Below are 54,872 nucleotides of genomic sequence, written 5' to 3' on the forward strand. Positions count from 1 at the left end.
TAGGGAATTAGGCCATTATTCATGTCATCAATGCATGTGGTATTATCAAGGCGAGCAATTTTCCCAAAATTTTGGATCCAATCTTGATTCTGCTTCCAACTATTTTTTATCTAAAAAAGGTCAAAATTTTAGTTTCAGTCTCAATTTTTCCTTCAATATTTTTTTTTTTTAAATCTCAACTATAGGTCCAGTCCCATATTTGCTCTGTACATTTAAAAAAAAAATCAATTTTAGCTCTAATCCCAAATTTACTTTGAATTTTTTTTAGTTTAAAAAAATCATCAACTCTCTATCCAATCTTGATTCTGCCTCTACTAAACCTCTGTCCAAAAATAACCATTAGTTATTTGATATGATATATTCATGTTGCTAACAAATCGACATTAGTAAGGTGACATGGCAAAATCGTTCTTTGACTAAAATAATTAAAAAAAAAATTAGGGACGACTAGGGACGATATTTGGACAAAGGCCTAACAAGGATAAATCTGAAACCAGACTTAAAAGTTCAGGATGGATTCGAAGCTCAACCCAAAGTTAAGGGATAGGTCATCAGCGCGCGGTATCATCAAGTGGTCAGAGCTTGGAAGGACGAACGCCTGCCTTTTCTTCCACGGTAAACAAAAGGAAGAGAAGAGAAAGGTGGGAAATAGGGGGGGGCAAAAAAAGTCAAGGAGTGGGGGCCCACGAGAAGGACCCCATCTGGCAGTATCACCGAAGACTCGCCAAAATTCACGAAAGCAGGTCGTCGGAGGCGAAGTGTGTCTTACGTTCCGGAGTCAAACCAAGGCGAAGAACAAGAACAAGAACACACGAGAGAGAGAGAGAGAGAGAGAGAGAGAGAGTCGTGCACTGTTCTGAGTCAAAGTCTCTCTTTTTCTGCAGCATCGGTCAACTCCACCTTCCTCCTCCCAAGCCCAGAACACACGCCATTAAATCACTTTCTCCCTCTCTGTCTCTCTCTTCCTTTTCTCTTGCTCCTCTTTTTTTCTTGATGGGCTTGTATTTTCTCGTTCTCGACCCCTCCCTCACTCTTTCCCCGCTCCTTCTTCCGCTTTTATCTTCTTTTTTCCCACTACCCGAGCCAGATATTGCTTGTGCTTTGGCTCTCTTTATATATTCCCTCTTGGGTTTCCGAGGCTAGCTGCGAAATCTCTCGCTTCACTACACCACCATTTTTTAGCCTTTTGCCGTATCGAAATGAACTGAAAGATGGGCGGGTGCGCGCATAGCGGCAACCACCGTTTGCTCATCCCTCTCTTGTTCTTCTTCTTGTTCCTCTTCTCCTTCTACCCTTTGGCCTTCTCTAAGTTGTCGTCACCTCAATTCGAAATCATGACCAATCTCTCCCGGCAAATCCCGAGTTCTGAGTTATCGTGGAACAGAACCGAAGACCCGTGTGCATGGGAAGGGGTCAAGTGCAGTTCGGGTGACTCTTCCGTGATCGAGCTTTCTCTCTGGGCTCTCTCTCGCTTCCCCCGATATTTTGCCTGTGATTTGCCAGATTGGTTCTTTGCAGGTTCTTGACCTGTCCGACAACAATTTGGGCTCTCTCCCTGCTGAGTTCATCACTTCCTGTGGAAAAATTGGTGGGCTCTGGCGGTTGAACTTCAGTAGGAATGCGCTGGTAGGTCCTTTGCCTTCTTTTTACTGGTTTTGTTGGGTTGGAGGTCTTGGACTTGTCTTATAATAAAATGAGTGGAAGCATTGGCTCAGAATTAGATGGGTTAGTCAAGTTGAGGAGTTTGAATCTTAGTATGAATATGTTCCGTGGGTCAGTTCCAGTTAACCTGTCCAAGGTTCTGGAGGAGCTCCAGCTTTCGGTGAATAAATTCGAAGGTGAAATCCCTGAGGGAGTCGCAGATTATCGGAATTTGGTCCTGCTTGATCTTAGCGGGAACCAGCTTTCAGGCTCTGTCCCCGACAGACTTGGGGAGCTTCCAAAGTTGCAAGTGCTGGTCCTGTCTTCCAATCTTCTCGGCGGAAAAATCCCGGATAGTCTAGCTAATATTTCAACACTTTCCCGTTTCTCTGCGAACCAAAATTACTTCAGCGGCCCAATTCCCAGCGGGTTAACGAGGTTTCTCAAAAGTTTGGATCTTAGCTACAATAATCTGAGTGGGTCTATTCCGCCTGACCTTCTGTCGCAGCCAAATTTGCAGTATGTGGATTTGTCTTACAATCGGTTGGAGGGGCCAATACCTAAAAATATATCAACTCTCATGCTCAGGTTGAGACTGGGTAGCAATTTACTTAGCGGTACGATCCCTTCCGATTCGTTGGGAAGCCTCGAGAAATTGACTTACTTGGAACTTGAAAAAAATAGCTTTGACAGGATCAGTTCCTCCTGAACTGGGCAAATGTCGGAGTTTGGCCCTGTTGAATTTGGCGCAGAATAAACTCACTGGTCCCTTGCCACCAGAGTTGGGAAATCTCAGCAGTATTCAAGTCATGAAGCTCCAGTTAAACAACATTAGTGGGGACATCCCAAGCCGACTTATGCAGTTAGCGAGTTTAGCACAGCTGAATATCAGCTGGAACCTGCTGACTGGTACCATTCCATCTTCTCTTCCGAACTTGCGGAACCTCACTAACTTGAATTTGCAGCACAACTATCTGAGTGGCTCAATACCCACTCGCATAGGAGCTTACCACGTTTATTAGAACTCCAGCTGGGGAAAAATCAACTTAGTGGGCCTATCCCGACCATGCCACAGAGTTTGCAGATTGTTTTGAACCTCAGTAGTAATCTTTTTGTTGGGCATATCCCAGATACTTTTTCTCAGCTAACCAACCTAGAGATCTTGGATCTCTCAAACAACCGGTTTTCAGGTTCCGTTCCAGCGTATTTTCCTGAGATGGCAGCCCTGACACAGTTGATACTTTCCAATAATTCTCTGTCGGGTATTCTTCCAAAGTTTAGGGACATAGTCAAAGTGGAAACTGGTGGAAACGAAGGCCTCATTAATGGGACAACACCGAGCCCTACTGTCATACGGAGAAGAAACTCTGTTGCTGTGCCAGTCTCAACTGCACTGGCCTCTACTGTTTTTGCCGCGTTTGTCGTTGCAGTGATCCTTATGTCAATATCAAAACGCTTTTACCGTGTCAACGACGAGCACTTGCAATTAGGCGAGAACCTTCCTCTTCCTCAAGTCATCGACGGCATGAAATAATTAGATGTTGGAAGATGATTTTGTTATTGACAAAAATTTATGTCTAAATATTTTTGTAGATGATAAAAATAATTTTCATTTATTCATCTTATGAGCGATCATTTAAAAAATATATATTTTTTAAATTATTCATTTTTCATAAAACAAATGGAATCGAAATTATCACAAACACAAAGATGTCAATAGGGTGGGTTTGAATGGTCCTTGAGCATTGGCCTCTGAATCTTTGGCCCTGGGTTCTTGCCCATTTTCAATGGCCACCGCCATTTAGCAACCTAAAACCTTGCTAATCCATCTCAAGAAAAATAATTACTAAAACCTCTATAGTTTTTTGGTCAATACTAAAACATCTATTTTAGCAGGTGTGGAAAAGGTTTATTTCAATCGTGGACAAATTTTTTTGTAAGACGTATAATTTCATGGAAAATCATGCCTTGCCGTGGAGAGAAAAATAGGAAATACCAACATAGATGATATCCTCAAATCAAGAAGGCATACAAAGAGGTTTTTGTCGATCATTATCGATGTTGCGCGATGATAAAATATGGTTATTGTAGCCCATTAAGATGTGAAATATTTTTATTGGATTCATTCATGTCCTATCAAAAAGTATCCGTTGCTGCTAATCACAAGAGGTTTCAAATTCATTGCTGCAGAACAATTCAAATTTCTCAAGAAGACTTCACTTTCTTTGCATATGTGACTTTCTTACAAGTCTTGCGAAAGTGAATGATTAATACCGTTTAATCTAGCTACAGAAGATATATTATATTTAAGTTCTATTCCACACATCCTTTCCAATTGCCAAATGCAAAAGAATCGCACAAAGAATTTGGACTCCATTTATTTTGCAGAAAATTTGATGCTTCTGAAAATATCGAAGAATATTAGTAATAATTTCTTGGGCTAGTGCTGTTTCCAATTGGCTCTAGACATCCTCTACTGCATTGATTTAACTACATTATACCATACCGATCCCACTCTTAATTTAATTACATTATTGTGTTAACGAAGTTAATATTTCTCCTTTTTTGTACTAAAAACTATATTCAAAATATAACCTAAGCATAAATAGGAGCGAGAAGAACCGTCTATTAGTATTTGTACATATTTCATCTAATTATAACATTAATATGCATCATTACGTTGTTGTCCGTGTATTTCAATTGCTCAACTTTCATTTTATTCGGTGAATGCAGTAGTCCAATAAACATTATCTTTCATGCCATGTTGAATTCTCCCTTAACATTATTACATAGAATGCTTGGTAATAGCATTATAAGAAACCCCATTCAAACCATTAGCAAACACATATCTTTTGTCAATTATAAATGCATCATAATTTTCATAGAACTATCAACGAAAAAAAAGTTATCCTTAAAATACAAATGTACTGCAACAATTAGTTGCATACAAAACTTAATAAAAGATATTTTTGTCTATTCATTAGCTTGGCTCCCCTCGAAAAGGCTACTCTCTTGAAAAAATATTTTACCTAAATCAAACAATAAAAGTTTTCAATTACATAAATAAGAGAGTAATTATTTACTTAAAGTAAACATATATTAAGGAATAATTTTGAATGTCATAATGTGAGAAGCTCCAACTTTAGCATTCGTCTTTCAAGTTGAATTATTGCATTCTTGAGTCCTCTGTGCCTACTATATTTCGCCACCATGAATTTCAATAATCTTTGAATGTGAGCTTGATTTGAGATATTTTCCTTTCCGTTACATGTTCAACTGTTATGATCATGAACCTTACATTTCTTCCCCTTTTGAACAATTTCAGATCCAGAAGAATAGTTTTGTGTAGAAGTTGTTTCCACTTTAGTTTTGAAGTGGAAGGACGACCTGTATGAGATGTAGATAAGGGCTCATATGAGAAAGGATCACTTGCTTGTAAAAATAGCTCAATTTGCTTTCAAACAATTTTCTTTTTGGAAAGTGACCATTCTCGATACCTCCTTTTCAACTCATGGAGTAGTTGCGGAAATGAATCTTGTTCATTATTTTGCATGATATCACATTCCAAAAAGGATCTTATATCAAGCTTCCATTGTTGATTAATTATATCTAGAGGTAAACCATCATAAAACTTAAATCTTATTTTATGCGCACATCATGGATTGCATAAAATGCTAGTACAAACAAGTAGCTCAACTCTACTTTTAGCAATCTCATATTGCTTGGAGAGCTTACCTAAAGTAAATACTAACGCCTGAGTAATTAAGTTCCTAAAAAGAGGAATGTTAAGATGATGAGAACCTTTTACCTTTTCACTTGATAATTTGGTTTTGATTTCTTGAAACCGATTCTCAACTACAAGTCATATTTGAAACTTGTAGATATTCTTTCAAAGTCAAACGTGCCCCTTCATCTTTTGAAATGACACAGTTTCCAAAATGCATGTGCAAGTCTGTCCAAGTAGGCACAAAAAAATTTAAAAGAAAATCATGTAGTTTTAATGTAATTACGAACCAATGGCTTTTCCTTACAACGAACTTGAAATTGTCGAATATTTGCACCATATTTCACTTCACTCTTAGAGTTCATAACTTTGGACTTATCAGACATAAAAGAATCCCAATCCATTCCTTCTTCAAACTGAGATTTACTGTTAACCACAAATATTTTTCCCAAAGTGCCAAATGCACAACAAGTTCACACTTTTAGGAAAAAATGAATCGAATTGCATTCATGGCTGCCAACTCTCTATTAGTGATGATAGCTTTAAGTTGACAATCAACACCTCATATGTTGCTAAGCACCCTCAAAGCCCAAACATAATCTTCTTCTTCTTCCCTTCTTAAAAAATGCAAAGCATGAGCAGAAAGAAGTATAAAGCTAGAAACTCCAATAATATCTAACAAAGGTATTTTGTATCTATTGGTCTTATAAGTACAAACCATTATAAAAACACCTAAGAAGCTCTTAATTAATGCCAAGAGATTGGATGAGAGAAAAATAAATATGTTGAGTGACACTCAACATCATGTTTAAAATTATAATTGAATCCAACTACACCAAGTTCCTCCAATAAAGCTTGGACCATAGTGCGACCATTTGAATATTCACAACAGAATTTCACTTTTATGTTGTAAACATTTTTAGCAATAGCTTGAACTGCGAGATTACTTTGTTTCGAGGAAGAAAGAATTTGGCAGGGAAGTATACTGGCTTTAGACATCTCTTTTACAAGTGAACTTAATTTTCATAAAAGCGACGACAAGTAGGATGTTTGAACATATCACTTAGAGGACATGTTTGTGTGATGCATTTAATATTTTGAGTGACTATGATTCGTTCTTCTTTGTGTAGCAAGGAACTTCAGAGGATAGTCAACTAAACAAGATCCAATCTTTCTTCTCTAATGTGTAATAGAGATAACATATCAATTGTGATAATTACATCCCATATCACAACCAAGAATAATGTATTTGTCTCTTTTTGACCTTTTCATAAAGACTACAAAACCTTGAGCAGGAAGATGCCTCCACGCTCTACTCAAAAGATCCTTTATTGTTAGAAAATTTCATGGTAAAGTTTCAAATGAACCTGTTGCCATGATTGATTATTGCTCTCCATTTGCAGTTTCATCATCATTAGATACATTTAAGTAATTGAGGTCCTCTTCAATATTGTCTTCCATAGTGATAGCACTACAAAAAATAGAATTCAATGAAAGATAAGTAAATTGTATATAACACATACATCAATCACAATATTCAACCATTGAGTAAATTCTCCTAAATTTGTATTAAAAATCGAAATCGAAAAATTTACGATCATGATGATATTCTATGGAATTAAAATAAATACTTTACACATAAAACTAACATTTCTTACACTTATATACGATTGGTGCTTGCTTAAATTGCAACAATGGATAATATGTTTAGAAGAAAACAAACGTGAAGGAAGAGTTGACATGTAATGGGTGCGGGAAAAACGGTTAGGGTGCAAAAAGGGTGTTTAAAAGGAACATGTGTAATTTTGTTTTTTAGTAAAGAAAAATAAAAATAAAAAGAAAAAGAAATGTAGGAAATTATCTTAAATCAAGAGTTGAATTGGCAAGAAATAATGTAGTAAAATCAATACCATAGTGGGTGTCAAAATGTGGAAATAGGGCAAATCATTTCTTATGTTCGCTTGGAAATGAGTTGGAAATTCTTTTTATTTATTCGGTATGAAAAATGACCTTTTACTAATGGATTGACTCTCATACTTACGCTTATGGTGGATTGGGAATCTAGTTTGGGCCTGAAAATTTTCTCACTTTTTGTGGTCCAACTCACAATTTCTAATTTCCTTTTGTTTTTGTCCTCTTTTCATCCCCTCCTTCTTCCACTCCTTTTATGTTCGGCACAGTGAAGCCTAGCGCCTCAAATCCAAACACAGCCCAACCACGACGGTGGATTGGATGGTTGTTTATGACATCGGTAACAAGTCACTAACTTTCAATCTAGACTTAAATTTAACTCTATTAATCTTTTGTCTAAATACCGTTATCGCTTATTTGACGTGGTATTTCTACATTGGAAATAAATTCACATTAGTAAGACAAAGTGAAAAATCATATTCAAAATGAAACCGTTCTTTGATAAAAATTTCATGAAAAGTAGGATTATTAGCAAAGATTTTTGAATAAAGGACTAACGAGGATAGATTTGAGATTAAACTTAAAGTTCAAGTTGAAAACTAAAGCCTAAAGTTGATGGTTTTTTTTTAGGGAATTAGGCCATCATTCATGTCATCAATGCGTGTGTATTATCAAGTGGTCGAGTTTGGAAGGATGAAGCCAAATGCGAGCAATTTTTCCAAAACTTCAGATCCAATCTCGATTCTGCCTCCAACTATTTTTTATCTAAAAAAAAAAAATCCAAATTTTAGATTCAATCTCAATTTTTCCTCGAATATTTTCTTTAAAAAAAAATCCCGACTATAGGTCCAATCCCATATTTGCTTTGTACATTTAATATATATATATATATATATATATATATATATATATATATATATATATATCAATTTTAACTCTAATCCCAAATCTACTTTGAATTCTTTTAAGTTTAGAAAAATCATCAACTTTGTATCTAGTCTTGAATTTGCCTCTGCTAAACCTCCATCCAAAAATCACTATTAGTTGTTTGATATGATATATCCACATCGTTAACAAATTCACATTACTAAGGAGACGTGGCAAAAATCGTTATTTGATTAAAATAATTAAAAAAAGTTAGGGACAAATAGCGACGATATTTGGACAAAGACATAACAAGGATAAATCTGAAACCAGACTTAAGAGTTCAGGATAGATTCGAAGCTCAACCCAAAGTTAAGGGATAGATCATCACAGCGCGCGCGCGGTATCATCAAGCGGTCAGAGCTTGGAAGGACGAACGCCTGCCTTTTCTTCCAAGGTAAACAAAAGGAAGAGGAGAGAAAGGTGGGAAATAGAGGGGGCAAAAAAAGTCAAGGAGGGGGGCCCACGAGAAGGACCCCATCTGGCAGTATCACCGAAGACTCGCCAAAATTCACGAAAGCGGGTCGTCGGAGGCGAAGTGTGTCTTACGTTCCGAGTCAAACCAAGGCGAAGAACAAGAACAAGAACACACGAGAGAGAGAGAGAGAGAGAGAGAGAGAGAGTCGTGCACTGTTCTGAGTCAAAGTCTCTCTCTTTTTCTGCAGCATCGGTCAACTCCACCTTCCTCCTCCCAAGCCCAGAACACACGCCATTAAATCACTTTCTCCCTCTCTGTCTCTCTCTTCCTTTTCTCTTGCTCCTCTTTTTTTCTTGATGGGCTTGTATTTTCTCGTTCTCGACCCCTCCCTCACTCTTTCCCCGCTCCTTCTTCCGCTTTTATCTTCTCTTTTTCCCACTACCCGAGCCAGATATTGCTTGTGCTTTGGCTCTCTTTATATATTCCCTCTTGGGTTTCCGAGGCTAGCTGCGAAATCTCTCGCTTCACTACACCACCATTTTTTAGCCTTTTGCCGTATCGAAATGAACCGAAAGATGGGCGGGTGCGCGCATAGCGGCAACCACCGTTTGCTCATCCCTCTCTTGTTCTTCTTCTTGTTCCTCTTCTCCTTCTACCCTTTGGCCTTCTAAGTTGTCGTCACCTCAATTCGAAATCATGACCAATCTCTCCCGGCAAATCCCGAGTTCTGAGTTATCGTGGAACAGAACCGAAGACCCGTGTGCATGGGAAGGGGTCAAGTGCAGTTCGGGTGACTCTTCCGTGATCGAGCTTTCTCTCTCTGGGCTCTCTCTCGCTTCCCCCGATATTTTGCCTGTGATTTGCCAGATTGGTTCTTTGCAGGTTCTTGACCTGTCCGACAACAATTTGGGCTCTCTCCCTGCTGAGTTCATCACTTCCTGTGGAAAAATTGGTGGGCTCTGGCGGTTGAACTTCAGTAGGAATGCGCTGGTAGGTCCTTTGCCTTCTTTTACTGGTTTTGTTGGGTTGGAGGTCTTGGACTTGTCTTATAATAAAATGAGTGGAAGCATTGGCTCAGAATTAGATGGGTTAGTCAAGTTGAGGAGTTTGAATCTTAGTATGAATATGTTCCGTGGGTCAGTTCCAGTTAACCTGTCCAAGGTTCTGGAGGAGCTCCAGCTTTCGGTGAATAAATTCGAAGGTGAAATCCCTGAGGGAGTCGCAGATTATCGGAATTTGGTCCTGCTTGATCTTAGCGGGAACCAGCTTTCAGGCTCTGTCCCCGACAGACTTGGGGAGCTTCCAAAGTTGCAAGTGCTGGTCCTGTCTTCCAATCTTCTCGGCGGAAAAATCCCGGATAGTCTAGCTAATATTTCAACACTTTCCCGTTTCTCTGCAAACCAAAATTACTTCAGCGGCCCAATTCCCAGCAGGTTAACGAGGTTTCTCAAAAGTTTGGATCTTAGCTACAATAATCTGAGTGGGTCTATTCCGCCTGACCTTCTGTCGCAGCCAAATTTGCAGTTTGTGGATTTGTCTTACAATTGGTTGGAGGGGCCGATACCTAAAAATATATCAACTCTCATGCTCAGGTTGAGACTGGGTAGCAATTTACTTAGCGGTACGATCCCTTCCGATTCGTTGGGAAGCCTCGAGAAATTGACTTACTTGGAACTTGAAAAAATAGCTTGACAGGATCAGTCCCTCCTGAACTGGGCAAATGTCGGAGTTTGGCCCTGTTGAATTTGGCGCAGAATAAACTCACTGGTCCCTTGCCACCAGAGTTGGGAAATCTCAGCAGTATTCAAGTCATGAAGCTCCAGTTAAACAACATTAGTGGGGACATCCCAAGCCGACTTATGCAGTTAGCGAGTTTAGCACAGCTGAATATCAGCCAGAACCTGCTGACTGGTACCATTCCATCTTCTCTTCCGAACTTGCGGAACCTCACTAACTTGAATTTGCAGCACAACAATCTGAGTGGCTCAATACCCACTCGCATAGGGAGCTTACCACGTTTATTAGAACTCCAGCTGGGGAAAAATCAACTTAGTGGGCCTATCCCGACCATGCCACAGAGTTTGCAGATTGTTTTGAACCTCAGTAGTAATCTTTTCGTTGGGCATATCCCAGATACTTTTTCTCAGCTAACCAACCTAGAGATCTTGGATCTCTCAAACAACCGGTTTTCAGGTTCCGTTCCAGCGTATTTTCCTCAGATGTTAGCCCTGACACAGTTGATACTTTCCAATAATTCTCTGTCGGGTAATCTTCCAAAGTTTAGGGACATAGTCAAAGTGGAAACTGGTGGAAATCAAGGCCTCATCATTAATGAGACACCACCGAGCCCTCCTCCTGGCATACCGAAAAAAAACTCTGTTGCTGTGCCAGTCCTTACTGCACTGGGCTCTGCTGTTTTTGCCGTGTTTGTCGTTGCAGTGGTTGTGATATCAGTATCAAAACGCTTTTACCGTGTCAACGACGAGCACTTGCAATTAGGCGAGAACCTTCCTCTTCCTCAAGTCATCGACAGCAGCTTGTTGACTTCCAGTGGCATCCATAGATCAGGTATAGACTTCACCAAAGCCATGGAAGAAGTTTCTGATCCAACGAAAATCATTTGGAAGACCAGGTTTTCAACCTATTATAAAGCAACCATGCCATCTGGAACAAGCTACTATATCAAGAAGCTTAACTGGAGTGATAAGATATTCCAATTGGGTAGCCACGACAAGTTTGGACAAGAGCTAGAAGTCCTGGCAAAGTTAAACAACTCGAATGTCATGACCCCACTAGCCTATGTCTTGACTATTGATAGTGGGTATCTCTTTTATGAGTATGTGCAAAAGGGCACCCTCTTCGATGTTTTGCATGACAGCTCTAATGAATTGGATTGGGCAAGCCGTTACAGTATTGCAGTTGGAGTGGCTCAGGGTCTTGTGTTTCTGCATGATTGTTCCTCCGGTCCAATTCTCCTGCTCGACCTTTCGAGTAAGAGCATTCTGCTCAAGTCCTTGAAGGAACCTCAGGTGGGAGATATCGAGCTCTGTAAGGTAATCGATCCATCAAAGAGCACAGGCAGTCTCTCTACTGTTGCAGGATCTGTTGGCTACATACCTCCAGGTGATTTACTTTGAATTTTACTTATTCTGTTAACATTACTTTTGACAATCAGCAATTTGTTATACCTTCTCAAGGTGACTGCATTTTCTTGATAAAGTTACACATTATTAAGAATTATCAAAAGAAAATAGTGGGCGTATTTTTTCTCTACCGTGCTTGATTTAGTTCATCAAGCTTTTCTTACCAACGGTTTATCCATTGTCAATCTGGTTGATGCCATGCCATGGCTACCTTTTGGCCTCAAAACTAACCATTAGTTGTCCTCATCCCATGGCTTGCAGAGTATGCTTACACGATGAGAATAACGACGGCTGGAAATGTGTATAGCTTCGGGGTCGTGCTGCTGGAACTGCTCACTGGGAAGCGAGCGTGTAGCCAGGGAACCGAGTTAACAAAGTGGGTGTCAACTAACACTTCAAAACAAGATAAGTGGGACCACATCCTCGATTTTAGTGTGAGTAGAACATCCCTCACCGTGAGGAGCCAAATGCTTGCAGTTCTGAGAGTTGCTCTGGCATGTGTCAGTATAAATCCCGATTCAAGGCCGAAAATGAAGAGTGTACTCCGCATGCTTCTCAATGCTAGGTAAATCCATGTCTAGCTAATGCACTACTGCTTATGTAAAAGAGGTGACGGAAAGAAGCATGGTCCTTTTGTTTTTTTTTTTTTAACGTGTTCTGTTTTGTTTAATATGGTTTGCAATAGAGAAGATTAGATGGAGGTACGATTTCTCTTGCAGCTACATACGTGTTTCAAAGTAAACCCTTCATGTCATGTAAAAAGTTCTAAGGTGTTCTCATGGAAAACAGGCAAAATTTTGGGGTTGAAATTGATAATATTTCGAGTTTATTCGAGCCATATTAGCCTTCTTCAGCTTTCTCCATTTTATGGGAGAGTTTCTTAAAGAACTGGTTCGGTTCTGTTTATCTCAGCATCACATAGCATCAAGGCTGATTCCATGGAAAATCACTAAGATTGTAAGTGTGCATCGGAGGCTTACGGTGCATCGATTAGTTGTTGAGACAATAGCCTGACTGGAGAGAGGAATTTCGTTGCTGATTTCCTAGGCAACTGACCTCTTTATGAACTAGGCTCTGTTGGATAGTTCTGCTTGCAATCTTCAACATTACATTCTAGACTCATGAGGTACACTGAGGTAGGGATGTTTTGACTCCTCCCTGGTGAAATAAAACCGTCATCAGTTCTAGCAACAGAATAGCCAGACATTGGGTAACGGTCAGAAGTAAATCCGCCCTCGAAATTTTTACAAACTCACTAGAATGAATGCGTAAGTTGATTGTTACGAGCTCTCTCCGAGTCTGTTTGTTTCCCTAAACTTGGTTCTTCAGTCGGACAATGCTTTCGTCGGTCAACCTATTCCGGGAAAACGATTTACGAAATTCTGTTTCTACTGTCTGTTTGGCATGTATAGATGAGAAAATCATAAAGCTTTGGAAAGAAATAATTTATCGATGGAGTAGAGGCGGACTGACGGCAGCCCAGATTCGACTGCGCAGGGTCCTTGCGTCTGGCCATTGGGTCCCGAGTCCAGTCTCTCATGTCTTGAGTCAGCTCGCCGGGGGCTCAGATTGAGCCATCAGAATCCCAGGGCCCCCAAGAACCTAAGTCCGGCCTTTGGATGATTCAATGTGCGTTCGACTGCGTGGGTCCATGGTTCTGCTCTGGCAGGTGGCAACAGTATATGTAGAACAGATTTTCCGTCGACCTTACAAAACCCATGGTATGATTCTTTTGGAGATGGTCCATGAAGTCGCACTTTCTGGCACAATTCACCTTTGTTTCAAATCATCATAGCCACTAACCCAGCATTGAACATCCCCTTTGCCATGGCATTGCACTTAAAAAGGCCCGAATTCATTTTTCCAACATTGCAAGGGTTTCTGATGAAGGATTTCTCAAGTAATGTGTAATGACCATACCACGAGGAGGTACAACATTCCACTTGCGATAAAGAGGTTCTCGCAATTCCTGTCTTATGCCTAATCCCTGTCGTATCAATCACAGAAAAATGTGGGGAAAGATGGGCGCCGAGACGGTGTCTAGTTCAGAAGTTCTGCCTTATTATAAACTTCGGTAGATAACTATTTTATGTTTTCTAGAAACATATTTCCGCACGGTTGCCATATACATATGCTTAATGAGGTCAAGAAAGGTCAATTTTCTTCTTCTTTCACATGGCAGTATATGCATCATGTTAGAATTCAGACGCAGGTTTCACATCCCATTATGTTACCTTAGCCAGTCTGCTACGTAAACCTCAAAAAACAGGTTCATCCTGCAGCATCCCAGCGTGATCATGCAAATGAGAGAAACTAATAGCCAAAATCCATTCATTGAGGCAGCATTTGAAGAAGCATGACTTGATTAAAAGCTTGTTCAATACATCCACATGATACAATTCAATAGGCCGTTGCTCCAGTGGAATCTACTTTGGTATCCGGAGTTCAATCAAGCAAATCAGCTCACTTTCTCCTGGAACTGATTCAGTTGATGCCAAAATTTGATGAATCAAAGGAGGACAAAACTAGTTTCCAGGGCAACCAACATTCTCTTGAGAAAAATCGATGAGACAACATAAAGCCTTGTTTTTCAAATTATGTTTGATCAAAATGTAAGATCCTTTGGGTCCTCGATAATCTTGGCCAGAGTTTGCAAGAACTGAGCCAAATCAGCACCGTATATTACCCGATGATCTGCCGTGACGTTTACCTGATGTCATTTATTTTAGCTCAGTGTTAGAAATACTGATGAAGCTAAAAGAACTTAAACATAAACACCCAATCATAAAAATAATATGCAGATGTCTTTCTTACCTGCATCTGATTCTTCATGCCAATCCGACCATCCTTTGTGGCCACAACTGTGGGCTGGGACGCACCAACAGCCATGATTGCTCCCTGCATAAAGGCACGTGTCAAATTTTTACACCATTCGTTGCATTTTCGAGAAGCCAGGAATTTTTGGTACGGTACTTACAGTTCCAGGGGGTAGAATGGCATCGAACCGATCAACACCAAACATTCCAAGGTTAGATAGAGTAAAGGTACCTGTTAACAAAACCAATGATGATAAGAAACAAATCACAAAGATATCACAAAGATGCTATTAACACTGAGCAAGCCATTGACCAAGAATAACTGTGGAGGGCCTGGCATGAAAGAGGGTGCAAAGAAGTTAAAATTTTCTTCGTGAAGTAAGGAAACTCTACCCACTCAATTTGCACAAGTGTACTGCAGTCCGGCAGTGAAACAGTTCTGCTGCCACTGTGGAGACTAGAAAATCAACCAGAGGGAAACAAGTGACATCACAACTCAAGCTGGGGTCATGGCATACCCTGCTTTCGAGACTGAGTGCAAACATTGAAAAGAGGAAACCTTGAATCTAGAATGCTCCAAGCCGGAGCTAGCCAATAGACAGGAAGGACCTTCTGGGAACTCAGAACAGGTACAGACCACTAACGATAAGCTGAGTCCACATTTTCTCAGCTGCTATGGAAATCAAGAGATAAAATTAAAGAGACCCTAGTCTCAGAAAAACTGCCATGAAGCAAACAGATATCTGAATCTGTTCAATTTGTTCTTGCCTCTTTCTCATTGTATCATCAACTAGGGCCAAAGCTAATGCTTAAGCAGATGAGAACAACTTATAACCAAGTACGCAAAGGCAAGCAAAAGAGAATTCTCACCATTTGCTCTTACCTCTTTCTCATTGTACTTTCTACTAGGGCAAAGCAAGTGCATAAGCACAAGAGAACAACTTATGACCAAGAACACAAAGGCAAGCAAAAGAGAATCCTCACTACCCTAATTGTGCCATTAGCCCATTGCAATAATCATCTATCTCTCTATGGAATGAACCCCTCAACGTGAAACACTGGTTATAGTGAGATGCAACGATACTCTTTTTTGTGGTGGGGGTATGGATATCTTCTTATTGTGCAAACGAAACAATTATTCACCACGAAATTCATCTGACAACATCAATCATATCCTAATCTCCAGAAGTATAGAAGAAATTAATTCTTTCATCACAACCGTGTCTTTAATTTTATGGTAAAAGTGGCAAAAGCTCAGGAGTGTGTGAAAAAAAAAAAATTGAATACTTTGCATCATTCTACAGTATTAGCTTCCAGGCTTATATAAGTTGATTGTCATCCAGAGGCATAATTCGTCAATCCTCTTTCTGGGCATAGGACTAATCTTTAGGTTTGTCTTTAGTTTAGAATATATCAAGCACACCATTAAACTGTCTAGCTCTATTATCATGGTAAAGAAAAACTAAGATCTGTTTGAGCTGTTGGCAGAATTTTAGATTTTGAAACTTACTTTAGTCCAAGAGTAAAAGAAACTCTCAAATCCCCGACCATCTATTTGACTGTACCCCAGCATGAAACGGAAGAATTGTTGCATGTGGGCCATTTAGTTATGGCCACTATCCTGAATAACTAAGCTCGTTACTTGAAGTTCTTTGACTTCAACAACACTTTCATTTCCATACATTTGATCTCAAATCAAAGAAACACAAGCATTCTTAAAGTTTGAAAATCCAACCGGATTAATAATTGCTACAATTACAGAAAGAATCGTGCGTATAAATAAGGGCACCATAAGATGATGTGTGAAAGGAATGAATTATGTACTCACCAGTATTATACTCATGAGGTTGCAGTTGCTTGGCTCGGGCCTTGTCAACCAACTCCTTCCACTTTCTTGACAAAGAGTAGATATCCACCTAAACCAGTACATTACCATAAGCTCTCCCAAAATTTCTGGCAATTCAATAATAAATCAGAAAACCACTACAAGGCAGATAATAGTAAATAGCAAATACTTTATCTGCATCCTGAAGCACAGGTGTGATCAGCCCCCCATCTATAGCAACAGCAACTGCAATGTTGATGCTACTGTTGTATGTAAAGCTCTTTCCATCTCTACAACTAGAATTGATGACAGGGTGTTTCACCAATGCAAGTGCCGTCGCCTTAGCAAGCAATGCTGACATTGTGACTCCTTTGACTTGATCTATAAGACATACAACATCACAACATCATCAACAAAACATGTCTCTATTGGCAAACAATACCAAAGTAGACCACTCAAAACAAGAGAAACCGTGTAAGCATCCATCAAGTACGTCAACACTCCACCTGCTATATATCAGCTAAACACAAGTCACCATACTACAAGTAATGCAACACCGCAAATATAAGTTTAACTCAGGCAGAATCATGGCTTTAATCTGGAACTTTGCTCTAATGACACAGCCAACCAAATAGTCATTCCAAGGTCAACGCATAGTTCATGCAGGAAAATGCTAAATTTGTCAAACTAACTGTCAATGGCAATCCAAAATGAACGGCTAAGGAAATTATCACTATCATAGTCCTAACATTACCTTCTTGTAAAGAGCATCAAGCGCATTCGTGGTGATAGTGTACCCAACTCTAAAAGTAGGCACACTCAAGCTCTCCACCATATTCCTACTCACTGCACCCTGCATCGTTGTGAACGGAACAACCGTGCCCAATTCAATTGCAGCACTCCTCTGTGGAGCCGCCACTGGTGCAGCCACTGCAGCACCAGCTGTGGCCGCACTTGCCACATCCGCAGCCGCATTAGCAGCCGCTTCCACATCTTTAGCCACAATCCTTCCCATCGGGCCACTGCCCGCTAACATTCCCAAATCAACCTTCAGCTCTTTCGCCAATTTCTTTGCATACGGCGATGCCACAATGCGCTTGCCCCCTTCAGAAGCCGGGTGGACGGCCGAACCACCACCCGCAGCCACTGTCGCGGCCGCCTTCGCGACGGGAGCAGCAGGGGCCGCGGCCTCGACGTGCGGCTCCGGAGCCGGAGCCGCGGAAGCCTCGGGCGGCGGCGGCGGCGGCGAGGAGGACGAGCCGTCCCCGCCCGCGACCTGGCCTCGGCGATCTCCTCCTCGGTCTCGGCCAAGAGGGCGATGGCGGAGCCGACGGCGGCGACCCCGCCTTCCTCCACCATGATGGCGGCGAGGTAACCGTCGTAGAAGGTCTCGACGTCCATGTCGGCCTTGTCGGACTCGACGACGACGACGCTCTCGCCCTTGGCGAGCCTGTCGCCCTCGGACCTGACCCAGGACACGATCTTGCCCTCCGTCATGGTGGAGCTGAGGGCGGGCATGAAGATCTCCCGGATCTTGGACTGGATCGCGGGGGCGGTCCTCGGCCCATTGCGGGGGTGGCCGGGGAGGGACCTCCTGCGGGCGGCGTGCAGGGAGGGCGGAGAGGGCAGGAACGGGGTCTGGAGCAGGCGAGCCATTCGAGGAAATGCGTCAGCCAAAAGGCGAGAGCTCGGCCCTCAGTTCGCGAGCACGCGCGAGCGAGAGAGAGAAATGGTGATGATGATGATGATGATGAAAGGGCGCGGACGATGGGAGTATGTGCGTGCGATGCGGTTGCCGGTTGGGGGGGTTATTATTGTGACCGCCGTCGTCGTGTCGTGGGTGTCATCGAAATCATCGAAAAAGCGGGCGAAGGTTTCAACAACCTTTACCGGCGAAAGTGATGTCGGGGTCTTTGAGTTTGGTTTGATCGACTATCTGCATTGTCCCTCTCCCCCTGTAACACTCTCTCTCTTCTCCTTTTTTTTTTTCCTTTTGTATTTTCATTTCCACACCACTAGATTTCTCTCATTTTCTAATCCAGAAACACGTAACTGAGGAGACGGTCCTACTACTGACCCTCTTAATTCTCGATTAAGTTTTTCGTATTAAACAGGTGTCCTGAAATTTTTTGAACATCTTTTGCGTATTATATTCCTCTCTCGACTTTTCAATTTTTTGGAAAATTATCTAAGAATTTCTAAAATTATTGTACGGCAATCAATTTAATTTCAAATATTTTGAAAACTTGACTATTTAGTCCTAAACTTTTTGATTACATCATTTAGTCCTAAACCTTTAAATTATTTGCCAAACTAGTCATAAATCTTTTAACAAATTGTCACTTTAGTCGTTTCGGCTAATTTTGATTAAATATTGTTAACATGACAAAATTAGTTAAAGTTAATCATTCTATGTGACATGATCGCTATTGACATGGATAATTTAACAAAAAAATTCAAAAAATTATTGATTTTAATTTTTTTTTTCTTTTCCTTTTAAACAAGGCCACTGATTGCTAGCCGAGAGCCAATGACCTACACTGGCCATTGAGCATGGATTAGCAAGCACCCCCAACCCTTGGTGAGGGCTAGCTTTCAATGGCAACAAGCAAGGGCTTGCAAGCCCTCACCATATCTGGCGAGGTGAGGCGTTGAGGCCCTTACCTGCAACAGTAATGGCAAGCAAGGGCTTGCCAGCCCTCGCCAAACTAAGTGAGGGCCACAACATCCTTGCCAATATATGGTGAGGCAAGTGTCACGGGCCGATCGATTGGGATCGTGATTGCGCGGCGACTCGGGCAACTTTGGATCACCCAAGCCAAGCCTTGCTCGATCGAATGCTTACCCGCTCGCTTACCCGGATCGTTGAGAGAGAAAGTTAGAGAGAAAGGAGCTCTGAAAGGAAAGGAACTTTGTATTATTGAAATGGTGGATAACTACAAATGAAGGAGGGCACCCCTTTTATAATTGAGGGCATCGGCTTACAACCGTTGATTTACTTTTCATCCAGCGGGCGAGATCGCACCGCCTCAACTACCGACATAATGTCTAATTACCGTCTACCGACATAAATAACGGAACAGAAATCTAGAATATGACTCAATGACGGTATCGCTCGCCCTTGGAACCTTCGGGGAGAAGACTTGGTGGAAATCCGAGTGAGAGCAAGAGGTCCACGGGTGAGTTGGGGTCAACTTTGGAGAACTTCTCGGGTCGACTCTCTTTAGGCCCGTGACATTCTCCCCCACTCAATCAAGCGACGTCCTCGTCGCTCTCAGCTTCACGGGTAGCCTTGCGGGCTTTGGCACGAGCTTTCCTGTTCTTGTTGCGTTTTGCTCGGACGCTCATGAACGAAGGGCCGCATCCTTCGATGATGAAGTCGGACTTGGCACGCGGCTCAGTCTTCGGCTTGGACAGAGCACGCAGCGCGCACTCAACCTCGGGGAAGAGCACTTGGATGGGCATGTCATGAGTCGGAGTAGGATCCAACTTGACCTACGGCTTCACCTCGGACAGCTTGTTGATGCACATGACGGCGTTCAAGCTCTTGTCGAGGTGTCGGATCGACGCGATGGTCTTGGTGTCGACCACCCCTTTGATCATGGGGATCATCGACGGGCACTTTTGGTCGAGGATCATCATGCACTTGGTCCTCATGTCGATCATGGCTCCCACACTCTCGAAGAATTGCATGCCAAGAATGAGATCATAATCGTCAAGAGGGATTACCTCGAACGTCATCCTGCCCTTCCATCCGCCAATCTTGACGTCCACGTTGGGTGTTGCTCCTACACCATGGAAGTCGCCCGAATTGATGGGCTTGTATGACTTCCTGGATGGTTCCACATGAAGTCCCAAGGCTTTTGCAACCTCGGTCGACATGAACATATTGGATGCGCCGGTGTCAACCAAAGCGTAAAGCATTCGGCCGCCCACTTCGACCTCCACAAAGAACATGTCGGTGTTTGGTGCGATACCTTCTTCTTTGGTCGGCGATCGGGCTTGGACCGAGTTGATCATCCTCATAGCTCCAATCCGAATCTGCCGCTTATCTTCTTTGGATTCCTCCTTTTCTTCCTCGATGGCAAGGAGGGCATTGATTCGACCCTTCTTCGGGCATTTTTGGGTCCAGTGCGGACCTTGGCAAATGAAGCAAGGAGAAGGCGGGGGTTGATCGAACCTACTCGCGTAGTCCGTCGGTGGTCGACCCCTTTGAGAGGATGGCTTGGAAGTTCCTTCTCTCCATGCTTTGGCTCGGCCGCCTTGATCATGCGCGGCCCGGGGAGTGCTTCGTGCTTCATCCTCGCAAGGTTGATCTGACCTCCAATCCCTTGATTGACTCCTTAGTTCGGTCTTAGTGAGGTTGATGAGTGACTCAGCCACGCTTAGAGCTCGCGCAAGACTACTCACGTCCCGTCTCTTGAGCTCGAGAAGTGCCCATGGCTTCAATCCATCCATGAACGCTCCGAGAGCCTCCTCTTCGCTCAGGTTGTGAATCTGGAGTTTGAGCTCGGTGAACTCCTTCACGTACTCTCGGATCGCGCCTCTTTGCTCAAGGCGATGGAGTTTGCTATGGGCTTCTTGCTGAGCGAATTCGGGGAAAAAGTAGTCCTGGAACTCTCTCACGAAGTCGTCCCATGTGCACACGGGATCGGCGCCGCGTCTAACCTCGTCACACCTATTGCACCACCAAAACATCGCCGTATCGGACAAGAACATGGAAGCGGTTCGTACCTTGGTCGACTCGTCGTGTATGTTGATGGCGTCGAAGCTATTGCTCCATGCTCCAAACGAAGTTGTCCACTTCCTTGGCGGATCGTTCGCCTTTGAACTCTTTCGGCTTTGGCACCTCAATTTTGGGCATCGCTTGGGTAGGCACAACACCATTGGTGATGCTTAGCTTGCACAGGGCAAGCTCGGTCTTGAGTTCTTGGATCTCGGCCTTCATGGTTTCAACCTTGTCCCTGCGCGGAGCTTCCTCTTCAACCACTTGGACGCGCTCCTTCAACACATCGATCGATGCTTCAAGGGCTTCGTCCTTGTCATGCAATTAGTCTTCACGGAGTGAACTCTCAACCTCCATGATCCGGTCTCGCACATCGTCAAGACCTTTCATGAGTTCGAGCACGGCGCTCGGGACCTTCCCGATCTTCTCATCGAACGCAGCTACAACGTCTATCGAGGCATCTCTTTTCTTTGCTTGGCCACGGGTCTCTTGACTTGCGTGGCCTCTCCATCCATGACAGCTTCTTGGCTTGACATTCCTTCGAACAGTTGGCGCTCCTTGGTCTCTTGAACGGATCTCTCTTTTGCTCTAATGCCACTTGTCACGGGCCGATCGATTGGGATCGTGACCGCGCGGCGACTCGGGCAACTTTGGATCACCCAAGCCAAGCCTTGCTCGATCGAACGCTTACCCGCTCGCTTACCCGGATCGTTGGGAGAGAAAGTTAGAGAGAGAGGAGCTCTGAAAGGAAAAGAACTTTCTATTACTGAAATGGTGGATGCCTACAAATGAAGGAGGGCACCCATTTTATAGTTGAGGGCCTCGGCTTACAACCATTGATCTACTTTTCATCCAGCGGGCGAGATCGCACCGCCTCAACTACCGACATAATGTCTAACTATCGTCTACCGACATAAATAACGGAACAAAAATCTAGAATATGACTCAATGACGGTATCGCCCGCCCTTGAAACCTTCGGTGAGAAGACTTGGTGAAAATCCGAGTGAGAGCAGGAGGTCTACGGGCGAATTGGGGTCGACTTTGGGGAACCTCTCGAGTCAACTCTCTTTAGGCCCGTGACACAAGGATGTCGCAATCCTTGTTGCCACAACAAGGGTGACAGAGGGTTGTGATGCCCTCATTATGGACCGTAGGGGCTTGCAATGCCTTCATGTAGGTCCCGACGAAAGGCTGCCAACCGTTGCCCAAGGGTGGCAACCTTGCTTAATGGTGAGCAGAGGTCATCGGCCCTTAAGCCAATGGCCAGTAGCCTCACCGACCATGTACAAAAAAAAAAAAAAAAAAAAAAAAACAAAGGAAAAAGAAAAGGAAGAAAATAAAAGAAAAATTGACAATAAATAAATAAATAAATTTTTATTTAAAAATAAAAATTATTCATGTTAGCACCGGCCTTACTACATAGGAAAATTGGCATATCAACGATATTAAGCCAAAATTAGCCGAAAAAACTATATTGGAAATTTGTTTAAATGTATAGAGCTAGTTTGATTAATAATTTAAAGGTTTGTGATTGAATTGGTACAATCGAAAAATTTACAATTAAATTTACAAATTTTCAAAGGGTTAAGATTGAATTGAAAAAATTTCAAGGATTATGATTGAATTCATTGTCGTATAATACATTTAGAACTTTTTTTTTTTTTTTGTAAATGCTTCCATTGAATTCTTGGAATCGGTCTCGATGTCCTCCCGGCGTTGACTCCGACCATTTTCCCAATTAGAGGTCTGGTTATGCGCTTGTCACGTGACTAAATAGCTTCCTTCTGAACTTCAAATCGGCCTTACAACACATGGTGAATTACATTTTGGCACATGTAGCAAGTTGCCCAGGTAACTTTTCAAATTTTTATTCTTAATGTTCCTTAAAATATTGAGATGCGTTTCAAAATCACCTCGACGTTCATTCTTACGGTATCTAGTCTTCACCGGAGATCGACCAAGGCAACCTAAGCGTGGTTTTGTCTTGCCCTCGCCTAGTAGTTTGTGCTTGGCCTCTATAAGTTTATAACTCCTTAGTAATAGAAATAATAAAATCATTTATTTTGCTTATACATTCGCTTTGCATTCTTTTATGTGCTTCATGTCTTATCCTATATTGCAAGCTCTAAGAGATCGTTTTTTTTTAAGATGACATCCAATTTTGGTCTATTTCTAAAGTTTGGATGGAGTCTAGACGCCACAGTTGAAACAAAATTCAAAGTTTTGTTATTTGATAGATTATTTCTAATGTGCGGGATAGATTCGAAAAATTATTAAAAGTTGCCTTTTATGAAAATTGGCCAAAGTGAACAACACTAGGGAGGACATCAAAACTTTGGCAGGGAAATTGCAAAAGCTCGGGGACCAAAATGCAGTTCACTTTTGTTGATGGATAGATTTGTTTGTAAAAGGAGCTAATTAGTCACGTGAGGAGCACGCGACGGAGCTTCGCTTGAAAAACGGCCGAAGTCAACCTTTAGGGGGGGAACGGCAACCGATTTCAAGCATTTGATTTAGAGGGCACATTGCAGAAATTTAAAAAAGTCGTGGGACTATTTCCAATAAGTGCCAAATATGGGGGCCAAAATGCAATTCAACCGTTAGAAGAGAGAATCCCTTGTGGAAGTTAAAAAGACAACTGTACTTCCGTTCTGAAGCTACCACCGCTCGGCGCGCTTGAGCCGAAAGATGATGATGGAGATGGCGCAGGTGAGGCCTCGGCCGAGTGCGGCGCCACGGCCATCGTCCTTTCCCTTCTCCGCGAGCCTGAATATCAGAGCAGATGCAACCGCCGCCGCGACAAGGGCAAGCAAGACGCGGACCATCCAGGCGGCCTTATCTCCTTCGGTGTCATTCCGTCGAACAGCTGACGTGCAATCTTGCTCGAAAGGCGAACCCAGAAGTATCAGCGGCGGGACGAGAGGAGAGGGAAGGCGAGCAAGAAGAGGGTCTTCTTCTTGGACGTGAACCCTTTGTGCTACGAGGGAAGCACTCCCAGCTTGCGCTCCTTCGCTCGATGGATCTCTCTCTTCTTCTCGCAAGTCAGCCACAGCAACCCAGTTGTTGCTGTGAGTCACCACAGTCTGCCCCCTTCTTTATCTGACTCCCTCGTTAATCCCAAGTTTGTTGCGGATGTTGGTCTGCAGATTCTTGATGGGGAAAGGGGCAGCGAGCATCGAAGACGGTTGTTACCTTCGTATAAAGCACGAAGGAGGAAATTCTCGAGGTATGTCTCGCCTTTGCTAAGATCTTCGCGGAGCTCAGTGGAAAGGTCTCATCAATCCGTCATAAGTTTCCTCAAGGAATGCAATGTCCCGGTTTGTAAGCCTTTGAACCTATCTTTATCCTGTGAATTGTAGCAATAACTGTTGGGACTGTAGCAATCATTGTATGTCTGAATTGTTTTTGTAAAGCAACTATTATGTTGGATCCCATATCTATATGAAGAGAAACAGAGGAATCTGCTTGATGTACAGTGAGCATATTTCAAATATTTATCCATCCATGGTATGAAAGTAAAATATTCAAGTCTCTAGAATTTCTTTTCTAATTGGGCAATTCCTTCATGACCAAAAGGAACAAACTTGAAACGGTCTATTGAAAATTCATGTGTTATGCATTCCTTGTGGAATATAGCAATGTTAAACTCCATTAATTTGATGGACTTTTCACAAAGATCCTGATGAATTCAGATTCCCTGTTTCATTTGTTTAAACTTATCAGAGCACTAATCTTGTCTGGGAGTGATTATCTAATTATGACAAAGTGAATATAGACTCACTTGGTTATCAGAAGCGTTAGTACCAGAGATGTAAAGGGCTGATTTTTTTTTTGTCACCCGGCTGTCTCCTGGTCATCTTAATAGTTACTAATATTTTTTTAAGCGACTAAAATTTCGGGAATTCAATTGGTGATAACATGAAGTGATTCAGGTCATTAAAGTTGAAGACCATGAGGCAGATGATGTTGTAGCTACTCTCGTTGGGCAAGCTCTTCAAAAGGGTATCGAGTAGTCATTGCCTCTCCTGATAAAGATTTTAAGCAGCTGATTTCTGAAGATGTCCAGATTGTTATGCCTGTGGATGAGTTACAGCGCTGGTCCTTTTACACTCTGAAGCACTATATCGAGCAGTATAACTGTGATCCGGATTCCGATCTGAGCCTTAGTAAGTATGTGCTACATTACTGTTTTTAGAAGTCAAAGACAATAACTAATTACTGCTTTAGAAATATGGAAGCAGGCTTAAAGTTTACGAATAATAAACCGTGAATCAAATTTCTTTTCTGCAGCATTTTTTTCCTTTTTGTTGTTTAAGTATAGAATCAGATCACTGGTCATCCTTCACTACAGGTGATAACACTATGATCTAGATGAATGTTTATGTTCTACTGGGTAACTACAATGGGATCCACTACCTCCACACAGCTGTTCCTTTTTACATGGCCTATTTTTCTTTCTCGGGCTTCCAGAAACTAATTATTGGAATACTTCTTAGGATGTATCCTGGGTGATGATGTTGATGGTGTTCCTGGAATCCAACACCTGGTTCCAGCATTTGGTCGGAAGACTGCTGTCAAGCTGCTAAAGAAACATGGATCATTGGAAAATTTACTAAACACCGCAGCAGTTAGAACTGTGGGTAAACAATATGCACAAGAAGCCCTAACAAAGCATGCAAATTATCTGCGAAGAAATTATGAAGTTCTAGCACTGAAGAGGTAAACTTTTTCTCACCTTCTCTGTTCCTCTTCCAATCGTGAGTATTTCGTTTCGGGTTATTGTGCTCCAGGATGTGATAAACGATATGTTACACAGGGATGTCAATGTTTTTCTTCAAGAGGAGTGGCTGGTTGAAAGAAATTCCACTGGTGATTCAAGAAATTTATCTACCTTCCTCACATTGCTGGGAGAGGCGAAGCTCTATAATCGAAACAGACATCATTCTCCAAAGAATTCAAGCTCAGAAGGTTAGCACCTCTTTAGAAGAGTTACTATATAACCTCTTTTGCAGACTTGGCCTATTCTTAGATGATGTTTCATTGTAGATGTTGGCCCCTTAGAACCAGAAAGGGAAAAGGTTGGAGACTTGTCTGGTGCTTCCCTTAGCAATTTAACCCATAACCTTCAATTTGAAGGTTCTAGTGCTACTAAACACTGATTTTATACGTGTCATTTGAACTAGATTTTACAATCAATCCATCTTAGTCTAGACTTCAAATCAGTGAGCCACATTGCATTAGCTAATAAAGGTGGAGCAAGGTGTCTATTCTGCAAATTATTAATGCCAACATGAGAGCCATACGTTCTGTTATTCAAGGGATACTAGCATTCCTCTTGTTTTCATCCCGATGAACTCGTGTCCATCCTATGCATGCATGTATCAAGACGTGCCTATGAGTGATTAAATTCTAGTCATTATCTAGCTATATCAAGTTTCTATCTCTTCTTGGAATTTTCAGTTCATATCTAGTTTTGCAGCTTCACTGCTTGATTTCTTGTTTTTTATCATTATACTTCAGATAGATGATGTTGAGGTGGGGAGTTGCAGAGCATCTTGTTGGCAACTTGGCATAATGGAAGACGGGATGTTCAAGGGAGAGATTAATGTAAAAGATGAATTTGGGGGATCAATCTGGTTCTGAATACCAAACTCCACTTATCCAACCAACAGAGGTATAATGGGATTCTTTTTATTCCTGCCCTCGCCTTCCTCACGAGGCTAGTATATTTTTCCGTGGAGGAGCAACTAGTTTTTGACAGATTAGAGTCATGTGGTGCAGCTGATTTCATCTGGTTCAAGTGGCTTCCATCGTGGTGTTACTTATTAATTTTGTGCTGTCAGAATGGTGCATATGTTCCCAAGGGGTTTGAGCTTGATATTCTGTGTACTGTAATAGCTATCGGCGGTGGATGCATGTAGATGGGATATATCTCATCTTTCTAACAAACTTGTTTTTGGCCGTCTTCCAATTGGCCATAAGAACAAAGCCATAGCCATGCTAATAAGCTTATCCCCGGCGCATTTTCCTGCTCTTCAGTCCGGTTTAGCCCAAGGAAACCATGTTCGCGTTTAGGAGCAGGCCTTTACTTCTGTGAGAACAGCCGTGAATTCATCACTCCCTTCTCTTCTCCTCCTCCTCTTCGCATGTTCCTTTGTCATTCTCTTCCTTATTCACTTGTAAAGATGTTTACTTTGGGACCCTACGATTGAGGCCTCCAAAAATGATGAGAATTGGGGCATGTTGCATTATTAGATTTATTTCAAGTACGATGGATATGCATCGAAAGGCTGTTGAAGCATTGGAATCAGGTACAATTTCCAGGCGAAAGATATGGGTTGAACTTGTACTGAGATAGGCTTGTCACATGCTCTTCAAAGCAATACTCGAGACCTTCCCCAAGATGAACATGAAACACTCAGAAGTTGCCCTTGCAACCGTATAAAACAGCATATATGTTATCCTCCATGCCTATTTCAACGAAATTTCGTCTCAGGTACGTAATTTACAAATATGAATATCACCCCACACGTACATTTAATAAATAAAAATTTGGATAATATCCATATTCATAATCCACAATATAAAAAATAAAAAATTGATGGATGTAAGTTTTCTCTGATTATGATCCTTAATCTAAACCAAAAGTACACAGACAGCTCCTCAATATGTGATTCACCATCTGATTATGATCCTTAATCTAGACGAGAAGTACAACAACAGCTCCTCAATATGTGATTCACAAGTCGCTCTCAAATTTGCTTTCAGGCCAGCTTTGTGAAGTTAAAAAACCTGACCCTACTGTCGAGAAAATATTCAGTGATTGCTAATCACCACGTCATTTGCACGCGTGATCCATTAAAATTGTGACACGTGTCGAGTGACGTGGAAATTAGAAGAAGGGAAAATAAGAACTTTGCAGTCAGGCGATGTTCTCTCCTCATTAATTACACAACGATCTTTCCCTCTGTCCCCTACTGTCTAACCGCAATGAATGAAAATATGGGAGTTATTAATACCACGCTTGATGTTTCGTTCAACATGCTCACCTTCAAGTTTCAAAGTTTGAAACTTCCCCTAAAAGTCATGTAAGACAACAAAAAGAACAAGAATGCACCGTTTTCCTCCCAAAATACTCATAAATTTCACCAAAACGCACCATGAATTACGTCAACCATAAACAAAGGTCACATGAAATACAAAGAACCGTGATTAAGTTCAAGATAGAGATGGATTTCCTGCTTATATGATTCCCAAAGTGTTAGGCAAGATGCTTTACACCACGGAAAAAGAAAACACCATGTGAGCACAAAACTTTTCAAAGTATGATGTTATACTATCCAAAACTGAAGATCGAAGTGTAGAAATTTTTTACCATAACTAACTCCGCATGAGGAGAAGCTCAGAAAGAAAGGCATGTGATAAAAGATTGACTCCCCATATATCGTCATCATAAGTCACGTGCATCAAGTATTGGAGGTGTTTGAGCTAAATAGCATGATCAGGAGAGACTGATGCATCGTGCCATGAATCACCTCAGTACTACCGCAGAATAAAAAGGTCAGTCCTGCTTATTACGAGAAAGCCTTGCTCTATGTCTCAGCTCAGCCTTTTTCCACCTAACAATCAGATGGCACAACGAAAGAAGTGTATTTACCTGCAATATATAAGTAATTTTTTAATCAGAAAGATGCAGCTGCCACAGAATCATATCTTAATACTTGAGTAGGAGCCAAATGATGTGCAGACACATACCAAGATCACGATTGCAATAACCAGTAGAGGCCCTGACCAGAGTGTTGACAGAAATATTCCTTGCGGATCAAAATAGTTCTGCGTTGCAAAGCTCTTCCAGTTGTCTCCCAAAATTTTATTCAGCCTCTCAGCAAGATAAACACCACTCACTGCACAGTATCAGAAAAAACATACTTGAAGTTCAGAAGAGACTTAGTACAGGATAAGCTAAAGGAATCTTATCTTTTCTTCCACCGGGGCACATAATTGCTGCACAAGCAACAAATGAGCATCTCATCTAAAAAATTGTACCAAGCAGATGGTGGAGAGATTTTCATAAGCTTTCCCGTGAAGGTTTATTAAGAAACACTCTTTATGTCGAGTAATTTGCAAGGATGCAGAATTACTTTCTGTGGACAACTTTCAGAGGATGAAGTTTTTAAGGCTTTGAAAAGATGAATGGAAATATGGTCAGAATAAACTGTAGCTTTAACCATGATAAACTGTTTAAGATTATGGAGGAGATGGGTTAATGTATTTTTCAGAAGATTCTCATTGAAGAAAGTGCTTGGTGAATGTGGAAAAGTGCTTTGGCACCTCATGCATATGAATAATGCTCGCATGACTCTGAGAATTGTGCCAACGATGAAGAAAATGAGCAGATGTGTCATCCTGTCAAGTTGGTGGCAGGCCTGGGTAAGAAATGCATGTTTCAAATAAAAAATTAGGTTTATGATAGGAAGATCGATGATGGAAGCAAAATGTGTGCTGCAAGCATTGGTGGAAATGTGCAAGGACAAACAAGGATGCCCACATATATATGGTGAAAGAATATATCAGGTTTTCAAGAGAAATTCTACAAGAGTTGCTTCCGTACAAGCTATATAGAAGTTGTGTGACAAAGGCGTGACTTCACTTGGACATGTTAAGAAGAAATACATCAAGTACCATCTTTAAGTCCATATGTCTTTACTTCGCATAATGGCAAAGCTCACTACAAATAGTAAGGACGAAATCCCTAATAAGAACAGAAAGATAAAAGCCAGTGAGGCCTACTTATGTTACTACCATTCAGCCATAACAGAAAACAGGACCTTCATACATCAAATACGTGCAAAGATTTCCAGCCAGTTGAAGCTGTTGAAAATTAAAGGAGTGCAGAATATTCTACCCTTGAGGTGGATGAATTAATAGTGTAAATCTGTATTAGCGCTTATATCTATGTATTTTCATTCCAACAAACATTCCCGGGTGTAGAGAATCACCTCCACTAGTAAAGCTATGGCTAAGGGGTACAACATAGTCAGGACTATTCCGAATTTGGTAAGGCCAGTACCACTTGTTTCAGACCAGACCAAGAACATACTGGCAAGGAGCGTTGCAATTTCTGTCTTTGCGGATTCTATACCAGGACAAGCTGACCTAAAAAGTCAATTTTAAAAGAGCATTTTACTATTTTAAAATCCCATGCAAGTCATATTCTTACTGGTGTCAATGCCATTTACTCAATGCTTTGCCATGTATAAGAATCCCACATTGGAAGGAGTGAAGGTTCAGAAACATCAACTTATGGCAAGAAGTTAAGAAAATGAGGAATCAAAGTACACTTAATGCTAATCATTCATATTATAGCACAAAAATGCTGATAAAACTCATAAGTGGCATGTTGGTAGAACACTTACATGTCAGCAGAAATAAACACATTTGGAAGTTGACACTCTTCCTTGAGATGATTGCTATTATCAGCAACAATATATGGAATGAGATTAAGCAAATTAACCAAGGTTCCTGAAAAAAAATTGTCAACATTAACAATCATAAAATTATGAAACAGTGCTTTAAATTTAATCATCAACACCAGGCGAACTTCAACAATACTTCAGAAATAAATATTGACAGAAGTGAAAATTTTTAGGCAAGGCTATAATAACAAAATTTGATGATGTCCAGAGTCATCAAGAGCACTTGGCCACCATGATGAAGTGAGCAAATTCACATGCTCTATATCCTTAGCAACATAAAGGGTCTAATGGCATCCATACAGATTGGCAGATCATGTAAAAATGGTTTGACCACCAACTTCGGCCAAATATTAGCTCATCCAAGATGAAGTTAATCAATGGTTCAATATACTAGGGCCAATATGCGGTGTCTTCTCCAACATTTCTAAGATAGCATAGTTGGATTTCCACGAGAACATGTATTGTTCAGGATCTGGGAAGCAAAGTTTTCACCAAATTGCCTAACACCTAGATATACACTGATACGATAATAAAACCAGTCACCATCCTCCAGACCAGTATTACTATTAAAAACAGAAATGTAATTTGCCACGGAAACTCAGCCAAGTAGAGGTTGCCTTTACAAACCTCAACAAACAAGGGTTACAAGAACAAGCATGACAGCAGCATTTGGTGCACAGTGATAAAAGGGAGATACACAGTTTGCCACCTAAAGTTTGCCTCCTCACAGTCGATGCCGTTTCAGTGAAATTTATTCCTCTTGAAGCACGCGGTACAGAAAAAATAGGACAAAGATGGGCATCATACGGTTCGTCTGGATAGTTATAGCCAATTCATTCTCAAAGCTACATGTCACGACTCATTTGCTCCAGAGGAATTGAATTCTGCCTCTGGAAAAATGCTGACTTTCTGGATTTATAGCCAAATTGACATAGGTTGCGAAAGTCTAGGAGGAAAAATGACACAAATCAAGCGCCACTGAGCAATGTGATACAAAAATACAAGTTTCCCGTGGTGAAAAAACACAAAAATTTTAAAATTTTGAAAATAAACCGGCACCTACATCAACAATATACGAAGAACCACGATCTTAAATTGACAAAGTAATCAAAACCAGAAAAAATGCGATTCCTTTCGGTCCCTGGCAATACAACTGCTACAAATGGCCGCACGAATTTCACTACCGTATCGGGCCACCAGAATCGCAATGGTATTTCTATATAAGTAAGCAATGCGATTTAACGGGAAAAAAAAGAAGGGAAAAGGAGCAGAAACCGAAACCTTCCAATCAATCGCATGGAAAAACCCGATGAGGTTATCGTACGCAGGCCGAAGTCCAGATCGGAGCTCGCCCGAGATCTTCTGGACGAGATCCACCATCTGGTCCATGTGCTGTTCCATAGCCTTACTCAGCTCTTCCATCCTGTCCCTCCTTCCCTCTCCTCCTCACTACGCTCAAACGACGCGACGCCGGGGCTCGTCGCGGAGCAGCGGCGCGGCGGCAGAAGCCGGGGAACGCTTCTTCTACGAGTGAAAAGAGTCAACCTAATGCCCTTGTGGAAGAGGCAGAAGTCGGGGATTTCACCGCGCGGACGGCTCCGCCGGCAATCGCAGCTCGATTACGTAGCGCCGACGTCGGAGGTTCGAAGCGACGATCGCGTTCGTGGAGGTTCTCGAAGCAGCAGATCGATCCCGCAGGAAGGAGAGAGGGAGTAGCGCCAGGTGAGAACTCCAAAGTACCGTTTTTCGTTAAAGCCGGACCAACCCGGCCCGGCCCAAGAATATCGTGGGCTAAGAAAAAGTGTAATGAGGCCCAACTCTATGGGCCCGTATTAGGTATGAAGCGACCACTTCGTACACTTGAGAATGGGCTTCGACGGATATGACTCGGACCGAGCGTTTCTCAGCGAACGCGGAACCCGGGATGGGAACGCGCCAGGGGAATAGGATGCTGCTCGTCTCTCTCCCGCGCCCTTTCCTTTCTACTCATTTGAAAGATAGATGACTTCGGATGAATCGGTTGATGGGCACGACCAAATCTGCATCCACGATGCTGGTGTCACGTATGGAAAGCACGGCCCCCGTGCGCGAATAGAGAGGAGAATGCGACAAGTTGGGAGCGGCTGGGGAACGCCCAGCCATGAGTTCGCGCGAGAATCGTGAGAACGATGAGAAAACAAATCAAAGAAAGTATTAGAGGATTAAGGTATGTCGATGGCATGGTTCGATGTTTCGAGGTAGATCTTTGGATTATGAAGCCGGGAATTCCATTGTCGAGTCCTTTTGAAGGCATTCTAGCGAAGTCAACAGCAACGGAGGATATCTTGTGGAGTATGAAGTTTTTTAACATATAAGAGACAAACAGGGCTAATAGTTTTCCATTTGCTTAAATATCGCAGGAATCCAGCCCACTTTTTTTCAAGGCCTTTTGTGATTAAAGACAAAATCTACGAGTAAAAAGAGTCAAACTAATGCCTTGTGGAAGAGGCATATCATGTACATTACACACCTAGCAGGTAAGTTTGTTCCTATCAAGATGTGCTTGAAGTGCTGGATAAGTGGATAAGACGAAAGGATATACACTCCTCTGAACATGGATGAATGTCTATTGTGCCACTTGGTGCCAAATCCACTTGGTAAGGCTAATTCCTCGTCGAAATTTCAAGGAAAAGGAAATTTTGTATTTGCGAGTATATTGCAGAGTTTTTTTTCAAGACGTAAGAGGAGAAATGATCATTTATAGAAAGTTACTGAAATATGAGGCAATCAAGAGTTGCAAAAGAGTTGGGGCATTGATCCCATTATCTTTTCAGGGGACCTGTAATCGACCCTAGTTTCGGCTGATGCTTCAAGGAACTGCTAGTGCTCTGGAGCCGACATCTCTCTCCTCCTTCGTTGAGATGTTTATTCTTTGCCGGTTGTTCATGCCGTGCCTTTCTTGTTGTTGCTTGTCCTCATTTGGGCACTACTTTGTGTTTTACATCATGGCATACTTCCACTCATTATGATTATTCATCTTGAGTGCAAGTTTTTTGGTGCTGTGATCTTTTATACTTTTGGCTTTCCTCATTTTTTATTTTTTATTTTTGGTAAAGACTGGCTTTCCTCATTTTATCTATTACCTTTTACCAAAAAAGAAAAAGAAAAGAAGAAGAGTTAATGGCATAGTAGAATCATGAATACTGCCATGCCCACATGCGGTTAAAATTTGCAGGAGAAATTTACACTAGTAAGTCATGAGAATTGTGAAGCATCATGAAATTCCATGGAGATTCTGATCTTAATTAACACAGATCCTTCAACTTAAGTGAAATCTTTCTGAAATGAAGCGGGGTGACAACAGAACCTACTAAGTCACATTAAAGAAGGCACTGCAGGAGTAGACCACTCATAGAAGAAGAAGAATCACTCATTAGGCCAGGGATCAAGATTATAATGGGAGCTTCAATTTCATCACACACATGATGCCATTCACTGAACCGTTAGAAACTAGTATAATAAAATGCAAAAAAGAGAAAACTAGATGATCCAAATATATCACTACTATTGCGCGTGTAGTATTTCTAGTATGGACAACAAGATTCCAGGATATTGTCCTCCGAAACCAAATGTATCTAATGAAAGACATCTGACAGGGTAAAGCTTGTAGAGTTTGCTTGTACTTCAATAAATTTTACTTTATTTTAAATGAGATAGTCAGTATCTTAGACTTGCAGATGTCTTCCTTGAAACTTCAGTTAGATAATTTGCAGAAGTCATAATAGGATTTGTAATTCATTATCATCTAGTGATAAGACGGCCTCATTATCTGCACTTATAGTGCAAGTGAAAGCGGAAGAAAAACGAGCAGATTCTGCTTTGTTAAGACCTCTACAAGAGAGATATACAACCATGAAAACTTTTTAGCAGAGCTTTATCGTTCCAAAGATTTCTTCAAGGACAGAACCCATCGATCACTCAGGATCCAGATGAAATTCAACGTCAAGGCCCAGTTGTTATCAGTCTCCATAGTACTATCATCTCACCCTCGCTACTCGCCAAATGTAAGATATCGAACAAGGTAAAAATTATTTGCAACTCCAGATCATCAATCTTCATAAGCTGAAGAGAGTTTGGAGAGATCAATTATAGGCCATGAACTTGAGGATAACGTTAACCAGAACATTTTTTAATTCACCATCAGCTCCTCCGGAAAGTTTAGTAGATTTTGAACTTGCCGGCAGCATTTTAAATTGGCGTTAAATGCAAGCAAATAGCGCCTCTTTCATGAATTTCCCCCGCAGAATTGTTAGAATGCTAGAAACCAATGACATGAAAATCAGCGGGCCATCAAAAGCCTCTACCTCAAAACACTTGAGCGACATAGCAGCGGAACAAAAAAATGAGAAATTGATCTCACAATTAAAATGATTTTCTACCCATGTCAAGTTAAAAGTGGACCTTTTACATTTGAATGGTTGTAGGAAAAGAAAAAAAGTAAGAAAAAGGACCTTTCTCCAAATATAAGACCGGGCCCTCGCCACCATGAAAATGTTAGGACTAAAATTCTTATACTGATGTTTGACAAATCAAGCAAAAATAGCGTAAATATGTGCAAACAAAACCTGACCAGATGTAATATACATGGTCATTTCATTTTAGCTGCCCATGAAATATAACGAACACATTCTTGTCTTAGTTAAACATAGACAGTTGAAATAACCATGAAACAGAAGAGTACTCGTCCCATAAGCATTTTCTGTAGCAGAAGAAACGTCATGACCACAAGCTATCGAATCCTCATGCATTTTTAATATCTTCCGGAAGTTTTTTTTTTCTTTTTTTGGGTTAATACCCTAAAAAACCCTAAACTGGTACACTTGTGATAAATTTACCCCAAACTATTTTTTTGATCACTAAAAACCCCAAACTGGTATACCTTTCACAAATTTACCCTAAACTCGGTATACTTATGACAAATTTACCTTCTGTCAGTTTTCGTTAAATTTTAATTAAGTTAAATGACACGTGATAATTAACTAGTATACTAAATTTGAGATTTTACACTTCGTCTGTCACAATTTATAATTTTTGTGATTCTTTTGTGGTATTTATCCAATTTAGCGAAGGGTATAATTGTCACAAATTTACCAGTTTATGGGTTTTTTTATGATTGAATAAATTAGTTTGTGGTAAGTTTGTTATAAATGTACAAATTTAGGGTTTTTTATGGTCAGTCGGGGTAAATTTGTCACAGATGTACCGGTTTAGGATTTTTTATGGTCAAAAAAATAGTTTTGGGTAAATTTGTCACAAATGTACTAGTGTAGGGTTTTTCAGGGTATTAACCCTTTTTTTTTAATGTCTTTTCCGTTGAATCAAATTTAAATGACGCAAGTAGCAATATTTAAAACAAATAACACACCCACACACACACAAAAGGCACCCAAATGAATTATTACCAATTTTTCTTTCTTTAAATTTCGATTAATGTCGAGCTGCTTTCTCTTTTATAGCATTCGAAATCGTTGGTGGAACTCATTTAGTGTTTCATCGAGCGAAAATTTTCGAAACCTACGAACTTCAACGAGTAGAATTATCAAGGATTTTTTTTTTTCCGTGGCTTTCTAGCCTCAAGATATGGATAATGTCGAACTGGGATATTCAAATCTATATGGTAACAAATAAAAATGATATCATTAGTTGATTAAATCACCGTCCCGGAGAATAAATGCTCGATATAACAAACCTACCCAATCTTAATAATCAAACCATATATATATATAGTAAATCTAATTTATTGCCCCATATAGAATTGCATTCTTAATAGACAATATGAACTTCATGGTGAACTAATTATTTTTTACTCTAATGCATTCTTAATAGACAATACTGAACTTTAAGGTAAACTAATTAATTTTTACTCTAATCTTATCGATTTTTTTTTTTTATATCAAATTCAGTCGTAAATTCAATCCGCTGCTCCATACGACTTCTCCCTTTTTATCTTATATATAGAAGTGAGCCAAATCTGATTCTGGCGGTGTTCTAGCACGTATCGTACGGCGTTGAACTCTTGTATCAGGGTAGTGCGCGGATATCAAGTACGAAAAAGCTTTGATAACAGCACACTTTTAACAGATAGAATAGAAGTAGTAGTGAATATTGGAGAGTTACAATAGGAAATAGAGATTCCCTATTTGTAAGTTTTTTTTTTTAATTTTTTTATATTTCAGAATCGGGGAAATACACAATCGGAACCAAGCCGCGAGAACCACGAGAAAAACAGAAGCCCCGCAGCGAAGCTGACTTCATTTGCATCCGGCAATAGTCGGGCAATGCAGCCGAGCAATACCGCAGGAACAAAAGAAGCATGCTAAGGACCAGGGGAAAAGAGAGGAAGATCATCGCAGCTAAAGGAACAGCAAGATGCCTCGGTTTCGAATCAATGTCCACCACCAGCCATGAGGGCGGGGATGGAAGCATCTGCTGGTGGGTTCGGAAGCACGAACAGAGCCATGAGGGAGCTGATGACTGCCGCAATGGCACCCATGATGAACGCCGGCAAGTTCCCTCCTCCGAATGCCTGGTCGATCTTCCCACTCACCACAGACACGATCATCTACAAAACCAGATTAGAAAGCACAGAAACGAAATGTCTCGAGTTAATCATCATCCGAGGCATCTAATCGAATAGAATCGTCAAAACTGAAGGTGCGGCTCTTTTGGCTATGCAGAGAACGATACTTCTATGGGACGACAATGTCTCTTTCTCGGGATATCATAAGAAAGACGGAAGGTTTGTATACGTAAACTAGCATGTTCTTCTGACCAAAGAAAAAAAAAAAAAAAAAAAACCTAGCATGTTCTTAGGCAGGAGAAGATTGTGATGTTATCGTATCACATGCGACTGTACGAGGAAGATCCAAAAGTGAGTACGTCAGTATCATAAAAGTAACATGATGAGAACGTCTCATTTCCTCACGTGGGCTCCTGCAGAATTATAAATGCCTCGAAAGTGTTCTTCCTGATTTTCTTCTCTATTTCTTTCAAGTACGAAACGGTCAATACAGATGGACGTAATTAAAAATAAAATAAAATTAGAGCATATTCAAGTGATGCAAGTTGAGATTCGATTGTGTTCTTGTTATATTTACCTGCGGGATGACGATGGCCATGTTGAGAACACCCAAAGAAAGCCCTGTAAGGTAATTGATGATCATATGACAAATTCATCAGTTTTAATCTGGTCGAAGAAGCCGAAAAAATGAGAACGAATTATTTCACACAAAAATGGATGATTCCTTCACCTTGGCCAGCGCCACCGCTGGATGAGTAGATCGATGCCAAGGCAAATGGAATGCTGTACGTGACCTGCGCAACGTTGGACGGGAGGGAAGGTTAGTGAACTGGTCGCTCCTGTTTGATTCCATCGCTAATGGAAAGTAGGAATCGAAGAAGGGATACTCACCGAGAGCGGGATACCGAGGACGGAGAAGATGCCGAAAGCGCCCGCCTTGATGTTGCTGGGGGGCGGGACAAGGCCGTGGATTCTTCGGTACGCCTCGGCCGCCCTCGTGACGGGGACGGTGCAGGCCAGGCCGACAGCCAGGATGAAGTTGACGATGGCCCACCACCTCTTGACGCCGCCCACAAGCTTGCCCACGGGCTCGACCACTAGAGAGCCGAAACCGAGGACCACCGAGTTGATCAACAAACCCATGGAGCCAGCGCGGACACCGAGGTCGTAGAGCCGCTTTTGCTCAGGTGTCCCCTGCGCCTTCCCGCCCCACACCTCGAGGCCCATCCAGTCGGTGTCGTAGAGGATGAAGGGGAACCACGCGATCCAATTGAGGGCGGTCACGAGGTAGAGCAGCCACATTGGTTTGGTCAGGTTCTTGAACGCCGTGGTCACCTCCCTGCCGAACGGCGTCATTGGCTCGGACTCGCCGGTGACCACATCCTTATGCGGGTGCACGGTCTCCTTGACTGAGCAGACCGCGATGGCCGTCACGGTTATGAGAAGGACGATGTCGATAAGGAAGCAGGTCTTGAGGTTGGCGCAGTAAACGTCGCACGCGGGCGTGGTGGTGAAGGGCAGGAACTTGTGGAGGTTGGAGACGGAGCCCGCGGCATAGCCGAGGACGTTCCCGACGGCCATGAAGAAGGAGAAGAAGCCGTTGGCGACGCGCATGCGCTTGTGGTTATGGCCGGAGAGGTCGGCCAGGAGGGCGCGGCAGGGGCCCTGGAGCATGTTGTTGGCGACGTCGAGGATCCAGAAGCCGACCACGAAGATGGCGACGGCGCGCGGCTTCATCAGCGCGTCGATCTTGTCGCCGGCCATGTGGCCGAGGTCGGCGGCGAAGCCGATGAGGAAGACGGCGACGGCGACGAACCCGGCGCCGGCCACGATGAAGGGGCGGCGGCGACCGAACCGGTTCTTGGTGCGGTCGCTGAAGTAGCCGACGATGGGCTGGACCAGGAGGCCCGAGACGGGGCCGCAGAGCCAGATGAAGGACGCCCACATGTGCGGGATGCCGAGCTGCTGGCTGTAGGGGGTCAGCAGGGAGAGCTGCAGCGCCCACCCGAACTGCACCCCGGCCGCGATGGACGCGACCACGATGATGTTCCACAGCGGCGCCATGGTCTCGCCGTGACCTCCGTGCTCCATGCTCGCTAATCACGCGCTGCTAGCTTCACTCCCGTGATATATAGAGTCCTTCCTGAGCTCCCTTCGATCTCCTCCTCGACGACGTTGCGACTGCGACGGGACAGACAAGACGAGAGCGACAGAGACCCCAGAAACCACCCTGCGAATCTCCTCCTCTCCCTTCTCTCTAGTCCTCCCTTTATTCGTTGCTCGGAGCAGATCCTTTTGGGGAATGGATCATTTCGGATATATATGGAAACGAGCTTCTTATAAAGGAAAGAGATCGAAGAGAGGGGATAAAGATGAACGCGAGGGAGCGGTTCACATCCGTTCCCGTCGCTCCTCCGCCGTCCTATTTTAGGAAGGCGTTGCTGGCAGCGGATAAGGATCCAGCCCGATGGCCTTACGAATCACCACTTCCATGGCTATATTTGGTACGCTAGGATTCGGACATATCCAATGCCATTCTGGGCGCGCAGCATGGCAGCGTTTTTGCAGGCCCATTTTCCGTTTATTCGTCCTTTTACTTGCTTTTGCCATTCCAAGCGCGGAGGACAGTGGTTATGAGGATGGTTACAGGAATACTATTTGGCACTGTCCCCAAAAATTTGACCTGAAGATTAGCTGGAGCCCTAGACAAGAAAGGTCGCGTCCTCATAGGATGTGATACGACGTGAGATGGGTACGGACAAATTAGGAACGTGCCAATTAATTTTTATTAATCGATCCTTGACTCCGGAGTCAAGAACCCACGTCACATCTTACCTAATTGGAGTTAAAAATAACAAGGAAGATGCTGTTGGACAGAACAGACAAATGCAACTTTACTAAACGTGCCTAATTTGATTCCGTCCCCCGGTGTATCTTGATCCCCGTCCTTGGCTGTCGATTTTCCAACCTGAAATTGGGGAGAAAAAACCTGGGAGGCGTCCGTTGCCATGTTTCGCGTGCACAGATAGTCCAGATCCAGATAACGTGCTTTTTCTTTTTTTTTTTTTTTTTTTAATCTTCTTTTACTGTGTTCATATGTAACAACTTGAGCGATTTGTTTCTTATTATCTGAGTTTGGTCAATCTTATATTGATTACGAAAAGATTAATGGCTCGGAGGGGTTGTTTCTAGTCTGAAGTATATGAACTTAACTTATGAAAAGGGGTGGATCAAAGCAAAGTATCTTGGGAGTGAAAAATGGAAGGGACCAGCGAAACAACTTTAAGTTATATCCACGGTGACATCAATATCCAATTTTTTTTACCAAATACATATCATTGTGACAATAATGCCATCCGTTTATCACTAAAATCCTGCATTTTGCCTATGGAAGAATTCAGTCTTACTTTTTTTAACCAATTAAATCTCAAACCTTTAACATATATAACAATTAAGTCCATTCCATAAATTTTGAATGGAAATCATTGACATAGATATCAATTATCTTACATGGTATGGCCGCCGCTAATGTAGATAATTTTAAATAATATATTTTGATTTTTTTTTATATTTCTTTTCTTTTATTCCCTTCCCTTCTTAGAAGCGAGAGCCAACAAGGTCTGGTGATGGCGAGGCTTAGCCTCATCAACCATTGGCGAGGTCAACCTCACTAGCTTGATAAGGTCGTCAGCTTGCCTCTAGCCGATCAGTAAGGTTTGATGACTAGCTAGAGGTAGAAGGGAAGAAAGAATAAGAAAGAAAAAAAGGAAAAATAAATAGATAACTTGAAAAAATTAAAATATTATCTTAAATTATCCATATCAACGCTATGTGACACTTAAAATGACTAGTGTCCATGTCAACGATTTCCTATCCAAATTAACCAAATGAATTAAATTAACACAAATGCAAAAGTTTCAAGACTCAATTGGTAAAATCAAAAAAAGTTTAGGACTAAATTGGCATAATTACAATACATTCATGACTTTTTTTGTAATTTTTCCCTTTGCCCATTGTCATAGTGACGGAATACCCAAAACTTTTTTTTTCTAAGTAATCAACATCCCAAACTTATATTGTTGTAACAAAAATTTATAGTATTATTGTTACAATGGGTCAGGGATCTTTGATGACTAAAAAAGGTTTGGAGGTTCTAGCATCATTGTGAGCATAATTTAAAGTTTTCATGACAAAAAAAATTGGAATATTAACGTCATAATAAGTATAGTATTTTGACCTTTGTGTTATCATCCCAAAATGAAAATGCCCATTAAATTCATCATCAATTGTTATAGATGGGTCCATCAAGTCCAACGTCTGTGTCCATCCGTTAAACTTAATCTATTTGTCATAAATTTTGGGTCAAATGAACTCGTCATAATCCTGTATTGAAAAAGATGGTCCCGAGAGATCAGAATTTAACTCTCCAAGAAGCTGTGGTCAAAGGGGGTAGGGAAAGTCATAAGTTCAAAGGTCATCTGTTCTTATCCTTTTGTTGCTTTATTATGGTATCATAATATCTCATTCTCAACTTATTTACCTGAAAGAATGCACGATCTTATCTCGAAATCCGGGAGGAGTAACTGCTTTAGAATTAGAGTAAAAGGTAGCTTTCCCCCATTTCGATCTTCCTTGTTACGCTTTTCCTATGATCACATCTTTGTTCCATTCACTATGTCGCACTTTGTCATACGTTTCGGTTCATGATTGGGATGACCTTTCAAAGAAAAATAATGGTACTCATGTTCAGCTTATTTCGCCAGATTGGACGTTGCTTGAAAATATTTTCTAAATATCGAATTTAGCTTAAGGAAAATGGTTTAGCTTCTCCACGTTTGATTGGACTTTTAAAATGAGTTATGAAACATTTTATGATGTTCACTATCCAATGCCTTTAAAGTGTGTTTATGATAAATGAATAGGGTCAAACACACGATCTCGGGATCATGCATGAGTCTAATTCTGGGGGTGATGACCCCCCTCCTCACAAGATCCACTTTCAATTTTTGTCACGTAGCTATAATTCTTTATATAATGATATCTCTTTGATCTTATCCTCTAAGTATTTTACTCTAGATTTGTCATTGATTGGGAGCATACGGGTTAGATCCAAAATTTATAGGGTCCGAGATCGAGGTGCCTAGATCCAGGACTCCAAGGGATAGACCCAAGACCCTGACCATGCACATGGTTCCATAGGCCAGACTCAGGGACTTGGTCCCAAACTTAGTGACTCGATGTCCGAACCCAAGTTCCTGGGACAGATCCAAGGGCAACACGACAAGAATAGGGTCCTAATAATTGCACCTCCCATGTTCTTAAGATTGAGTATGGGAACCATCGACGGTCCACATCCTTTGTCTATTTAATCAATCACTTCATAAAATTTATGTTCCTTTCATTACACTGTATCTTACACAAACTCCGGGACAACAAGCTATGCCACTAGTTTGGGCATATAATATATAGCAGACATTTGGACCTATAGGCGGAATTTTTGTGAGAGACGGATATATGTTTAATTTTAAAAAAAATTCCAAGTTTCAATCCCCGCCTGTTAATTCTCTCCCCCTCGTCTGTTTCCAAAAGAGCATCCTCACGAGCAAACAAACTGATTTTGTCAATCACTGTCAATCTCCACCACATCGCCGCCTTCGTATTTAACGTTTCCGATTCATGATGTTCAATCTACTTAGATGTCATTTCGAAGACTGTAGAGGCCATGTTGTGCTTTTCAATAAACTAAAGAGAAAACGGAGAGAGGATAGGCTTTTTTTGTGGAAAGTTTTCTGGACAACAATTTGAGATTTGTGTCCATTGAAGTTGAGCCCATTAGAGCAAAATTTGCCATGGCTCTAGCCATGTTGGTTGTGGCAATACAACCAGCTTGTTTCTGACCACATAAGAGAAGGGACATTCATGGAAAAACTGAAAAGTGGGACAAGCTCCCAGTTTGATGATCCATAGAAAAGATTTCAATATGCTTTTAAAAGCATGAATGATAATCATTCTGTTCAAGAAAATCAATTTATGACTAGAAATTGATTTTTCTATTCTCTGGATGAGTTTTTGAGTAACAATATGTGTTTGATAATAAATTAATGATACAAAATTTATGTTCCTTAAATAGAAATTCATTTGGTGGCGACATAAAATTATTTCCTCCCGAGTGGTGGTGAGAGGCAGCTAATAGCTAGGGATTAGCAGTGGGAATCTGGCGGCCAGCGACGAGTGTCCGACGTGTGGTGACAGGCGTTCGGCATCTGACGGCCAACGATAGGTGGCTAGCATCTAGTGGTGGGCAGTGGGCTTTCGACGATCAATGGGCGACGATGGGTGATTGGCAGAAGGTGGGTGGCAGGCGGATGGCGAGTGGTGATGAGTAGCTCGAGTTCGACGGCTAACAGTTGGGCTTCTGATGACCATTGGTTGAGCCCATTAGAGCAAAATTTGCCATGGCTCTAGCCATGTTGGTTGTGGCAATACAACTAGCTTGTTTTTGACCACATAAAAGAAGGGACATTCATGGAAAAACTGAAAAGTGGGACAAACTCCTAGTTTGATGATCCATAGAAAATATTTCAATATGCTTTTAAAAGCGTGAATGATAATCATTTTGTTCAAGAAAATCAATTTCTGACTAGAAATTGATTTTTCTATTTTTTAGATGAGTTTATGAGTAATAATACGTGTTTGATAATAAATTAATGATACAAAATTTTTGTTCCTTAAATAAAAATTCGTTTGATAGCGACATAAAATTACTTACTCCCGAGTGGTGGTGAGAGACAACTAATAGCTAGGGATTAGTGGTGGGCATCTGGCAGCCAGTGACAAGCGTTCCACATGTGGTGACGGGCGTTCGGCATTTGACGGCCAACGATAGGTGGCCAGCATCCGGCAGTGGGCAACGAGCTTTCGACGATCAATGGGCGACGATGGGTGATTGGCAGAAGGTGGGCGGCAGGCAGATGGCGAGTGGTGATGAGCGGCTCAAGTTCGGCGACTAACAGTTGGGCTTCTGATGACCAGTGGGTTGCGGGCAGGTGACTGGCGAGCGGGCAACTGGCGGGCCGGTGGCGGGCGAGCGGCAAGTGGGCGGCAAGCACAACGGACAAATTGGCAACGTGCCAGTTAATTCTATTAATTGACCCAGAGTCAAGAACCGACGTCACATCTTATCTAATTGGAGGTAATTAAATAACAAGGAAGATGCGATTGACAGAACTGACAAATGCAACCTCATTAGACGTGCCTAATTTAATCTACTCAATCCTATTGCAAATCAAAGGTAAAAGAACAAATGAGTCACTCCGAACGGATGCTTCTGTCCTCCGGTGGATCTTGATCCCCTTCCTTGGCTGTCAACTTTGCAATCTGTAAGGGGACCAAAAAAAAAACCTGCGCGGCGTCCATTACCATGTTTCACGTGTACGGACAGTCCAGATCCAGACAACATACTCTTTTTTTTTTTTTTTTTTCTTTTGCTGTGGTAATAAGTGACAACTTGAGCGATTTGGTTCTTACTATCTGAGTCTGGTCAATCTTATATTGATTACGAAAGGACTAATGGCTTGGAGGGGCTGTTTCTCGTCTGAAGTATATGAACTTATGAAAAGGGGTGGATCAAAGCAAAGGATCTTGGGGGTGAAGAATGGAAGGGACAACAAAATAACTTCAAGTTATATTCACGGTGACATTAATATCCTAAATTTTTCACCAAACACGTACCATTATGACAAAAATACCATCATTTTATCACTAAAATCCTATATTTTGCCTATGGAAGAATTATCAAAAAACACATAAACCTCAATTCAGTTTTAAACTTTTTTTTAATCAATCGAGTCCAAAATATTTTGCATTTATGAAAATTAAGTCTATCCAATCAATTTTGATCAGAAATCGTTGACATGGATATGATTATCTTATATGGTATGGCCGCCGCTAATGTTGATAATTTTAAATAATATTTTTTGAATTATTTATTTATTTTTATATTCCTTTTCTTTTCTTCCCTTCTTAGAAGCGAGTGCCAAAAAGGTCTAGTGATGGCGAGGTTCAACCTCGTCAACCACTGGCAAGGTCGACCTTACTAGCCCGACAAGGTTGTCGGCTTGCCTTTGGCCAATTACCGAGGTCTAGCGATTGGCTAGAGGAAGAAGGGAAGAAAGAATAAGAAAGAAAAAAGGATAAATAAATAAATAAATCGAAAAAATAAAACTATTATTTGATATTATCCATATCAACCCCGGTTGCACCATGTAAAATCGCTAACATCTATGTCAATGATTTCTAATCAAAATTAATCGAATGGATTAAATTGACACAAATGTAAAATGTTTAAAACTTAATTAGCCAAAAAAAAAAAAAAAGTGGCCAGCGTTTGGCAACAAGTGGTAGGTTTTTAGAGATCAATGGGTGATGATGGGCGACCGATGGAGGGCAACAGTAGGCAAGTGAGTGACCAACTAGCAACGGGTGGGTGGTGATGAGTAGCTAGAGTTCGGCCGATCGACGGTGGGCTTTCAACAATGGGCGGGTGGGCGGGCGGGCGGGAGGTGCACGAGCGGTGAGGGATGATGAGAGTAGACAATGAAAAGAGTTTTTATTTTTTACTTTAATTCCATAAATAAAAAGATAAAATGTTTAACTTTTGATTTCTGTTCCAAAATTTGTTCTAGAAATAGAAAAATAAAATTGTGTTACCAAATTAATTTCCGTTCCAAACCTGTTCTTTGAAATAGAAAAATAGAAAAGCATAATAGTTATCATGCACACCCTAAAAATAAGTCATTCAAATATATTAATAATTTTTTTTTTTTAAAGCATGTGGTATGCCACAAAAAAATAAATAATATTTTAGCTTTCTAGTAACTTTTTAAAATTTAGAGTAACTTTTGAAGGTTCTAACTAAACGGAAACTATGACAACAAATTTTTATATTGATTTGTAATGTCTTGATTTATAAAGGATTGTGTTATTACTTATTAGTGAATTGTGATTTTTATCGCTGGCCTCATTCACGGTCTTTTCTATAGGTAGAACTATTGGGAACAATCTAAATTTCCATCTTAAAGGGGAGCAATGCCCAATGCCCCCCTTTTTGCCCCTTCTATTGAGAAATCAAAGGCCCTCCTACCGTCATTTCATTGACTCGTAGGCTTTCCCTCTGCTCATTGTCTTTGCGCGACTCCGGCGACGCCTGAAGGGGCAAGAAGCGTAGGCTCTAAACGGAGTTTAAACTTGGAGGATTTAGAGGTGAGAACTACAGTTTTGTTCCTCTCTCGTCTTTTTTTCTTTTTTTTCTTTTTTCTTTTTTGTGTGTGTTGTTTCTGATATTTTTTATCTGGCGAAATGGTCTTCGGTCTTTAAGTTTAATCGGTGAATTGAACTTCTTATGTCAGATATTCGATGATTATGCTTATTCAAATTTGCTGCATTTGCTTTCGTCGGATTCATGGGACAGGCGCATACCTCGTATGAATACACTGTTTCAGAAGGTGCGCTTGCTTCTGACAAAGGATGGAGGGTATGAACAGACTTCAAGCAGGTAATAGAAGTAACCAATTTCTTATACTTATTCTTATTAATTTTTAAAGGAGAAAAGTAAAAAAAATTGTGTTTAGTAACTTCTCATTCACTAGTGAAATTTACTACTAATAGAAGTAACTTTTCATAAGTTAGTAACTATTGACTTTATTTTATTTTCATCTGGTTAAGAATTTAAAAAATTAGATCGAGAAGTAGTGGGACACACCATAGGTCTCTCCTTGATAATGACTAGTTTTTACCCACTCGCTACAAACGTCGCAACTATTTTTTAGACGATATTGTATGTTATAGTTACTCAATTATATAGTGATATCATTTTAGATGTAATATAGAGATTTTATGTATGTAGAAGTAATATGTCAAAAAATCATATAATGATGATAGTGTCCCTAAATTGGCACTTGGAAAAAGTGAGATAAGATGACAATTATTTAGGGAGCAGTACTTAACCTACATGTGACTATATGCTGCTAAAAATCAACTTGGCTGAGGCAGTTAAAACGTGGCCTAACTTTATTTCTTCTTTCCCCTTGAATAAGAAAGTCATCTTCACAAATTAGGGCCTCTAATTTTCGTTTCCCCGCAAGAGCACGATTTAAATAATTGAGTTGTGCTAATTATAAAAATTCTTTTTATTTCTATGCGTTCTTAGAAAAGTTAAATACTAACCTCTCATCAAGATATTAAGATAAAATGTGATGACATCTATATTTTTTTAGTACAGGTTTTTTAACTTAGACGTGTTCCTTTATATTAGTCGGTTTTTCGGTCTAATTTATAGTCAGCCAAGTCACCATGGAATACACAACATATTTAAATATTCTGCGAGTTATTTTCTCTGTTTTGAAACAAATTTGAAGTACGTGTTGATATGTATTTAATGAGTCCGGTTAGTGTCTCTTCCCATAGCCGGCTAATTATGGTTGTCCGTTCCAAGACCGAAAAGAACTTCAATCAATTTTCACATGGAATATATATTTTCCTCTATAAGTTTGAGATTACAAGAGATTAACGCGCTTGCGCTACTTCTTCTCCTGCAAACTCTCATCAGCGACTAAAACCTATTGCCCTCGCTACCATCGCCACCAGAGACTGAGCTCACAACAGCGTTTACTCCTGGCGAACCGACAGGTTCCGCGGTGGCTTTGGGAGGAGACCAGCTTCCTCTGTAGAAAAGCGTGAAATGCGAACTATTCTGCTGTAGAGACAAACAAAATGCTATCTAGTGCCTTGCGACCCCAATTCCTTGTGGCGTCATTCGTGTTGCGGAATGGCCTTTTGGCGAGAGCAGGTGGAAGACCGACCAGTGCGAAGGATGACGTGGATCTCTCAAGAGGATAATAAGGCTGAACAGGATGACGAGATCATCCCGTTTTTTTATCTTCAGAAAGTTTGATGTCGCCGCCAACCTTAAAGTAGCAACTTCAGGGGCTACAACAGGACAAATTCTGCGCTTGAAAGGTACGTCAAAAAGTCGCATCGGTGTTTGATCAATGTCCACCGCCGGCCATGAGAGCGGGCATGGAAGCTTGTGAGGGAGGGTTCGGGAGCACGAATAGGGCCATGAGGGCGCTCACGATGGCCGCGATGGCGCCCATGACGAACGCCGGTAGGTTCCCTCCCCCTAATGCGTCGTCGAGCTTCCCACTCACCACGGACACGATCATCTGCAAGACCAAATTAGAAAAGCACGAAAAAGGAACGTCTCAATCAATCATCACCCGAGGCATTTAATCGAATCGAACCGTCGACTGATCGAGTTCCTCTTTATGGCTATGCAGGGAATGGACTTTTAAGGTACGTTAGTCTCTCTTTCTTGCCGAGTCGCGTGTTCTTAGGCAGGAGAGGATTGTGATGTTATCGTGAGATGCCTGACGTGTAATTTTACAGGGAAGAAATGGAGACTTGTTCACGTGGGCTCATGCAGAACTATAAATGTCTTGAGGGGGAAAGGGTTCTTTTTCTCGTCTCGTCTTCTCTTTTCCTTTCAAGTACGAAACGGTCAATACCGATCGATGGTGGTAATAAAACCTAGAGCAGATTCAAGTGATGACGCACGTTGGGATTCGATTGTGTTCTTGTTATATTACCTGCGGGATGACGATGGCCATATTGAGAACGCCCAACGAAAGCCCTGTAAAGGTAATTCGATGATCAGGACGAGTTCATCAGTTTTTTGTCTGGCCGAAGAACCAGAAAAAGAAAAAATGAATTATTTCACCCAAAAAAATGGATGATTCCTTCACCTTGGCCAGCGCCAGCACTGGATGAGTAGATTGATGCCAAAGCGAATGGAATACTGTATGTGACCTGCGCACCGTTAGATGGAACGGAAGATTAGCCGACCTGGTTGCTCCCGTTTGATTTTGCATTGCTCATAGAAAGTAGAAATAGAAGAAGGGATACTACTCACCGAGAGTGGGATACCGAGGGCGGAGAAGATGCCGAGAGCGCCGCCCTTGACGTTGGTTGGGGGCGGGACCAGGCCGTGGACTGCGCGGTACGCCTTGGCCATCTTCGTGACGGGGATGGTGCCGGCCAAGCCGATTGCAAGCATGAAGTTTACAATGGCCCAATACCTCTTGACGCCGCCCACCACCTTCCCCATGGGCTCGACCACTAGAGAGGCGAAACCGAGGACCACCGAGTTGAGCATCAAGCCTAAGGAGCCGGTGTGAACACCGAGGTCGTAGAGCCGCTTCTCCGCGGGAGTCCCCTTCGCCTTCCCGCCGTACACCTCGAGGCCCACCCAGTCGGTGTCGTAGAGGATGAAGGGGAACCATGCGACCCAATTGAGGGCGGTCACGAGGTAGAGCAGCCACATTGGTCTGGACAGGTTCTTGAACGCCGAGGTCACCTCGCTGCTGAACGGCGTCATTGGCTCGGGATCGCCGTTGGCCAGCTCCTTGGGCGACGGGTGAATGACCTCTTTGACCGTCGCGACCACGCCGATAGTCACCACCGCGAGGAAGACGATGTCGATGAGGAAGCAGGTCTTGAGGTTGGCGCAGTAGGTGTCGCAGGCGACCGTGGCGGTGAAGGGCAGCATCTTGTAGAGGTTGTCGATGGAGCCCACGGCGTAGCCGAGGACGTTCCCGACGGCCATGAAGAAGGAGTAGAAGGCGTTGGCAATGCGCATGCGCCTGTGGTCGTTGGCGGAGAGGTCGGCCAGGAGGGCCCGGCAGGGGCCCTGGAGCATGTTGTTGGCGACGTCGAGGATCCAGAAGCCGATTACGAAGATGGCGACCGCGCGGGGCTTCATTTCCTGGTCCAGCCTGTCGCCGCCCTTGTAGCCAAGATCAGCAGCGAAGCCGATGAGGATGACTGATGTGGCGACGAAGAGGGCGCCGGTAATGATGAAGGGGCGGCGGCGACCCAAGCGATTCTTGGTGCGGTCGCTGAAGTAGCCGACGATGGGCTGCACCAGGAGGCCGGAGATGGGGCCGCAAAGCCAGATGAAGGACGCCCACATGTGCGGGACGCCGAGCTGCTGCACGTACGGGGTCAGCAGGGAGAGCTGCAGCGCCCACCCGAACTGGACGCCGGCCGCGATGGACGCGACCACGACGATCTTCCACAGCGGGGCCATGGCCACATGATCACCTCCGTACTCCATGCTTGCTATCATCTCTACTTAACTGTTGTCCTAGTAGCAGTAGCAGCAGTAGTAGTCGTCTCGTCGTCGTGCCGCGGCTGCATGCAGGGATGGATATAGTCCTCCCTGACCTCCTCCAGTTTGCGCTTCCGCTTGCGTCTCGGTGTCGTCGTGGGAAAGCGGGAGGAAGCTGCCGTGGCTGGACAGCGAGGGCGACCCGAAGCTTCGGAATCTGCCCCCTCTTTATTCACTATTTTTTTCAGTGCTGGAACTGGTCTTGAGGATTGGGTTTCATGTGGGAACGAGCTCTTATATAGACACAAGGATGGAGAAGAGAGAGAGAGAGAGAGGAAGTGAGATCGGAGAGAGCGATGGATACCCACTCACATTGATCGTGGTGATTAATTGCATTGCGCCACTTTTGGGATAATGACCGAGTCCAGTGGCCTTCAAATCCTTTTGGCTACACTTGGCAACTTGGCATGTTAGGGTTCAGAACTTTTCATGCTATTTTATTATGGGGACGAGATTGTTAGAAGTTTCATAATTTATCTTACGTGACTCTTTAGATTATTTTGGAATTCGAAGTGGCTTTTTAAAAGAAATTGAAGTCTAATATGAAAAATTCTTTGTTTGTAACAAGAGCTAACGAAACGTTTTTAGAAGGACTGTCTCTCCCCCGTGAGAATAGTTGACTCCATAAAGAAAATTTATAGAACTTTCTCTCTCTCTCTCTCTCTCTCTCTCTCTCTTTCACTTTTGCTCTCCTTCGATCTTCTCTTTACTTTGGCTTGGAAGCAGAGTCCGGTAACTTCGATGACAATGATGCAGCTCCTCCTCCGTTATTCACTGTTCTTCTTGCTTTTCTCTCCGTGTGCTCGCTCCGAGATCTAAAGAAGGGACGATGGCAGCTCCTCAGGGAGTGTGTGAGAGAATCTCTTTCATAGCACTTTGGGTGTTCTTATCCCCAATTTTATTTGTGCATGCGAGTGTTTCACTGTCGATCGTTTTCTGTTTTTCCCTGTTCTTTTCATCCTCGGATGCAGATGTTGGATAAATCGACAGCGGTCATCGGATAATTAAACAAATTTACCTGGCATTGCCAAAAATGAATGAAATTAGCTGTAACCCATAAAGAAAGGTCACGTCTCTTGTATTTTAAGTTAATTTGCTAGTGTTGGCCAAAAAAAAAAAGTTAATTTGCTAGTGCGTTAGTTCATCGATACTGGCTAATATCGAGTCGTATCCTTAGTTAATTTGCTAGTGTGTCAGTTCATTAATTTAAGAAAACATCGTAGTACGTACCTAATAGGGTCAGATAAGATTGAATATCAAATGAGTGGAATTCTGACAATTTGGAATGTCCAGTAAATTCTATACTAAAGTACTTCGTGGAGAACATGCATATGCAACTTTATTGGACATGCCTAATTTAATCTATGAGGTCCCCTGATCCTATTGCAAATTAAAGGTAAAGAACAGATGTGTCGGTGTCCGAATGGATTTGATTCCGTCCTACAGTTGATCAACTTGGCTGCCAACTTTTCAATTTATAAATAGGGAGAAAGACTATGAAGCATTCATACTATGATTCATGAAATAATTTCAAATAAGAACCTAAAGTGAGATCATTTTCTCAAAAAATAACTCAAAGCAAACATTATCTCAAATAAAGAGTAGACAATTGATTGTTTTTCTCAAAGAAGAGCTCAGAGTGAACATTATCTCATATAAAGACTTGAAGTGAAAATGTTAGTCTTAAATAAGAATCTGAGCCCACTGGTTGGCCAAACCTTCATTGGTCGGCTTGCACATGCGGTGCACTTTCCACTCGTGTGCTTATTCAATCAATAAAGACGACAACAACTAGGGTAATTTTCTTTTCAAAATCTGTTTTGACCCAATTTGAAGAAGCCTTAAATTGATGGCAGGGTTCCTCGAGAGCTCTTTTGGGAGCAATTTTCCTCCTAATATCACTGATGTAACTTCAGTTTTTTGATATGTGTCTATCATTCCTGGCTCCCTAATACTTCCGCTGGAATAAGAACACAGGTGACCTGTGCAAACCAATGAATTGGAGAAGATTTGACCTGCTAGTGAGCTCGAGTACTTATTTTGATTGAGTTAGCCACTTTAAGCCTTTATTTGTAACAATATTTACTCAATATTACTCTCTCTCTTTTTTCTTGAAATGGCCTCACTTCAAGCTTTTATTTGAGATTGAATTAAACATTCATGCCATTATTTAAAACATGGTCCACTTTGGCCCTTTTATGAAAATTCTAACATACTTCAAGTTCTTATTTAAGATAATGTTTACTCTAGATCCTATTAACTGCAATTCAAGCTCTTATTTTAAATATTCCCTATTTCATGTGCACAATAATCCAAATCCAACTAACAAGCTTGTTTTATTCTCTTACCGTGGCAACAGTAATGACTTGAGAGATATGGCTCTTTCTATTTGTGTTTGGTCAATCATACCTTAATTACTGAAAGATTGATAGCTTGGATCAACTGAGACCCAACCAACAAAAATATAGAAGGCTTGGGTCAAAGCAAAGTACATTGGGATGAAAAATGAAAGGTTAAATACTGAAAAGAAAGTCCTAATCGCCAAAATTCAAATTTATACCAGTACAATAAAAGTACCTCTATCTACTATCAAAAATCTTAAGCTTTGCCCACGTGCCATTTCTTATATGCCATTACCTATATCCAATGAGCTGCAGGAGCAGGCAGATAATGATGAGGATGCTAATGATGAGCTCAATGACCTAAACCCAGTGTTATTGTTGAACGGTAATGATGCCCAATAATGACCAACTCTCCCAAACCAACCACTCCCCCACTTTCCTTTCCCTTCTCTCTCTGTCTTTATTACTGGGTCAGTCGCGGCGGCTTTGATTACGATGGGGTCTCTCGTATGGTCTTCGGATAAGAGCGGGCGTCGCCGAGGTTCTTCCCCTCGTAGCAGGGGCTTTGAAATTTGCTCTCCAGTGGAGCCGTGCGTTGCAACGAGTTCCAAACTCCGTCATGAGATCGCTCGGTTAAGGGGTTTAGATAAGACTCGACCCTTCCTATGGTCCATAGTTGTTATTTTCCAAGGTCCTTCGGGCGGAGATTCTATTATATTTAAAGAGTAATGCTCGAGATGCAAAATATTGATTTGTAAAGAGATGTGTCATATATCCAATGTAACAAAAATTCGTAATTTGATATCATATGACGCTAAAGAGTTTGAGGTATCAGTGTCGTAATGAACATAACTTAGGGTTTTTGGTGACACGAATAAGAAAAAAAATTAAGGCATTGAAATCACAATGAACATAGTTTATGATTTTTTTTTATTGTGCTTATCCGAAATGAAATTACCTATTTTCTTCACCAAATTCTAACAAATGGGTTTCATCATGTCGAACGTTGGTGTTTATCCGCTATCCTTAATCTACATGTCGTAAAATTTTGAGGTAATTGAACTCATCATCTTCCACTGAAAAGTTGGGTCACGAAAGTTAGGAATTTAACTTTCCAGGAAGCTGTGGTCAACGGGTTGAGGCAAGGTCATGATTTCCATGGTCATCCGTTCCCTTCCTTTTGCCGCTTTATTAAGGAAGCACGATCTGATCTCGAAATCTGGGGAGAAGTGGCTGCTTTGGAATTGGAGTTAAAAGTGGCTGCTTTAGAATTGGAGTTAATGATGGATTTCCCCATCATTTCGATCTCCCTGATTGCGCTTTTGCTATAGCCACGCTCGCGATGTTGCGCTTTGTCAAAAGATTTATTCATAATTTGCACGACCTTTAGGACAAAGCGCGATGGTAATTGAGTTCCACTTCATCTCGTGGACATGATACGATGCTTGCAATATATATTTTTTAATTGTGGCACTTAGCTTAGGGAAAATGGTCGTGATGCACTGGACCTTCCAAATGTATTATGACACGTTTTAGGAGCTTTTGGTAATGCCACATCCGTGATGTTGCTCTTTGTCAAAAGATTAGTTCATAATTGGCATGACCTTTTGGACAAAGCAAGATGGTAATCAAGTTTCACTTTATCTCATGAACATTGGACGGTGCTTGCAAGTACTTTTTAAATGTAGCACTTAGCTCAACGAAAGTGATTGTGGTCCACAGAACCTTCCGAATGTGTTTAGACACGTTTTAGGGGAAAGCATTAAAAAGAAAAAGAAAATGTTATGTCTATTATATTAATATTAATTCAGTCCTAAACATTTTCGTTTGACAAATTTAGTCCTAATTTTTTTTCCACATTGTATCAATTTAGTTCAATTATTCAATTTAAATCAGAGATTGTTAACGTAAAAGTCGATTATTCCACATGGTACGATTAGTGCTGATGTAAATAATTTAAATTTTTAAAATTTTTCTGAATTTTTTAGGTGCTATTTTTTTATTCTTTTCTTTTCTTTCCTTAATTTTTCCCCCAACCATGGGATGACAAGGTAGCCAAGCGAACCTTGCTAGCCATAAGCAAGGTCTAGGCAAGGGTCTTCGTGCCCAGATATAAGCCAAGGTCATGACACCCTCGCCTG

General features: G+C 41.8%; 5 protein-coding genes and 1 pseudogene across 5 annotated transcripts; 2 read left to right on the forward strand and 4 right to left on the reverse strand.

Moving 5' to 3' along the window:
• The first annotated feature begins 1,074 nt into the window (after positions 1-1,074).
• Positions 1,075-12,599, forward strand: LOC120294612 (annotated as a pseudogene).
• Positions 12,600-14,106: 1,507 nt separating this feature from the next.
• LOC104450780 (dihydrolipoyllysine-residue acetyltransferase component 5 of pyruvate dehydrogenase complex, chloroplastic) lies at positions 14,107-18,356 on the reverse strand. The gene is given in 7 exon segments (XM_039314714.1): positions 14,107-14,471; positions 14,576-14,659; positions 14,739-14,809; positions 16,406-16,493; positions 16,593-16,780; positions 17,153-17,674; positions 17,677-18,356. Coding segments are annotated over 7 exon segments (1,440 nt in total). The 5' UTR covers positions 18,059-18,356; the 3' UTR covers positions 14,107-14,366.
• Positions 18,357-23,999: 5,643 nt separating this feature from the next.
• Positions 24,000-27,389, forward strand: LOC120286353 (5'-3' exonuclease-like; the record flags this gene model as incomplete). Its single annotated transcript, XM_039314686.1, is given in 7 exon segments — positions 24,000-24,197; positions 24,276-24,446; positions 25,062-25,125; positions 25,128-25,295; positions 25,626-25,848; positions 25,946-26,097; positions 26,650-27,389. Coding segments are annotated over 7 exon segments (984 nt in total), but the record flags the coding sequence as incomplete, so codon positions are not given.
• An 883-nt stretch (positions 27,390-28,272) lies between these two features.
• Positions 28,273-32,315, reverse strand: LOC104450781 (transmembrane protein 18). The gene is made up of 4 exons (XM_010065470.3): positions 31,887-32,315; positions 30,546-30,651; positions 28,885-29,033; positions 28,273-28,786 (listed from the first exon to the last, which is right to left on the reverse strand). The coding sequence occupies exons 1-4, from the start codon at positions 32,025-32,027 to the stop codon at positions 28,691-28,693; spliced, it is 492 nt and encodes a 163-aa protein (XP_010063772.2). The 5' UTR covers positions 32,028-32,315; the 3' UTR covers positions 28,273-28,690.
• Positions 32,316-36,978: 4,663 nt separating this feature from the next.
• LOC120294760 (sucrose transport protein SUC2-like) lies at positions 36,979-39,403 on the reverse strand. The gene is made up of 4 exons (XM_039315248.1): positions 38,056-39,403; positions 37,895-37,958; positions 37,742-37,785; positions 36,979-37,206 (listed from the first exon to the last, which is right to left on the reverse strand). The coding sequence occupies exons 1-4, from the start codon at positions 39,253-39,255 to the stop codon at positions 37,030-37,032; spliced, it is 1,485 nt and encodes a 494-aa protein (XP_039171182.1). The 5' UTR covers positions 39,256-39,403; the 3' UTR covers positions 36,979-37,029.
• An 8,251-nt stretch (positions 39,404-47,654) lies between these two features.
• On the reverse strand, positions 47,655-50,608 carry LOC104450785 (sucrose transport protein SUC8). The gene is made up of 4 exons (XM_010065478.3): positions 49,133-50,608; positions 48,966-49,029; positions 48,810-48,853; positions 47,655-48,386 (listed from the first exon to the last, which is right to left on the reverse strand). Exons 1-4 carry the CDS (start codon positions 50,345-50,347, stop codon positions 48,210-48,212), a joined length of 1,500 nt encoding a protein of 499 aa, XP_010063780.2. The 5' UTR covers positions 50,348-50,608; the 3' UTR covers positions 47,655-48,209.
• Positions 50,609-54,872: the final 4,264 nt, after the last annotated feature.

The sequence above is a fragment of the Eucalyptus grandis genome, chromosome 6 (genome assembly GCF_016545825.1).
Source record: "Eucalyptus grandis isolate ANBG69807.140 chromosome 6, ASM1654582v1, whole genome shotgun sequence".
In the NCBI taxonomy this organism is placed as follows: Eukaryota; Viridiplantae; Streptophyta; class Magnoliopsida; order Myrtales; family Myrtaceae; genus Eucalyptus; species Eucalyptus grandis.

What these genes read in the sequence shown, in the direction of transcription:
- LOC120294760 (XM_039315248.1), bottom strand. Translation starts at nt 39,255, where the DNA reads ATGGAGCACGGAGGTCACGGCGAGACCATGGCGCCGCTGTGGAACATC. An exon ending in CAGCGGTGGCGCTGGCCAAG is followed by an intron (nt 37,786 to 37,894) that starts GTGAAGGAATCA and finishes ATTACCTTACAG; the next exon opens with GGCTTTCTTTGGGTGTTCTC. An exon ending in TGGCCATCGTCATCCCGCAG is followed by an intron (nt 37,207 to 37,741) that starts GTAAATATAACA and finishes CTGGTTTTGTAG; the next exon opens with ATGATCGTGTCTGTGGTGAG.
- LOC104450785 (XM_010065478.3), bottom strand. Translation starts at nt 50,347, where the DNA reads ATGATAGCAAGCATGGAGTACGGAGGTGATCATGTGGCCATGGCCCCG. An exon ending in CCCTCGGTATCCCACTCTCG is followed by an intron (nt 49,030 to 49,132) that starts GTGAGTAGTATC and finishes AACGGTGCGCAG; the next exon opens with GTCACATACAGTATTCCATT. An exon ending in CAGTGCTGGCGCTGGCCAAG is followed by an intron (nt 48,854 to 48,965) that starts GTGAAGGAATCA and finishes TTACCTTTACAG; the next exon opens with GGCTTTCGTTGGGCGTTCTC.
- LOC104450781 (XM_010065470.3), bottom strand. Translation starts at nt 32,027, where the DNA reads ATGGAAGAGCTGAGTAAGGCTATGGAACAGCACATGGACCAGATGGTG. An exon ending in GTGTTTATTTCTGCTGACAT is followed by an intron (nt 29,034 to 30,545) that starts GTAAGTGTTCTA and finishes GATACTGTGCAG; the next exon opens with TGAGTGGTGTTTATCTTGCT. An exon ending in TTATTGCAATCGTGATCTTG is followed by an intron (nt 28,787 to 28,884) that starts GTATGTGTCTGC and finishes TATATATTGCAG; the next exon opens with GTAAATACACTTCTTTCGTT.